Source organism: Pelobates fuscus, chromosome 6 (genome assembly GCF_036172605.1).
Source record: "Pelobates fuscus isolate aPelFus1 chromosome 6, aPelFus1.pri, whole genome shotgun sequence".
NCBI classification, from domain to species: Eukaryota; Metazoa; Chordata; class Amphibia; order Anura; family Pelobatidae; genus Pelobates; species Pelobates fuscus.
In genome coordinates, this window is record NC_086322.1 from 210,552,403 (window position 1) to 210,624,491 (window position 72,089).

General features: G+C 42.9%; 1 protein-coding gene across 1 annotated transcript; it reads left to right on the forward strand.

The window, feature by feature from the left end:
* Positions 1–16,200: 16,200 nt before the first annotated feature.
* On the forward strand, positions 16,201–22,904 carry CCNG2 (cyclin G2). The gene is made up of 8 exons (XM_063458700.1): positions 16,201–16,463; positions 17,663–17,808; positions 18,171–18,308; positions 18,479–18,729; positions 19,075–19,153; positions 19,775–19,873; positions 20,559–20,764; positions 21,122–22,904. The coding sequence occupies exons 2-8, from the start codon at positions 17,671–17,673 to the stop codon at positions 21,255–21,257; spliced, it is 1,047 nt and encodes a 348-aa protein (XP_063314770.1). The 5' UTR covers positions 16,201–16,463; positions 17,663–17,670; the 3' UTR covers positions 21,258–22,904.
* The last annotated feature ends 49,185 nt before the right edge of the window (positions 22,905–72,089 follow it).

A 72,089-nucleotide genomic window follows, 5' to 3' on the forward strand; every position in this document is an offset into this window, starting at 1 on the left:
CTGATAGTCTTTCTTTTGAATTGATAAGATTATAATTCATACTGAATGCTTTTTCATCAGAATAGTATTTTAAGCACTTATATCACTACATGAATGTGTTTATTTTCCGTGTGTAATTATGTACTTTAACTGTGTAGACTACACCTGAATTTATGCCACTGTATATTTCTGATACAAATTTATAAGTATAAAAGACAATAAAAAAATCTTAATTAAAAAAAAAAAAAATGGGGGGGCGGAGCCAACTGCCGAGCGGGTCAGACGCCATTTCTGACAGCTCTGTTACCTACGCCAATAACTCGCCTAAATCTTGACAACCAAGCTTGATCCCACCACCTCAAATATATACCCCGATCCGGGAAACTGCCCTGCATCGATAGAAAACAAAGACGCTAAAGCAGAAGCGCAGGCCCGGGGCCTACTCCGCACACATACTGCCTACCCTGGCGACGCTTTACGGTGGTGCCTATCAGGACTTCCTAAGCATCCCAACCGCCGGAGCCTCACCCAACTTGGGAGACCCCATGCCCGCCATGGGGAGACGTTCCCAGAAAGCTGGTATCCAGTCGGAAGGAAGGGACATCGGGGCCTTGCTCCAGAGGCCAGCTAGGCCCAAACAGGCCTTAGAGGAACACCAGCCTCCTCCTACCCACACGGCTCACGCTGAACGAGCAGAGAGAAGCGATCTATGTACAGCCCCACCGGTACCCCAGAGGGTTCGCCACCAGCGACCAAACATGACCTACAAATACTCCTGCATGACTTCCACAAAATCCTGTCAAAGGAACTAGCGGGACTCAAAGCGGACCTACAAAACACAAAGGACAGGGTGCAAGCTACGGAGACTGACATGGCCGAAGTCACCACCAACTTAACAAAAGTACAGGACTCGGTACACCAGCTTCAAAAGTCCCACCATAACATGGCCTTACACCTGAATGCCCTTGAGAACAGCCATAGACGCAACAACATTAAAGCACGAGGCGTCGCCGCAGGGGTCACCGCAGAAGAGCTACCGCACTACACGAGACGGCTAATGGCTACTATTCTGCCTCCAGCGGCGGCTAGAAAAATGGTGATCGACGGCATATACCGGGTCGCAGGCCCCCCAAGAGTCGCCCCACAAACAGCTCGGGATGTTATACTACGCTTTGCATCCTCCTCTGACAAGGGACAAATCATGACGGCGCTGCGGGGTAAGACCCCACTAAAATTCGAAGACTCCAGCCTCACCTTTTATCAGGACTTGACTAGGGCCACCCTACAGTGGCGCCGCTCACTCCATCCTGTGACCCAACAACTACGTACCGCCAATATCACCTACAGGTGGGGAGCACCGGGCTCACTGCTCACTACACACAATGGGACTACCCACACACTTACCTCGCTAGCAGAGGCCCCGTCCTTCTTGGAAACGCTGGGACTGACTATTGTAGACGCACAGGCATCGGAGGGCCCGGGGGACCCAGAAGACAGTACCCCCTTGGACTCGAGCGCCGGCCAGACACGCCACCTGCCCACCTAAACACAGCAAGCAGACTCAACACCTAGGACCCACAAAGAGACTATAAGTATCCGGTCCATGCAGATAAAGACTACGTGAATGTTAATTGTTATGTGCATAAGTTAAGAAACCCTAAACACCAATGTTCCCAACCTGAGTGATAGGGCTTTACACCAGTATTCCTTTGACAAACGGGGACCCCCCCCTAAGGGCACCCGGACCAACCTCAGATAACACCACGAGATAATAACCTTCCCTCCCCCCTCCCGCTGCTCCCTTGGTTAGGGGCATAACCAGCAAGACAGTACCTAAATGCCAAAGCATGGCACGCAGAGACAGGAGTGGAGCCAGTAGAACCGTAACTATACTCCTGACCCTACCTCTCCACAACCGTAGACGGCAACGGCAAAACTCCTGTCCAGAAGTCTTACAAGGTACTGGTCATTAAGAGCAGAGGTCCGAGCTAACTCAGACTCTAACATACTCTCTAAAATTTTCTTAGCTCCAAACCCGGCCTCAGACCTCGAAATCTAAGATCAAATTCACCTCATGAGCTCCGACATGCCATATCATACATGAAAAACACACACCTCAGCCTAGACATGTCTTATCAACTGCTGTAGATATAAACTGATATAAACTGAAAAGTGCTGTATGACTGTTAATTGTTACCTATGTATAACAAATGTAAACCTGTTCATAACTTATTCCAGCTGTTGTGGCAGAATAGGAAAATTCTGTTCCATTATCGCACGAATAAATAAAGAATTTAAAAAAATAAAATAAAATGTTAGATTGTTGAGCGTACATGCAATATATGTTCAAGATCAGGACTCAAGCAAGTCAAGAATCAAGATTCACACTCAAGCAAACACTTTATCATGCTAGAACGCAGTTGACAGCTATTGGACGGTTTTATAAGGACATTATTCAGAAAGCACTCTTCTGGATGCACTCCAGCAAAATACAGAAATCCATAATGAAAGGTAATTAGATGTGTGTATTACATCACTTTACTTACTTACTAAGTATTATTTAAACATTCCATGTCATCTCTCCCAACAGTTTCAGATCAAGCATGATTGTCCTAAATTTGGGCTGCTATCCTGGGATTGCTATCTGGTGTTCTGCATCGTTACACATACTTAATGTGTGTCACGGTTATATGTAACACAGCACACAGCGTGTAAACCAAAATCGAATAAATGTATTACCGGTCCTTAAAGTGCCCAGGCTATAAACACAGAAAAGTCAAAGACTAACCAGATATATGGGAGCCAGTAACTGGAGAACGAGATGCAAAGCTGGGTCATGGGTACCAAAGTAGAATAGTCAATTGTTGCTCAATCAAAACCAAAAAGCAACAGAAAAAATACATTTAAATGTACTAATGGGACTTTCTAGAAACCACAACAGGGCATGGAAAAAAGACCAAACAAACTATTTACAGTGTGGCTATTGGAATGTGAGGGACTGTCAAAAACTACGCAATTTAACATACTTTGCGTGGTGATGTCTACACTCACACATTGCATTATAAAAGGGAACAGCACCTGGCATCTGGATTGCTGGAGGAAGATCTAGACGCATGAGAAGTAGCATGGCCTCCATCCAGTTCCCCACGTAGGCACACTAAGGAGACCGAAACAAGAGGTACCCTAACTTTCTGTGCCAGAACTTGAGAATACGAGAGAGCTTTAGCTGCACTTTTTTAACGAGGGTACCTTGCGGAGCTGGCAAAAGCAGCTGCCACTCAAGTTGGCATTCATGCATACTATACTGACATGTTCCTTTTTGGAGGGACCAGCACCTTTTTGGGAGACCAACCTGCACGGTGCACTACATCATTGTACCAGGTCAGCAGTGATGTGCACAGCACCTACTGGCCTGTCATCTTTTCCCTGTCAATCATGTTGCTAGGCATCGTGTGTGCATGGTGAGAAAAAAATGTTGTGGCATATTCTGTTCCTTATTATTATATTCTGCTGCTGTCAAATGGCTTCCTTGGCAGTTTTTTCCAATACACTTTTCATGTCCTGTAGACCTGTTGTTGATTTAATCAATCAAATGTTCATCTGTCAATCAAAATTCTGTCTGTTACTTGTTATATAACCCCACTGTATAACTGTTAATGTTCTGGGAAATGTTGGTGTTACATTTATATGCTAGTAATAATTTGTACGTATCCTTAACATTTGTGATTCACATATACAGATGTACTTATTATCTCAAACTCAAGTCTTTAAACGAGCTTGCTTGGAAATGGATTTTGCACCTTATCCCGGAATGCTCTCAGAGAGGTTCTAGATAAAGAATTTGAGAAAACTAAGGGCCAAAGAAGGTCCTAATAATAGCCAGAGACTGGTTGGCAACTTAGGCTATCTTCTATCTTGCATTTAAAATATCACACAGTACATTTTGAATTTACACAATGACACAGACAGCTACCAACAAGACTTCAAGACAAAAATTACAAAAAATTGAGGAACAGTCCATGTTTTACAAGATGTGAATTTTGGTTTAGCCTTCTCTCATCAGCATTAACCTTTTTTTTTAAGTCTGCTCTGCATAGAAAGATTGCTTTACACACTATATAACTGCACAGGCAGACATGGAAAGCATGCAGAACAACACAAGCCTATGAAGAAATTATTACTTGCCATTCATAAAGTCCCTATTAGCTTTACAGCACAAAGTGACAGGGCCGACTGCTACGGAACACTGCATGGCAGCAAGATTAAGCTGTTTTACAGGCGAAATGCAGTGATTTATGTATATAAATAATCATTTGTATACTTCACATTGTAAAGTACTGGAATAAACATTTTTTTGCATGATTTGTAATTTTAAAAATCACCAATAAAATGTGCATTACATGATTTTTAAATACAGTATACAATAATCAAGCCTAATGAAATGAAAGGGGATTCTGTATTGCATTCTTAGTTTGAATATTCTGAATTTTATCTTTGTATTAAATGTTTTTGGAGCAATGTTACCCTGGTTCGATTATACATAGGACTGAAAGCTGCTGTTTCAGCAAGACAAAGCAAATACTATGGGACCTGGCACGAAATGCAGAGAAAACCAAGTAGATCTGTCAATCTATTCTTAGATCAGTCATTGTAAATGTAAAATAACAATGTGTAAGACTTTGAATCGGTTTTGGCACGGTGCACAGATTTCCAAGACTAAAGATTTGATTTACAGGACAACTGTTATGGGTTAAAAGTAAGTTATGTTATATTGTACCAGTGAACTCAATAAACTCAATAAAGCTGTGACCTATGCCCTTAACCATTAAGAGAGTGTTGGTGTCGTTTTTTGGTTGGTTATGGACCTGGGTTAAATGTATAATTTTCTATGCAGTCATGACTGCTCAATACTTTAAAGGGATACTCCACTGCCAAAATACAAAAAATGAAGACATGCATGCATTTAATAGTAATTTTTGTTTTGTGGGGTTTATCTAAAACCAGCTTGCAAATCATGCAGCTCTCATGTCTGTTGCTTTTTTTTTTGTCAAGCCCTCCCCTCTAACCCCTACCCAGATTTTCTGTGGCTGTTCAATCACAGACTTCCCAATGCAGTTTAATGTGAAGACTCTGCATAGAAAAAAAGGGAATTAAGGGCACACTTGGAACATGCACCTACGAGCAATGGTGCTGCTGTGGAGACCAAAATATATACAAAATACAGATTAAGGAACAGGGCACACAAAAAAATATTTTTACTTTTTTTTTCAAGGCTTCCTAAATCTCAGCAAACAAATATGGGGATTCAGTTCCACAATATGGCCATATTGTGTTAAGCCCACCACAACTTCACAGTACCCCAATATTGGTGGGTCCTACACTAATTTTAACATGAGCAACAAATGAAGTAGTGCTAGTGCTAAATGAAAACTGTATTTAATTAATCTGTTGCAAGAGCACTTTCAATATATATATATATATATACATACACTCACACACACACAATTTGTTTCTCATGTTGGCACCCAGACAACTTCAGCTAATTGATGTAGTCTGGGTTCTGTGACCATTTTGCACTTAGTGCTGCAATGTAAAACAAATTTAAAACTGGTTATTTTGGTGTGCGCTCTTCCTTAATCTGTATTTTGAGAAGTCTTTGCAAGACAGGTGCTCTGAGCAATTGCTGCCTCTTATGTTTAGCTCCACTGGGCTAACCAAACCAGGAAGTAACAGGTCCTGTAGTCTGTTTAAAAGCCACTGGGGTCTAACCAGATTTATTTATAAAAGTGTCAATTTCTATTTACATCTGCACTTTTTACAAAATTAAAAAAAAAGAGGGGACACTCTTCACACATGCTTTTTAGCAAGCTAACGTGCTTTATGGGTATAGAGTGCCTCTTTATTGTTCAGTTTTGTGAAAAAAGTTATTGTATTTTTAATTTAAGGACCACTATAGTCACCCAGACCACTTCTGCTCAATGAAGTGGTCTAGGTGCCAGGTCTCCAAGGTTTTAACCCTGCAGCTGTAAGGGGAAGGGGGGAAGTGATAATCTAACTCCCTATACAACACTCTAATGTTAGAAATACATGTCTGTATTCCTAATGATAAAGTGTTCTTTTAAAAAAATAATCCTAGTGTTGAGAAATTGAGAAACCACAAGGGAGCTCTTAAAATAATCTGTATCCTACAGAGGTGCAGACCACATGCTCCCTCGATGTAAAGAGGGCTTGAAATGCTGGAAAGGGAAATGTTTTATCTCCCTAAAGGCTCAAACCCGGTGCCGACTTAAAATCAGAGCCAGAGCTTCAGGTGCAGACAGGGCCACAGGCTGTAGGCAGCTACCTAATGGGTAATCCGGGTCTGGTGGATATATGTTGTATACTGTCATTTTGGACTGCTGTAGGAAAGCCTAGCTGATAGTGACTTGTGCACATGTGATAGTCGGCACACCTTACAAAACAATGGCTAGAGGGTACTAAACTGCTATAACACCTGACATTGTAAACTAAGATGCACTTTTTGTATACAGCACATATTATATTTTTTTGAAAAAGTTAAATGGTTTTTCTACATTGTTCACTACTGAATATGTCCTATACAATATAGCGGACTTCAAGCATTTGCTGTGTCAATTTTCTAAACAAAGGAATACCAAACATTTGCAAAATACACAAGGCATCTGAAGTGAGACCAGATGGGTGAAGCCACTGGGTTCAAATATCTATTCTTGCAGATTAGAAGTCAGTGGAATGTCACAGACGGCAAGACTTGTAATTTGAGACACTCAATACTTTACACATGAAAGCCACTAACAACCACTAGAGCAGGGGTAGGCAACCTTTTAGAAGTACTGTGCCAAAACAAGATCTTGAAGTCCCTTGCTGGTCTTATTTTTTATTTATTTTTTAAAATTGAGATGTTCATGTTGCCGTATTGTGCTTGTGTTATTCATGGGTGCTGCACTTGCTTTGTAACGTTCTATTTGTGTGTATATATTATACATGAGCAGTTTGTGGCATTGTGTATGATATTTATGAATGTTTGCTGTGCATGGGGCTGCTTGTGGAATTGTTATGAATAGCAATGGTATGAGCGAGCACTTACTTTTATTTTTCTTAAGGGTGCAATGACTCCAGCTCTGCCTTCTTGGACACATATCACGTAATAAACAAAAAAGATGTCAATGACTCATTATTATGAAAAAAATTAGATCCCTTTATTGGCAAAACAGTAACACTCAATTGATAAAGACATACAGTCGAAACTTTGCTGTTTTGCCAATAACCGCAACAGCATTTTTTCATAATAAGAAGCGCTGCACATCTTTTTTGGTTTATTCTGCATGATATGTTATGTTACATTGTGTGTTTGGTGATGTTTATGTGTTGGGCTGCTTGTGGTATTTGTGAGAGACTACTTGTGGGGTTCTGTGCGTGTGTGGATTGTCAGTGGTGTTGTGTTTGTGGGGAGTGGGGACTGTGTGTGTGTTTGCATGTGGGTTGTTTGTATTATCTGTATGGGGGTGAGGCTTTCAGCAGCTCTGTGTATATCTAGCAGTGTGGGTGACTTCCCTGTGGTCCAGTGGGGACCGGGCTGTCAAGGTATTGGTCAAGGACAGGATTTGTGATAGCTGCTGCAGGCTGCTCTACTCCACTGCGGATTCCTGTTCACAAGTGCTGGGAGGAAGTGATCCCCTAAGTACTGCAATATCTAAATTGAAGATTGCCCCTCACCACATACAAGCACCTCTCGGTTTCCATAGAAGATAGTGGAAGTTCCACTGAGACTCCTGGTAGGCCAGATCCTGTTTGACTCTTGTGGGACATGCAACAGCACCTCTACTGCTATAGGTTGCTGACCCCTGCACTAGAAAATGACAGATACACAGTGAGTTCCTATTCAGCCTCTGTTGTAAAGCTTCTCATTACTTACTATGTCATTGAATTGGAACTAAACTACACACGCTGTCTTGTTGCTCAACTTTGGAGTTCAGTTGTAAATAACTATTCAGTGACAATGTAAAATTTCCTCTGATCACTCTCTGGAGCTGCAGAATAAAAAGGACATGGCATGGTTTAAATCTAAAACACAGTATTTCAAAACCATTGTTACATTGTCGTTACATCGTAGTGTAGGTTGAAAAAAGACTAACGTCCATCAAGTTCACCCATGAATCCCATTAATTTATAATTAAAATCTTACTGTTGAAATGTGGAGTTTGAAATGGTGAGCTTGCTATGGCAATGTAGAAATGTCAGAGTGGCATTGCACTACTGTTATCCATGGTGGTGTTTCTAATGAGAACACTAGGCTCTGTTTAGATGGTGTTTTACATATATTTGTGTTATTTAAATATGTGTGTGTTTGTTAGACATATTTTATTATTATTATTAGCATTTGCATAGCACCCCCAACCCCCCCTTCCTCCCTTAGTGGTCGCTCCTCACCCCCAAACCTTAGTGGTCTCTCCTCATACCCCTCCCTCCGTCCCTTAGTGGTCTTTCCTCACCCCCCCCTCCCTCCCTTAGTGGTCTCTCCTCACCCCCACCATTCCATAGTGGTCTCTCCTCCACCCCCTCTCCCTCCCATAGTGGTCTCTCCTCCACCCCCTCTCCCTCCGATAGTGGTCTCTCCTCCACCCCCCCTCCCGCCCTTAGTGGACTCTCTCACTCCCCTACCTCTATTGTAGCGTATCCAGATCCGGTCTGCGGTACAGGAGCTTCTGTTTCCTGTACCCGGCCAGGCTGACAGGAAACGGATGCTCCTGTACCGCGGACCAAAGCGGAGCTCGGCCACGCTACACTGAGGGACTGGCAGGAGGGAATGTTGTGCGCTTCCCTCCTGCCGTTCCCTCATATCTTGCACCCCCGGGATGGTGCGCCCTAATGGATGCGCTGGCCTGGGCAGTGCTGCTGCCGCCAGAGGCTCTCTATAGAGCGCTCAGGCAGCTGCAGCATTTGAGGGGTCGGCACTCCTGGTGTCGCTCCTTCCTAATTGGCGCCCTAGGCGACTGCTTACGTCGCCAATAGGATGCGCCGGCCCTGCTGCTAATGAATATTAGCAATAGCTGAGCAGGGGGTTAGACTTGGGAGTCCCTGGGTTTGGTGACACCACTTGAAATCAGTTTGGCCAAGAACTTGAGGGCCAGTGCCTGCAATATACATGTATATTAATATGAAGTGATTTCGGTGCCAAAACTGCCTCTTTGTGGGCAGCTTCTGTCTAGGTGAGAGAACTTCCACCATTCTAGGGCAAACCGATATATATATATATATAACTAAAATAAATCTACTTCTTGCCCTAACTGTAGCACTAATATGAAATATGTGTAATTAAAAGATACATAAAGCTCTAATTGCATTGTTGCCATGGTATTCGTTATATACACAGCCGCACGGTCATTGACTAATGTGTGATCTGTCAAGAATTCTATGTGTATTTAAAGCGCATTTAAAATTTTAGGCTGAATTAGAATTCCTAACAGTTTACACTTTAGGGAATAACTATGTCTCATCTAAAGTTCAGTTTATATAAAAGAGCAAGCTTAGAAAACCTTTTATATGTAAACGTTATGGAATAAACCTACCTTTAATTTTCTAGGAATTTGACATTTTAGAAAGAACAGGAATCTGATATTGATTTGCTGCCATTAGTGCCTTTTCTGATCACTGGCTATGATTTAATTTCTAGCTAAATTCAGAGCAACTCTGAATGAAAACACTTTGATTTAATGGGGATTATTGTTTGCTCCTATCTTTCAGGTCTTCCATTGGATGTAAATTTAAAGGACCACTAAATTCAGCTAGGCTAGTTAATCTCACCGAAATGGTCTCTGTACAGTGGCCCTGTACTTTTAACCCTTTAATGTAAATCATAATGTAAATCATTGATAAATGTTTAAACAGCTGTGTAAAAAAAACAGCAATATTTACATTAAAGACTTAAGCAAGCCTTTAGTGGCAGTCTTTCTGACAATCGCTAGGCACACTTCTGTCTCCATAACCAAGTAAAACTGTCCTGCAAACAAATCTTGCAGAGTTTACGGATGACGTCAGCACTGTAGGTGAAAACGAGGTGAATAATATTAATAATAATAATAATAATATTATTATTATTATAATAATATCGCTAATAGCGATAGAAAGTAACCTATAGTACCAAAAAAATGGTACTCATGGTTCCCTTTAAGTGCCTGAAGGCAATTCGGTGAACTCTTACATATTTTTCTAAATTTGCTAAACAATTACAGATAAAATTCAACACTAACATTTTGTAGGAGTTTCCATTTTGTTTACTTTAAATTTCATACATATGACTCATTTATATTGTAACATGTTTTGTATGGTATTTTTAGCACATACCTTGGAATGTAACACAAGTTCACATACTTTTTCATTGTGATTCATATCTTCCTAGACACCCAACATGCTGATGTCATGATAGGAGAGACAGGGACAAGATGACACAAATTTACCTTTTGGTGCCTTCTAAATAGCAAGTCATCAGACAAGGTGCGTCAGGTGTTACGTGATGAGTTTCCATGACATTTTAAGGAAGTGTAAACCACTTTACTACAATGTTCATTATATTTAAAAATACATAGCAGGCTATTAATATAAATCATTAGATTCCTAACTAGCATTTAATTTTTGTATAAAACAGCAAGCCTATGCACAATGATCAGCCACAACATTTAAACCACCTTTCTAATATGTATATACACCTTGAACTGCCAAAACAGCTGAGATGCGTTTAGGCATAGACTCCACATGACCTCTGAACGTGTCCTGGGGTATCTGGTACCAATGCATGAGCAGAAGATCCTTTAAGTCCTGCCTCCATAGATCAGATTTGTTGTCCAAGCACATGCCACGAATGCTCAATCTGATTGAGATCTGAGGAATTTGGAGGCCAAGGCAACGCTTTGAACTCTTAATCATGTTCCTCAAACCATTCCTGAACAATGTTTGCAGTGTGGCAGGGTGCATTATCCAGTTGAAAGAGGCTCCTGCCATCAGGGAACACCAATGCCTAAAGAGGTTACATGTAGGTAAGTGGTATATGTCAAAGTAACATCCACATGAATGGCAGGACACAAGGTTTCCCAGTAGAACATTGCTCAGAGCATAGCAATGCCTCTGCCAGCCTGCCCTTTTCCCATAGTGCATCCTGCTGCCATCTCTTCAACAGAAACGACGCACATGTATCAGGCCATCCATCTGATCGAAAAGGAAAAGTAATTCATCAGAGCAGACAAGTCCATTGTTCCATGGTCCAGTTCTAACACTCATGTCCTTATTAAACCTCTTAAGGATGGCGGGCGTGCTATGCTGTCCTTGGGGACCCGACTCTAAACGCGGGGGGGGGGGGGAGGGGCGGCATAGCACGTCCCCGCCGTCCTATTTACTTACCCGGTCACCGGCGATCCCACACCGGCGATCCACCTGGCAGCCTAGGGAGACTGTCCGTTTCGGCCTCCCTGGGCCATGTGACCTCGCGATCACATGGACGGCATAGCCGTCCAAGGCAGTGCCAGCAGGGGGAATGCCTGTAATGACAGGTACTCCCACTTCTGCCTGAAATAAAAATTAAGACATGTTAAAACAGTTTAAAATGTAATTATATATACTTAGATAATTTATATACTTATTATATATATGATCTAAGTATATATATACACATACATACACATAAATATACATATACTAAGTGTATTTTAATATATATATATATAATTATATATATATATTAATATCAAAATACACGTACAATGATATTGATTAAATCTATATATAATTATCATTCTATATATATTTATATATAATATAATATAAATAAATATGTAAATACGTTTAAAAATAAAATAAAAAAATTATAAAAAATAAAAAAATAAAAAATATATATGTGTAATTTCGTTCTAACTGTATTTTAAAATTAATATATATATATTGATATGAAAATAAATGTAGAACGAAATAATATATATATCTATATACATAAGTATATATGTATAAATATCACTATATATATACCTATATATAAATAAAAATTATTTAAAAAAATTATAAATATATACACATATATATATATATACACACGTATATATATATAATAATTCTACGTACATATTTATATAATAATTTTACATAATTAGGTAATTTTATTAATTACAATTTGTGGGACCTGCCTGACAACCCAGGCCAAAAGTCAAGGGAATTTAATTTGCTAGCACTATATTAAACCCTGTAACTTTCCAAGACACCATAAAACCTGTACATGGGGGGTACTGTTTTACTCGGAAGACTTTGCTGAACACAAATATTAGTGTTTCAAAACAGTAAAATGTATTACAACGATGATATCGTCAGTAAAAGTGACATTTTTCGCATTTTTCACACACAAATGGCACTTACACGGACGATATAATTGTTGTGATAAGCTTTACTGTTTTTAAACACTAATATTTGTGTTCAGCGAAGTCTACATAGTATAACAGTACCCCTCATGTACAGGTTTTATGGTGTTTTCAAAAGTTACAGAGTCAAATATAAGGCTTGCGTTTCTGTTTTTTTACATTGAAATTCGCCAGATTGGTTACGTTGCCTTTAAGACCGTATGGTAGCCCAGGAATGAAAATTACCCCCATGATACCATTTGCAATAGTAGACAACCCAAGGTATTGCAAATGGGGTATGTCCAGTCTTTTTTAGTAGCCACTTAGTCACAAACACTGGCCAAAATAGGCGTTCAAATTCGTTTTTTGTATTTTTCACTCACAAACAAATATTAACACTAAGTTTGGCCAGTGTTTATAACTAAGTGGCTATTAAAAAACACTGGAGATACCCCATTTGTAATACCTTGGGCATTTAGGACAGTCCGAAAAAGGACGGCATAGAACGTCCGCCGTCTTTAAGGGGTTAAGGAGCTTTCAGAGGTGGACAGGGTTCATCATGGGCACTCTGACAGGTCTGCGGCTACGTAGCCCCTTACACAGCACACTGTGATGCACTGTGTGTTCTAACACTTCTCTGTCATGGCCATCATTAAAGGGACACTACAGGCACCAAAACAACTTCATTTGAATTAAGTTGTTATGGTGCCATGAGGCTCCTGGAGGCACATTTACCCCAAGGGGTTCAACTGTTCTCGATTATGATATATGACATGATATTAAAGAACTGATTGTTCACTTGCTGCCTCATATATCCCATCCCTTGACTGGTGCCATTGTAACAATATACCGGTAATCAATGTTATTCACTTCATCTGTCAGTGGCTTTAAAGGGATACTGTAGTGCCAGGAATACAAAGCTGTATTCCTGGCACTACCGATCCCTCTGCCTCCCCCCTCCCTCCCGCCCCTCCTACCTGGTAAATAAAGGGTTAAAAACACTTTGTTTACTTACCTGATCCCAGCGCTGATGTCCCTCGGTGCTGGGTCAAAGCTCCGCCCCCTCTTCCATCCCTCGACGAGTGGGGTCTAATGCACAAGCGTGACAAATGCAGTGCACGCATTAGACCTCCCCATAGTAAGCCACTGAATCAATGCTTTCCTATGGGGGTAAATCTGACGCTGGAGGTCCTCGTGCAGAGCGTCGGGCAGACTTAGTGCTGCAATGTAAACATTGCAGTTTCTCTGGAACGGCAATGTTTTACATTGCACCACTAAGTGCAAAAGGGACACGGCACCCAGTCCACCTCAATGAGCTGAAGTGGTCTGGGTGTCTGGTCAAATATCTTGTATTTGGGTATTTATGAACAAGGTCAGCACAAAGATTTTAATTAAAAAAATTAATTTATCAGCGATGGGTGAATATTATTTAAATTATGCCATACATTTCTTACAACATTTGTTACCTATGCCTAAATTAGTACAACTTCTTGGTGTTATTCTGGCCCTGAAAAATTGTGTGAGTGATGGTGGGTGAAGTATTTCATGCTGCTTAGATAATGAGAGCTACTTGAATGCTGTTTTGGTGATAGTAGATTTATGCATGGTGTGTGGGTGATGGGAGCTGTATGAATCTTGTTATTGTGATGGTAGTTATGTTTGCAGTTTAATTGTCTGGAGCAAGATGAATACTGTGCAGGTAATGGTGGCTGGTTGCATGGTAAAATCCACATAACATATCCAAATAAATACATCCTGTAAACGGATTATGCTATTAAAAAACCCATGCCAGCTGTAGTGATTATAATGCCAGAGTAACCCTGGTGCCATTTCCCGGTCAGGAAACAAACCATATTAGAAACAGTCTTGCTGGGAGCATCGCCTCACAGAATGGAGGCTAAGTAGCATCCATCTTTGGCAGAGGCGATACTATAGTTTATTCACTGGCTGGCAGCATCAGCTGGGCTCTCTCAGCCAAAGAATGAACCTCTTTGCATAGAATACTCTTGTTCCTGGCTGACTAATGAGAGCTGCCAGAGATCAAAGGATCTCCCCTGCCAGTCCATGTAGAGTAGCACTGACCAAAAGAGGGAGCTCTTAACGTTCATGGGCCGGTGGGGAGATTAGGTTACCGAAGGTGCAGACCAAATAACCAAGTCACTGGCTACACCCCCTAGACACATACTCCAGAGGCCCTATACACATACAATTTCTACAGCCCCTAGTAATACCACTAAATTGTAAGCGCACACTTTAGATTGTAAGCTCATGGGCAATCTAGCTAAGCACTTTGTATAAAAGAGCTTTAATGGCTAGATGTCAGCTTACGGGCAGGGCTAACATACTCATTATGGGGGCATGTTTGCACTGGTGATGACATTTATTGCCCCTTTTCAGGCCCAGCCCCTTCTATTGGGCTACTCTACCTTTAACTGCCCGGTCCACAGTATTGTCCTAATCTGTCCCAGTCTGTTCATGAGGTGTTTCACACAACCGTAAATATGGGGTGAAATGCAGTAAATGGGGAGATCTGGCAATTTTGAATTACGAGGTACAAATGGCAACATTTATTGATATAGCACAAATATGATGGAAAGTGGCAAATATAATGTAGTGACATTTGTGAAATTAAAGGTGTCATGTTGTTAGTTTCATTCTGCTTAAGACAGTCTCTCACTCTAAGTCTGTCTTTGTCAGTGTGTATGTCCAGGATTGGCCTTAGGCTATCGGCAGCCTGTGCAAAAAATGTTCCCAGCGTCCTCTCCCTGACCATATGCCGTATCATGGACCTCTACCCTTTGTATCGGTCTGTTTATTTTGCATTTTCTTTTTACTAATTGTACAGGGTGGCCCGTAAGTCCCTACCCATCCATATATCTTATGTATCCAGTGTATCTGTGTGCTGGATGGCTAGGGACTTATGGGCCACGCTGTACATCACTGCGGAATATGTCGGAGCTTTATAATTGTAGATGTATGTTTATTTTTCTTTATTCCTTCTTTGTACAGTAAATTAAAAAAGTAAGAAACACAAATTGCAATAAATGCATTACTAGAACACTAGTGAACCTAAAAAAAACAACCTTGGTTTAGTAAATTAATCCCAATGTATTTGAAGTGTTGCAAGGCTTTACTTTTATCATGCATTCTGTGATGGAAGCCACAGGAACTCTGTACGTTCTATACAATGGGGGCGGCTCAGTGTATGATTTATTTTAATGTAAATGTAACCTCAGGGCTCAGGGGTTGCTATGACAGCACTCCCAGGTGTAAACAAGGAGCCCAGGTGCAGAGGTGATATACAGCCATACACAATAGCGCATGCGCACTAATATCTCTGCAAAACACTCGTACAAAAGCCAGGGCATTAAATCTGTCTAGCAACAAGGCACAGCCGACCAATCAGCAACGCCGCTTCCATAACAGCCAATCCTAGACTTCTCATCTTGCTACTGTCCAATCGCCTGCCGCTTATCTCATCCAGCCAATCAGCGTTCAGAAAAATTCGGGCGGCCTTTTCAAACTGAACTTGACAGCCTGTGGGAGGGGCACTTGTTAAAACCCACTGACGTAAGACGGTTCTCTGACATATTCCTCCGCCGCTTCGTTTATTCTCCCTTTCTTTACCGGTCCGTTATAAACCAAATAACTCCCGCTTCACGTCTCGTAGAGCCCGCCCGCGGCTGCTAGTTTGTCGCTTAAAACGTCGCTGGCGCTGTTTTCTCCGACATTCTTTGGGACTATTTTACTACTGGCGCTACTTTCTTTTTTTGTTGTTGTGCCTGATGTGAATCTCTGCGCCCAGTGACGTCTGGGGTAGCTGGGCGTTGAAGGCTCAGAAACAAAAACAGTCCAAAGCTATAGGAATTGAGCGGAGAGGGCAGCGATTCGTACCCGGCCAGCTCTGTGAGGGCAGCATATAATATCCCATCAATGCAGCAATAAGCGGTGCCGGGAGGCGATGTGCCCAGCACTGTACATTATCTGAACCCGTTATACCTGGCTATTGGGTCACCATGGCACTGGAGTGAGAGCACCCACAGCCTGGCAGCAGCAGCCCCTATGTACAGACACTAAGGAACAAAACAGGTAGGACACAGGCTGTATTCTAGAACGGTGTGATATGCTCTCTGTGATCTGGTACAGAACCCTAATAACACAACATGTATCATGGCTGATATATATATATATATATATATATATATATATGTGTGTGTGTTTTACACCCCACCAACTATAGACTGTAAGCTTGTCTGAGCAGGGTCCTCTCCAACCTATTGTTCCTGTAAATTTTCTTGTAACTGTCCTATTTATAGTAAAGATTCCTCCTCTTATAATTTTGTAAAGCGCTATGGATAATAAGCACAATAATAATAATGATATAACATATAGCCCCAACTGTGGACATTGCCCTATATATATTCAGTCATTGGTCCTCCTCCAATGCTCTCTAATGGCTTTGCTTTGTATGGTTTTAAGGTGTGTTTGTTTTTTTTTTTTTTTACTGTTTGTTTGTTTTTTTGTAAAAATTGGTTCTGTTTTTTTGTATATGAAGACTGTACATCTCTCCTAATACAGAGATACAGTGCTTTGTAATTTGATGGAGATATAGATATCAATATATATTATATCTATATCTCTCTCTCTCTGAAGTATGTACCTTTCTCCTAAAACAAGAGGTACAGTGTAGGCCTCTTTTTGTAGCAGAAATAACTAGACATTTTCTTTGCAAATGATCTCTGTATGCTGTACTCCTGTTTACTTAGACAAAACTATGCACAGGGTTTGAACTATAAGGTTTTTTTGTTATTAGTCTGGTACAGAAATCCAATCGATTGGGGAATGTAATTGCCATTAAATACTTTAAAGTACACAAGTTTCCCTATATAGCTTAATTAAGGGTGGTATCACTCTTCCTAAGAGTTCGTGGTACTTAAAGACACTCTATTTTGCTTTAGTAGGTGTTTTTCATTTGTTTATGTAGGGAAAGGGCTTTGGGCTAGTTCTAAATCAGCTGATCTATTCTCGAGTAAACAAAAAATCCCCTAATCCTCCCCTTAGGACAGCTTCCTTGTACTGTGTAGACGTGACTTTTAACCACTATCCTGATGGAAAAACAAAGTGGGGCTAGGCTGAATGTCTGAGCCCCTCCCCTCTCTCCTCCTTGTAGGAAGCTAATTCTGCTCAGACTGACAAACACACCCACATATCAGCTGATCACTGCTTACAGAAAAAAGTGAAAAGGTTATAGGTTGTTTATTCTCCCTATTTTTGGTCCTTTGTCTTAGTTTTCAAGATGAAGGATTTGGTAGCCATGGATAACACCAGTAATGAGGCCTTCAAGCTTCTGAAACAACTGAATGTCTATCTGGAGCAAGAATATAAGTACCAGCCTAAGGAGAAGGGCTTGATTCTCATAGAATCCACAGCAGAGGTGAGAACTATGGTATAATGTTTTATTCATGTGGAAACCTATTCTATTAAACCCTAGCAAACGTCTTCATAGATTTATAGGAATCTAATTTCCATTGCTTAATGTAACTTTTTTCTTTATAATCATGTGGTCGTTGTTTTGTCATACTGTTATGTATCTGCTGTTGCTATATTTGTATAATAACATTTAATTGAAAATTATAGCTAATCAATGCGCTCAATTCATTGTAAGGATTATTGTCCTATGGAAACTGTGTGCTTAGTTGATCATTACAGTTAGAAGGCAATCTATACAGTCTAGTTGCCAAAAATAATTTATTTACTTGTACAATTTGCTAATTTTTATTTTTTTTCCTCTTGTAGAATGACCATACTATCTGTCCAAGATTGAGAAATGGGAAGGTTGAAGATCTCTGGAGTCTAACAAACTTTTTTGCCCTTAGTATGGAAACCTTTGTACTGTCTGTAAACATACTGGACCGTTTCTTGGCAATAATGAAGGTAAATGTATTGAATTTTTTTTTTTTTTTTTTAAATAAAGAATCTGTGCATTTGGTGGGATTAGTTTTTATTCTGCCTTATTAAGAACCTCATTGCATATTTTGGCATTGGCTCTATTTTACTGATGCCATTTTGTCTTCTCTCTCCTTTTTTTTTTTTTTTTTTTGTAGGTGAAACCTAAGCACTTGTCCTGCATTGGGGTCTGCTGCTTTCTGCTGGCTGCTCAGGTTGTTGAAGAAGAATGCAATATTCCATCCGTCCATGATATCATTCGTATCAGCCAATGTAAATGCACTGTGTCAGACTTGAAACGAATGGAGAAGATAATCTCTGAAAAACTGCACTTTGAATTTCAAGCTACCACTGCCTTAACGTTTTTGCACTTGTACCACACAATAGTCCTGTGCCATTCCTCTGAGAGGTGAGTGTATGCATCCTAACTCTTGAAACTTTTTTGATTGCGTTGGTGCAGCTTTGATGATAAAGAACCTTTTTAATAAGCTAGGCAAATGGCATGTCACATTTCTCTTGTTTTTTTTTTTTTTGCCTTCTGTGAAACCACTATTGTTCTCATTTTGCCTACCTTAAGTAAATGTGTGATATTATAAGGATTGCAAGCTGTCCTCCTAAAGAAGTGTGTGGATAAAATTGCAAAACAAATTTGTTTGGGTTTATATATATTTTTTATTTATTTTTTTGGTTTTTGGTAGCTTTGTGCTAATTATAATTGTGTAATATAATGAAAACTCCTTTTAAACCACTGCAGGAAAGAACTATTGAATCTTGAGAAATTGGAAGCTCAGCTAAAAGCCTGCAACTGCCGACTTATTTTTTCCAAAGCAAAGGTGTGTATTTTGTGTCTTTACCTTATTTCTGGTGATGTAAGAATAGAGTGCTTTACTGTACCAATGTATGTACATATAGGAACCTGCAGAATGCATGTTGTTGCTGCTCCTTTTGCATGACATTGGTGGAGAAATGTGAAAATAATCTTCTAAACGGGAAAACTCCAATTATTAAGAAAGGAAGGAAAAAATAAAGTCTTAAACTTAGAGCTGGGGCAGTCTTCTCACTGCAGCCCAATCCTCTGCTGGAGCCATAAAGTCTGACCTGTGTCCAATCAGTTGCTTCTCATACAGAAATATTAAGCACACATGGCGCTTATGACCAGCCTGCCAATCCATTGCTTGGAATTTGCAAAATGTAACCTGTGACATTTCTTGCAAACTGCACTGTTTCCATTTGCAAGGCTTTTAGGGGTGGTATCTATGCACCCTTAGAAAAATAATGCATGTCACCTCTGGGGAAAAAGTAGCATTGTGTCACAGTAATTTAAAAACAAAGTTTCCCCAATTCTCCCAGAATTTACAACTCCAATGCAAATGAACATCCTGTATGCTCTATTAGAAGTGAAGCTGTGTGCTGTAGTGTATATTAAATGTGTATTTTTTCTTTTTCCCCTTTAGCCCTCAGTATTAGCCCTGTGCCTTTTGACTATTGAAGTGGAAACCTTAAAGTCACTGGAACTGTTTGAAATTGCTCTGCGTGTCCAAAAACACTCAAAGGTAAGGGCAATTGGTATGCCCTAGTAATGAAATGCACAAGGCAACAATGATAGAGACGTGACAGATGGTACCTAGTTAAGTGGTTTACTGAAAGATACAAAAGGTTGACTAGAGAAGGCCAGATATAAAATCCACACCCTCAAATGTGTGTAATATACATTTTAAGTGTGTATGTATGTATTCCCTATGGCTATGAGTTCGACATCTCTGATAAACAGCAAAGCACTTTCCTGTTCTGCTGCATTGATTTGCTAAGGTAATTGTAGTTATGATCCCACCCACATTTGGTGTGGAGAAGGCATCACTACAATGCTTATTCCTTATTTATACATTGTAAGGTTTCTACAAAAGGTAACAACTTACTGAAATTTGTGGTGATACTACAAATGATCTCTCCATTGACAAAATTCATGATAATCGTGTCATTCTATACTTAACCCATGTAGTTATACACTAGGTACAATATTAAAATCCAAATGATATTTAGGCAAAAATGGTTGATTTTTGAGGAATTTCTCACCTTGACTGTAGTCACATCTTGGCTATTTTTGCCATTATAATTAACTACAATTCAGAACTGGCTTATTGTTAATCACTCATTGCATTATTTTCTATGTAAATCGTTTACCATGAGATGGTTATACAATTTATTTTTTGTAAATTTTTCTATGAATGTTCATTTCAGGTTAATGATGCTGATATGTTGTACTGGAGGGAGCTGGTATCTAAATGCCTGGCAGATTATTCATCTCCTGAATGCTGCAAGCCTGATCATAAGAAACTTGTGTGGATTGTGTCCAGACGCACTGCTCAGAACCTTCACAACAGTTACTATAGTGTTCCGGAACTGCCTACTATTCCTGAGTGTGGCTGCATGAATGAGAGTGAGAGGTAAAACAAGTTTTTATTTTTTTATTTTTTGTAATTTATTTTTTAACACTTTTTTTTTTTCCCCTTAACCCCTTAAGGACACATGACATGTGTGACATGTCATGATTCCCTTTTATTCCAGAAGTTTGGTCCTTAAGGGGTTAACATCAACAGATCAAACGTTTTTGTTTATAGATTTCTATCTGAAGCAAAGCTTCACATTTGTAGTCAATGCTACTAGCCAGACCTTAAAAGTAGTATTTGTCATCTCAACTGTGTTGGGGGGATTAAGTGTATGTTCTGATTTTATACTTTCTGTATGTGTACTTGTATTTTATATTTCTTACTTATATCATTTTTTTCCCCCCCTAATATTAGTGAGGACTCGTGTGAAGATATGAGTAGCAGTGAAGATTCACTAGGCACATCGCCTCCCAGTGATCTTGAGGCATCTTTCTTCTTTGATCACAAGCCAAAACTGAAGCGTCGCACACGTCACCTTTACCCTTTGTAACAAAGGGTGGAAAATAATTGTATGCATGCCAAGTAGTCTTAATTTTGTGTGTGTATTGTATGAAGATGTGGAAGAAATGGTAGCTGCGTAGCTCACTTTTCAAACCTTTTAACTCTTACGGTTTGCCAATGGGTTTTTTAAATCTAAACAAAGTTTAAATACTGTTGCAAATATATTGCTATGTTTTTTTTTTTGTTTGTTTGTTTTAAATTCAAAAAAGCAGTTTTCTTACAAAAGGTTAACTTATTTCATCTGTTGGGCTATGCACTTTTTTTTTGGAAATGTAAAACTACTCGCTAGTTATGTGGCTTTTTTGAAATTTATTTAAAAAAAATACTTTTAGCAGTTTAAATGAAAAAAAGTTATTTTATTATACAAAAGTTCCCATTTGTTTGGCTGCCTCTTCCTCATATTCAAGATGGATGCTTTTGTTGAATTTGCAGTACTGTTTAAAGTTATCATTAGCTACATTCCTTTCTAAGAAGTTTAATGTTTAAACTCTTATAATGAACAAAAAAAAAAAATCTTCATATGCATGGCTATTATGTTAAACAACCTTGAATTTGTAAGTACCAAGTAAAGATAATGTGATGATTGCCTACCTTGGTGGTATATTTTGCTGTGGAGTCTAATGGTGTTTTTTGGAAACACCTAAACAAAGCAGACGTTACCAAAGTGCTGCATTTTAGAAGCTAAAGGACATATCAGCAAATACTCAGTTAATGCCTATTTACACTAATAAGTTCTTACTGTGCAATTTTTCTAACCTTTTTTTTCCTTTATATGAAAAAGCACAATGGAAAATCTGTATACAGATATGACAAACTTCCGGTTTAATTGCCAAACTAGGTGGATACATATGCATAGCTTTCTCACTCAGTCCTATTCTAGGGAGGATAATAGTAGCTAGAGAAACTACTGCTTCTTAGTCTGGTGTGTTACCAGTCCTTCCAGTGTTCTAGACAGATGACGACTAACTTGGCATTCCAGAGGTTTGTGAATATATTTCAATGGATGTTCAACAAACCTAAAGGGTTGCTATAAGGGTATAATATGATCTATAATCTGGTCATCTTTGGGTGGGGGGCATGGCTGGCCATCCATGTTACAGTTAATTAGCACGTTTTTATATAGGCTTGCTTGTCTTTTTACAAGTGACTGGAGACCCTTCCAAATTGTCTATCCATGTGCAATATATCACAAACCCCTTTTACACTCAAGGGCTTAGAAAGCAAACTCAAAAACAGCATTGTTTTTAATTGTTGCAAGATGTGGCCTTGTGAAAATGCTTTAATTTCTAAGTATTTTTGGTACCAACTGTGATTAGTGAACACATTAAACAGAAACAAATGTGACTAACCTAGAGGTGCTTGTAATATAGATGTGGTGCTGTAAGTATTATTGTTTGTACAGTTTTGTTGGATAAAAAGAAAATGTACAGAAAAAAATGTAAATTACAAAAAATGTACAGAAAAATGTATAAAACCAAAATGCAGAGAAAAAAAAATGTATTTTTTTTACATGTATGTAGTGTTTTTGTTAAATGTCATGTAGATATTAATTTATTCCATTTGGATTCTATTGCATATCAGGCTGTTGGGTGCCTTTCTACAACAGTCTTAACCAATTAAATATTTTATTTGGAAATCTGTGTGTGTGTGTTTAATTTTATACCTGGGGAAGGGTTGACGGGCATGAGTGTACAAAACAAGGAAGACATCCAGAACAACTCTGCATCTGGAAATGATATTCGGCTATTAAATTAAGTCTTTCCATTCATATTATCAAACAGGATGGTTTGAAATCATAAATTGGGGTGATTATACGGATAGCAACAGTTTAAAACAATTGGGTCTTGCTCTCACTTCATGCACATAACTGAAATAAATGGATTTAGCTGTACAATTCACTACTCAAAAATCACTATTTAGTACATATAAAAACATGCATGCGTTTTATTTCTTTCATTAGGGGTATGTCTAAATACTGCTTGCAGATGTCTTGTCTGATGCCTTTGCAAGCACTTCACTTCTTTTACAGGTAAGATTTGCTTTGACTCTAATCACAGACTTCCCAATGCAGCTCTATGTGGAGACTTTGCAATGCAGGTACTATGGACTATCGCTGCCTCTTGAGTTTTGCTTTCCTGAGCTACACAACCAAGAAGTAACTCATCAGTTTAGGGGTGTAACCAGGGGCGTATTAGCCGCGAGGCAAACAAGGCATTTGCCTTGGGCGGCATTTTCCAGGGGGCGGCAAAAAAAGCCGCCCCCCAAATGCCCAAGGCAAATGTCTTGTTAGCCTTGCGGCTAACAGACATGCTGGGCTGCTGCTGGGTGGGCGGCGAGGGAGCACTCCCCCTGAGCTGTCTGCTCAGCTCCCTCGCGCGCCGCACAGTGAGGCTGGGAGCCGGAATATGACGTCATATTCCGGCTCCGCCTCCCAGCCTCACTGTGCGGCTCGCGAGGGAGCTGAGCAGACAGCTCAGGGGGAGTGCTCCCTCGCCGCCCGCCCGCCCAGCAGCCACTGGACCACCAGGGAAAAAAGAAGGCCCCCCCCAGCATTCCCAAAGGTAAGGAGGCTGGGGGGGTTAAAGTAAAAAAAAAAAAGCCACTGGACCACCAGGGAAAAAAGAAGCCCCCCCCAGCATTCCCAAAGGTAAGGAGGCTGGGGGGGTTAAAGTAAAAAAAAAAAAAAAAAAAAAAGTGTTAATGTGAGTGTCTGTTAGTGAGTGTGAGTGTGTGTGTGTGTGTGTCTGTTAGCGAGTGAGTGTGTGTGTGTGTCTGTTAGCGAGTGTGCGCGAGTCTGTTAGCGTGTGTGAGTTTGTCTATTAGTGTGTGTGTGTTTCTGTTAGCTAGTGTATGCGTATCTGTCAGTGAATGTGTGTGTGTGTGTGTGTTTAGAATGCGGGGCGGGGTAAAGGTTGGGTGGGGGTGGCGCGCAGGGGGGGGGGAGGGGGCACCTGAGTTTTGTTCTGCCTAGGGCAACACAAAACCAGGATACACCACTGGGTGTAACAAGGTTGGCTTCTATTGAAATAGAGATTTATTTTTGTAAAATGAACAAAGGACACAACGCACATCAAGCTAAAGTACGTTATGTGTTTGTTTTCCTTTTAAGTATACTATAAGCACTTGCAAACCCAATGCATCCCCATTATTTTTCCAATGTTGTCTGTCTTTGTGGTATGGATATGATTGCTTAATCTGCTGTTTAGAATGTACACCAGGTGCCTGTGTTTCATATGTAGACACCTATTCTAGGAAAGTCCTTTTTAGTAGTGTCCCGAAACATTCCTTTGCCACCCCTTCTCACATTTCCCAGTCTCTGAAAGAAACTTACCTTTTGTGGCCAATAAAAAGAGGCATGTCTTGTCTAGTGAAAGGAATGGTTGCAGCACTGTAGCTAGAGCCCATATGTGCTCCCCTCACTCCCTGTAATACATTCTCCTCCAGTCCCTGTCAGCCAACCTCCCTACCCACTGTTACCACCCTCCACTGCCAGCCATCCTCACTACCCACTGTTAAGGCCCTGCCAGTACATGTAAGCAAACTTTACTACCCATGGTTAACCCCTTCCTTGCCAGTCCCGATCAGTCAGCCTCACTACCCACTGTTCACCACTTTCCCTCCAGTCCCTGTTAATCAACCTCCCTAGAAAGTTATAGAAAGAGAACACATAGCTCTGTAAGTATTTGAGTTTATCTGTCTCTTTATATTTGATAAACATGACACTATATGATACCTAATGTAATGAGGTAGTGTGTGTGTGTGGTTTGGTATGTAAGTTCTAGCATCTGAATTCCGTATTTGTAGTATAACTTAGGTTGAGTACTTGGGCAAGCATTGTGAGATTCTCTCTCATAGAGAATCACTAGAGCATGGCCATTGGTGGACAGTCGGGATGAAATACAGGAAGCCGGGGAAATGACATGCAATCACACGAGAAGAAAATCAGATCAAAATAAATAAAAACTGTACTTTTAAAGCGCGTGAAAATTCACAAAAATAAGTCCTGTGCTCAGACTCCCACTATTCCTGGGTGGCAGCAATGACCATAGTACACATCAGCCCCAGTACGTACAATAAAAAGCAGTGAAAATAATTATTTGCGCACTATCCCAAATCCCTATCTTCTAATGCTCTGTTTTACACTATTAAGGGAAAAAAGCATTTAGTGACTGTAGGTTTACTGGTGGGAGGAGAATAGGCTTTTTTTTTTAATTTAAATTTTTTAAACCTATGCAGTTTTTTTTTTTTTTTTTTAATTCCATCAATTATGGGTTATTTTTAGTAACTAGATTTCATCTCACAATGATATAATCAATTTGGAATTTTAAAGGATGAGAGATGTTAATATGTATACTGCCCAAACCTGATTTTAATATAATGAATAGAACATTATATATAGATGTTTACGTGTATAAAGACAAGCTAGACCAGTTTCTGTGATGTAAATTACATATAAGCAAAAAAAAACAAAAAACTACGGTATGCTAGGCCTTATAGTCTGCCAGAAATGTATATTAGCACTCAGTAATGAACAGAATATTCAATAACCGGGGATAGGAAATGTTTTTATTTAAATTCACATGTGACTAGATACAGCGCTCTGTAAAATCCAGAGACCTCATTGTTTATATTGGATGGCTACTCCTTTTGAGTCAGTGTGTCTGGTGGGTTCGGTTCCCCTTGTTGCCTCTTCATGTCAGAGGCAGTGTGAGTATCTACAATGAGGTTCCCCAGGCCTTTCATGTAGCAAAGGGGAAATGTACACAGAATGCTGACTGGGATACAATGTTTGAGTTGCTCTTTCTCATTCGGGTATATGGAAGTGGCATATAAATTAGTAGAGTTCTGGTAGAGATCCCTAACCTAGCTCTGTATCAGAGCACTTTCCACTATCGACAGATGTTGGCCTTGTAGAAGTCCAAGAGGGATGGTTTTCCACATTTGGTAAGACTGTACTCTGATTATACCCTTGTCAAAGCAAACAGAAGATCAAAGAATGGTTTCCACTACCCCCACCGACCCTTAATCTTTGACCTGAACATCTAGGCTTGCGCAAAAATTAGTTTCAGACAAGTTATTCGTAATCAAATGTCTTTTAATCCACACCAGCATTAATCGCCCATTGGGAGATTTACCTGTGGAATCATATATTTATTGAAGAAGATAGATTTATCTGGATGTGGATTAAAAGACATTTAATTCTGATTAACTATCCATGTGGCGGATCCTGCACCATGGCTGTGTTACTAGTGCAAAACTCCTAAACTAACACTTTTGTAAAATAGTTTATTACCCCTTCCACTATAAACCAGACCCTGCACCAACCAAACATCAGTGTCTCCAACTGTGGTTTCCAGAGCCATTGCCTCACATGAGATTTCCATTGAGGTGGGTCTCATTACTAAGTAACAGTTGCTAGGCATGGAGCAAGGATCCTGACTGCGTGAGGAGCTACAAAGTGAAATGCATTTTTTTTTTAAAGGTACAGTCCTACAAAATGCAATCAGATAAGATAAGGCTGTACCTGCAAAAGTAAATATATGTATATAAAGAAACACCCGCATACATTCAAACAGCACATAACTAATAAGCCTCTACTTCAAGCATGTCATACTTGTGGCCCACAATGGATATATTTGCGGCCCACTTGCCCTGGGGCCTCTTTGTGTTGTGGTTGCGACTAGCCGTAAGACAGGAAAGATATTTCCTGTCTGATTCTTGTCTTCCCTCCCATGGCGGCTCGCATGCTTCCGCAGATCAGCAACTCCCTCTTCCCTCCTGCTCGCAGTGCCAGAGGAGCACCTGGCTGCTTGAGCAGAGAAGAGCAGGACTGGAACTGGAGGACAGGCGGCTCATCTTAAGGGAGAGGAAGAGGGGCTCGGGGGTCCTTCCTGTGTAGTGCGCTAAATTGGGGAGGGGGGACAGTTTATTAAACTGGGGAGGGAGTGGGCAGTGTATTAATTTTAGGGAGGGGGCCAATGTAATAAATTGGGCAGGGGAGTGGGACAGTGTATCAGAGTGGTAAGAGGGGAGGCAGTGTATTAAATTCAAGTGCTAGGAGGAGGGGCAGTGTATTCAGGGGCATACCCAGGGTCGCAGGCCGAGGGGGGCAAAAATCCATTCAGACCGACAAGTGATTTTTGCGTCCCCTCGGCCTACGCTCCCAGTGCCCCTAGGCTGCATGCGGCTCCATGAGGGAACCACACGCACTGTACACTGGGAAGGGGAGCTCTGCGTAGGAGCATTGGTTGTCACGTGACTACCAGGCGCTGAGTCTGACACCGCGCCTGCAAGCGGAGATCGAGAGGCCCCCTCCCATGCTATGTCAGGTAAGCAGCACGCAGGGGAGCCAACAGTGTGTATGGCAGAGCAGAGTGAAACAGCTGCCTGCCATTAGGCATTAGGGAAGGAGGGAAATATGGATGAGGGAGTGGGACGACAAAGATGTAAGGGGAAAAAGGTTTTGGGGGGGAGAATTATGTAATGGGTAGAAAGTATGGGGAAATGATGTAATTGGTAGAAGGTATGGAGGAGAGGGGGACAAATATGTAAGGGATAGGGAGGTTTGGATGGCAGGAAAACTATGTAAGGGGTAGGGGGCTATGGATGGAGGGACAAATATGTAAGAGGTAGGGAGGTATGGATGGGGGGACAAATATGTAAAGTGTATGGAGATCTGGATTGTCCGGCATAGATGTAAGGGATAGGGAGGTATGGATGGGGGGACAAATATGTAAAGGGTAGGGAGGTATAGATTGGAAGGAACATAAATGTAATAGGGAAGTATGGAAGTATGGATGAGAGGACATAGATGTAAGGGGTAGGGAGGTATGGATGGGGGGATATAGATGTAAGGGATAGGGAGGTATGGATGGGGGAGACATGGATGGAAGGGGGAGATATAGAAGGGAGAGAGACGTGGATGGATGGGGAAGTGATATCGAAGGGAGGGAGACATGGATGTAGTAGAGACTAAGAAGGGAGAGAGACATGGATGGATAGGGAAGAAATATAGAAGGGAGGGAGACATGGATGTGGGAGAGATATAGAAGGGAGAGAGACGTGGATGGATGGGGAAGAGAACTAAAAGGGAGGGAGACATGGATGTGGGAGAGATTAAGAAGGGGGAGAGACATGGATGGATAGGGAAGAGATATAGAAGGAGACATGGGTGGGGGAGAGATATAGAAGTGATGGAGACATAGATGGAAGAAGGGGAGAGACATAGATGGAATGGGGAGAAAATTATGAAAGGGAGGGAGACATGGAGGAGATACATGGTAGGGAGGGAGACATGAGGGAGATATATGGTAGGGAGGGAGAAATGGGGGAGAGATATGGAAGGGAGTCCTGTGAGTGCAGTCTCTGTGCTAGGGCAAGTCCTGTGATTGTAATCTCCATGCTGGTGTAAGTGTATATATGACCCTGGCATATACACATGGTTATGTCTCACACACTGCCATAATATATACCCCTGCACAGGGAAATTCATATAACCTACATACTGGGGCCTATATATTGCCCTTTGCATGTGGTCCATATCAGGACAGTGTGTGAGATATAACCTTGTGTACATACTAGGGGTATCTATTGCCCTGTGCAGGGTTATGAATTATTTATAAATAATACACGCTTCAAATGTGCTTGCTATAAGGCGTGCTTTACCTATGTTGTGCTTGTCATAAGGTGTGATGTACCTGTGTTCATTTTATTATTTATATAGCGCCATCAGATTCCATAGCGCTGTACAATGGGTGGAGTAAGAGACATGTAATTGGACGTACAGGAACAGAGAGGTGGAAGGCCCTGCTCAATGAGCTTACATTCTAGAGGGATTGGGGTATAGTGACACAAAGGGTAAAAGTAGGGGTTTGAAGTAGTAGAAAAGTATTCACTGAGGGCTTAGTTGGTAATTTTGACAGTCGCAGGAGAGGAGTCATGGGGGGTGGGGGATAAAAACCTGATAACAGTTTAATTGAAATGCTTTCTTGAAGAAGTGAGTTTTCAATGATTTTTTGAATGAGTGGAGACTGGGTGAAAGTCTTACGGAGAAGGGAAGGGAGTTCCACAGAGTAGGTGCAGCCCTGGAGAAATCTTGGAGGCGAGCATTAGAGGTGGGAGTAGGGACAGAGGATATACATAGGTCTTTGGCAGAGCGTGGGGGCCTCGACGGGACATACTTGTGTATTAGGGAGGATAGGTAGGTTGGAGCAGCATCATGTAGGGACTTGTAAGCAAGCACCAGCATTTTAAATTGAGCCTTATATCTAACTGGAAGCCAATGCAGGCACTGACAGAGCGGGGAGGTGTGGGAGGTGCGAGCAGACAGGAAAATGAGCCTCGCCTCCGCATTCATTATAGCTTGCAGCGGTGCAATCTGGGAACACTGAGACCACTGAGAAGGGGATTGCAGTAGTCAAGGCGATAGAGAACAACAGCATGGACCAGCACCTTAGCCGCATCTGGCGTTAAATAGGGGCGGATGCGCGCTATGTTTTTGAAATGGAAGTGACAGGATTTGGCGATTGATTGGACATGAAGGGTGAAGGATAGGTTGGAGTCAAAAAGAACGAAAAGTCACAGCGAGCCTGCGAGGTAGAGGTGATGGACTTAGAGGGAGACAGACATGGAAGTGGTAACACTTGAGGGAGGAAAGACCAGAAGTTCTTTTTTAGATAGGGTCAGTTTAAGAAAGTGTGCATCCATCCAGTTGGAAATCGCAGAGAGGCAGTCAGAGACACGAGTCAAGATGGGTGGAGAGAGATCAGGAGAGGACAGGTAGATTTGCGTGTCATCTGCATAAAAATGATAACGGAAGCTAAAGGAGCTGATTAGTTTAGGGAAACACATTACCGAAGGACCGGGGTTCCCGAACGGCTTGGAAGTCCAGCAGTATTCGTGACGTCGAGTAGCCGATTTTAGTTCTAGGCGCTCGACGACCAAATACCGCTGGGCTAACAAAGGATCCAAGATGGCCGACCGCCGCGTGGTCAGTAGCCGAACGGCGGCCACCCTGAATCTCTCTAATTACTGATTGCAACAATGTTGCAATCCTTAATGGGAGCCACATGACCTCCTGTGTGTGGTCTCCCTTCGATAGTTTGTTCGTTTCACGAACAGTGTTGAAATTCACTGTTCGTTAAACTATTGTATAAATGCTGGTGGCTTTCATGTCACCAGCATACGAACGCTATTGTTCGCATGTAATACACTAGGCAGGAATATACTTGGTTACAGGTTTAAGTGGCTAGTTTTGCCACACGGGGTATGCTGATGTCAAATGTTAGCAGATGGTGGTCAGACAAAGGAAATGGAACAGTGGAGAGATTAGAGGTGGTGCAGAGATTAGTGAAGATGAGGTCAAGAGTGCTTCCTGCTGTATGGGTTGCTGAAGTAGACAACTGCGTGAGGCCAAAGGTTTATGCTTGTGATAAGGTGTGATGTGCCTGTGTTGTGCTTGTGATAAGGTGTGATGTACCTGTGTTATGCTCGTGATAAGGTGTGATGTGCCTGTACTATGCTTGCAATATGGTGACAAGCATTCCTCTGGCACATTACCATCATCACACAAGTATAAATATGTGTGTGTAAATATATATTTATGATTTGAGGCTGATAACAGATTATCATTAGCATTATATGTATATGTATATACAATGTGACATGACTGGGTGTGGGGGGGGACGAGGGGGGGAATACAGCTTCTCACCAAGAACGCAATACACCCTAGGTACACCTCTGAATGTATAAGTGGATGGAGTAGGGCAGTGTATTGGATTTGTGGGCAGTGTATTAGAATGGGGGAGGGTGCAGTGTATTGGATTTGTGGGCAGTGTATTAGAATGGGGGGAGTGTATTAGATTGGGTCTGCATGGAGGCGCTGAACACTCCTCATGGAGATGCTGATTGGCCGTACAGTTTTTTTTACCACGCATGGTAGTTTGATGATCTGATGATGTAGCCAAAGTGAAGAACACACTTATAGGACTTTAATATCAACCAGATAACTTCATTTGCTTTTTACAGTTACAACAGCATACATTTACAATTTCAGTCCCATTACCAAACTTTTCTTAATATGTCAAGGTAGTAGGACTGAAACATTGGTTATATGAAAATGAACATCTCCTTAAAATAAATTTGTTCTTATGTTTACTTTGAAGCCCTACGAGCGTGAAGATGTCCGGTGTCAGTTAGGCAACTTTTTTTATACTGTTCTTTTCTAAATAAACCTGTTTCTATGAAAACAGAAGTTAGTTTTTTTTGCGGCCCACAAAAAATGATATGTTACAATTAATGCATATTATGTGTTGCCAGAACAGCCAGCCAATGAAGTGGAAAAAATTTTATAAAAATAATATATTCACATAAAAACAACCAGAGTTTCAAATCCAAGCCCGGACATACTTACCATCAGAGGCTGCTCCCATAAGGAATTACCTCATAGGAACCAGTGCCACTCCAGCTTCTCGTTAAGACCACAGGGTGATACTATATCAAGAAGGTACATCCACTTAGCCATAAAATGCACCAGATCTATTCAATATCGTGCAACAGCCTGCAAGAGTTACCAAATCGTCCTCCACTGTCCTCTTGCTACTGATTCTGGCCTCCATATTTTTGAGTGCATGTATTTCACCACACCTCTACAAATTACCTTCTGGAATTGTGCTGATACATATTGATTGACAAAGATGTTCAGGTGTGATTGTTTATATAATATTCTCTGCAAATCATAAAATAACTTTTTTTTTGTCCCATCATTGAGCTAATAGCAGTATATTTCAAGACAGTATCGATTATAAAGAAACACTCCATCACAGTACATCTCTCTCCCATCACACATAAGCTTTTTTCTGTTACTAAACGCTGCATGGTGTTGAATTAAAAACAGAGTTGCAAATTTTAGGCTAAAGCATGAGTAGTCAACCTTTAATACCTACCGCAAACTTTTGTATCTTTGTTGATGGTAAAATTTCCTTACCGCCCACCAGTGCCACAGTAACTAATTTTATAGCGTAAGTGCAATTTTTTTTATTTTTTATTATTTTTAAGTGGGTTAAAAAAAAGTACTTAAATGTATCTGTTTTTTCTCTATTCTAATTTTTTCCCACTTCTGTGAGGTGCTGTGTGTGTTTGTGTGTGAAGGTTGTAGTGTGTAAGGTGCTATGTGTGTGTGTTTGTGTGTAGTGTGTGTGTGTGTATGTGTGAGAGGTGCAGTGTGCGTAAAGGGTGCAGTGTGTGTGAAGGATGCAGTGTGTGTAATGGATGCAGTGTGTGTGAAGGGTGCAGTGTGTGAGGGGTGCAGTCTCTGTGTGTGTGAGGGGTGCTGTGTGTGTTTGTGAAAAGTGCTGTGTGTGTAGGGTGAGTGTATGTGTGTGAAGAGTGCTGTGTGTGAGGGTGGCAGTGCATGTGAGGGTGGCAGTGTGTGTGAGAGGTGCTGTGTATGTGTGAGGGGGCAGTGTGTCTTTGATCTCCTAATCAGCCCGAGACGGATTACAGCAATGCTGGCTCTAAATGGGCTGGGAAGGGAGATGAAATGATCTCCCTTGCCGGCCTTGGTCCAATGCAATCGAGGCACACTGAGCTTTTTCTGCAGAACCCCCTTACCGCCCACCTGGAAACCTAAACCGGTAGGGACCAGGTTGACTAACCATGGGCTAAAGTAACAAAGTGAAAACTTTAAATGAGTTTAAGAATTTTACAAAGCATTTATTTTGTCCTGGATTTTACTGTTTGTTTTTCATTTCACTGTGGTTCAATATTCAGGGAATAAACCTCATAAACGTTGAGGCCCTGTGACTCAGCCCTGCTGAGATGGTGTAGCCTAAGAGAAACACATAACAGTGATGTAGAAATAAATATCATATTCCAGTTCAGTACAGGTACAGCCAGGACACCGATTGCAGTGTCGATTTTTTTCAACTATGACTTCTTGTGCCTTGGCACAATGGATATATCAGTCTTTCTGCCACTTCTCCAACAGAAAACGTTATTTCTACACTCTAAATTTGGCAGTCTTCTTAAACTGAAAATATTACGAAAATTGGCACAATTTAGTAGAGAAAACATTTATTTTTATTAAATTCTTTATTTTGCGTGCAGCATATAACAAAATGGCCTGTTTCGCCACAACAACAAATACAGGCGCAATGCATACAAAGTGAACAAGTACATGGCAGGCATAGTCCAGCACTTTTATAGGGTTGGTAGAATAAGATTAGTGTGGCCTTGTTTATGGGCTACGAGGGTGCTAATGAGTTGGGAAAGACATGAACATTACACGTGAGAAACATGTTAGGGGGTCTCTGGAAGTTTTCTCATTTAAATAGACGGCCAGTATGTCAGAGCCCCTAAATGAGTGAATGTATAGGCCCCTATCCTGAGTAGAGGTGAGAGTGTAATACCTACTCATCTTGACAATGGCGGGGGGGGGGGGGAGGGGAAGAGGTGGTCCGTAATATGGTTCCCGGTGTGAACCCCAGTTGCTAAGGGTGCATTATGGGCGTTATGGTGAGCCTTAAAGGAACATGACCACAGGTGGTCAACAATTGGTGGTCAACAGTGGTGGAGGAACGTTTGGAAATTATAAAGGAGAGAGGCGATAAAAAAAAAAATTAAAAGAAAAGAACAATAACAACTTGCGGTAACTTAAGTCTGAGTTCAGTACACAGAGGAGTCCGTCTGTGGGCCTGGCATGGAAGTGAAAGTCCAGCTACTAGGGCGTTAAATTTCAGGTTTCTTCCCTGGCGTGCGGTTTGCGTTGCGCGGAGCGGGGGGTGAACTCCGGTACGGTGGAGGGGTTCACACCCGCCAAACTCGTTGTGGCTGGCTTCGCTGGTCCGTTCAAGTTCAGGCATTGCAGGTGACATTCCAGCTCTTGGAAATTCGAGGCTTTGTATGTCACGCCCTGAAGGGTGAAGGACAGGGCTCTCGGGAACCCCCAACGATAGGAAATGTCCTTTGCCTGTAGTTTCTGCAGTAGTGGCTGTAGGGTCTTGCGCCATGACGCGATGGTGCCTCTGGTGAGGTCCGGGAACAGTGATAGGGTTGATCGATCGAATAACAGAGGAGTGTGCCCACAGGCTGCTGTACGGATCGAGATCTTGTCTTGTAAGGTTTGAAATCTGATTATTAGGTCTGGCGTCGCCTCCACTGGTGCAGACGTCGGCTTCGGCAGTCGGAACATGCCCTCAATATTAACCGCTTTGGCTTGTTTCGGCGGCAGTAGGGTATTAAGCAGGCGTCGTATATAGTGTGGTAAGTCAGTCGAGCTCACCGAGTCTGGGATTTCCCGTACTTTCAAGTTGGTACGCCGCCTGCGCTCCTCCAGGACTTCAGTTCTGTCAGCTGTGGCTTTTTGTTTCTGTTGGATCTCCGCCAGTGCATGTTCCACAGCGGTGAGTCTTGAGTCGTGTGTGTCTGTTTTTGCCTCCAGGAGGGTTATTTTGTGCACAACCCCATCTATGGCGTCTTTGTAATGGGCCATTTCCGCCGCTATGTTCGCTCTCAGTTCAGAAAGCATATCCTTAAGTTGGGCGGCTGTGACCGGGTCTCCGGCAGCCGGTGGCTTGGCTTTTGGCATTGCTGGTTGACTGATCAAGGTCCCTACCCCAGGGTTGTAGGAGAGATCCTCAGAGGAGTACGAGAAGGCATCGTCTCCCAACGCCATTTTATCTCATGCTAGTCTTTGAGGGCCTCGCAGCATCTCTCCAATATCGTGGCAGAAGGGGCCTCTGTCCGCTCTCTGTTTCTTGTTCTTTCGACCCATTGCACCCTTAGGTGGCAGTGTGACAGCTTGCTGGTACCTTTTTTGCCGTTTTACCGCAATTTTGTAGATCCTAAGCTCGGAGCTCGGGAAAGTGTGGCCGCTCCGTTCGGTTGCTGGCTCCGCCCCCCCGAGAAAACATTTATTTTTAAATCATTTTGGAGAATGCATAGTTATTTATTTATACATTTCATTATCATAATTTTTTTGTAAAATCTTTTTATTGAAAGATAGAATAAAAAAATTCACAAAAGGTAAAGTACAAGCACAAAAATCCTCTAGCACCTCATGCATTCATTGGATATGTTTGGCAATATATAGTCTTACTGGTGTTTGATCCCATCTAGTGAGAATCCTATAGACTGATTCTTAAAATGTAGAGACTGTAAAGCAATGGGCAATAACCTGGCAGATTGTGATCCATTCTAGAATGATGGAACCTTCTGCTTCCCATTGTCTGATAAACAATGGGCGTGAAATGGGAGTGTCAATCAAGATGGCTAGATAAGTCTTTGACAAAAGATGATGTGTTGATGAGGGATATATGCAGGTCCTCTGACAAAAGGTTAAAGGATGGAAATAGCTGTTTTAGGTTTGAGGGAGAGCACAAAATGTATCAGCCGTGTTTCGAAACTGAACCGATGGGTTGACTGCTTAGTTACTAGTTAGTTTTTGTAATGAGTGTATAGAATTGTCTGATAATATATGAGTGATGTGTAAAAGTTCTGGTGGGATGAATTGAAAGCAAAAGCCTAAAATACAAGTAAAACCATAAAGGAAATCTTGGTTGTCAGATAGCGATATCATAAGGGAGGGATATAAGGATATGCTAGGGTGGGCTCTCAGTAATTTCCATGCTTTTAAAGATGGAGTAATAGATGGATGAACTGAAAGGGTCATATGGATTATACAGTTCCAAGGTAAGATGGAAAGGAAATTCCTGCTGTATCATTTTCTATCTAAGCCTATTTTTTGTAGATCCTCCAAGGACCAGACTGCTATCCTGATGCTCTATAGTAACTTAAAGGAACACTATAGTCACCAGAACAACTACAGCTTAATGTAGTAATTCTGGTGTCCATGGCCTGTTCCTGCAGGCCTTTTAATGTAAACACAACATTTTCAGAGGTGAAGCATTGGATTGGCTGAGATCATCAAGTTTGACTGAAAATTGAGTATTATTAGTGATCAAGAAAACAACACTTTTGGATTTGGAGTCCAACGGTATTCACTGTTTAAAAGAACACTGTAGAGAAAACTGGTATTCCTCAAACAGTCCCTCTGCAGTTACCGATAGGTCCCGACGCCCACTTGGTTATTAAGTGCCACTAAAGTCTGTCTTATCCCTGCAATATAAACATTGCAGTTTCTCTGAAACTGCATGTTTTACATTGCACGATTAAGGGGACAGGGACACTGCACTCAGACCACTTCATTGAAAGAAGCCTTGAGAGTATTTATTGTTAGTGAGCTTTAGATTGTTTTTGTGCATCATGTGACAGTTTAGTATGTTTTTCTGAGATATTTAATCCTTTAGCATTAATAGAATAGAATGTAAGGGGAAAGTGAGGCTTAGGGGATTGCCTGGATTTACTAAGGATCTGTTCTCACAAACACATTTCTTTAAAACACACAATGTTAAAAATCCTAGAAGGTGACAGTACCTCTTAGGTCCACTGTAATACTAAGTAACTGCCTGGTAAATCCTGATTTTATTTCATTTTGTGTATTTCTTTTTAGTTTTTTTTAACACTGTTTAAACTAAGCTATAACATTGATGTTCTTATTGGCCAGAATTTAATGTATGCATGTAAAACTAAAGTGAACTTTGCAGCCTGAGCAAATATTTTCCATGAACATATGTCCCATAAATCCAATTAAAACTCACTGTAGTGTTGATAATGAAACAACACAGTTATGTAACCAGAAAAAAATACATGTCCTTATCTTGCTTGGAATTTCAAAAGTAGCCTCAAATGTAGGTCACTCTGGTCACATGATGCCTAGTTCTGCTTACAGTTTACCTATTTTCTTCATCTTTGAATGGAGGATTAAAAAATTGGCCCCTTGTGTGCTATGTGCTGTTAATTAATATGTCACACTGGGAAACACACTGAAATTTCATTTGAACTAGTGAAACAGATAACTCTGTATGGTTATTAAAGGGACATGGAGGCATTGTTATTGCTTCACCTCATTGAAGTGGTTATAGTGTCTAGAGTCTCTGCGTGCCGTCCTGCCATTCAACATTAATCCATTTTTAATGTTACACGAGCATCCCAAGTAGCCCCAGTAGTTCTGCTTGAACTAACGAGAAAACATTAGTCTGAGCAACAATTGTTGGTTGTGATTGGCTGAGAGTTCCAGCTTCAGCCTATCACTGTTCCCATAGTTGGTATGCATTGGTACGACTAAAAGGAAGTGTGCAGTCTCTGTCTTTGCCACACCTCCTTGGGGGTGATTTGTGGGTGTCCAGGAGCCTCTTTTTTAGTGTTAAACTGCAGGAAAATGGTCTTACACTGAACGGAGAGACAGCTCCAGTGGGCTCCAGGCACTATAACCAAATCAATTAGATGATATGGTTTTAGTGTCTACAGTGTCCCTTTAAAAATCTCAATTTTAATTTTTTCATTACACATTTTTTTGAATGGTTCCAATTACTTATTTTATAGTCATATTAATTTATTATATTTACAATATATTTTTATTCTAAAATTATTTCTAAACTATTCTTAATTTTACTTTCTCTTATGATTTAATTGGGTGGAAAACATTCCAAAAAAAAAAACCAAAAAGAAAAAGATCCTCTGTAGACAATATTTTCGATTCCCACGGTTGCAATCTTGTGCTCTGTGTAAAAAAGGTTTCTTGTTTTTATGAAATACCTTCTCAGTGCCAGAATCTGGGAGAGGGGAGTGTAAATATGTATGTGTTGTTCAAAACAGGTTATTAACAGGATATTAACCTCTTAAGAACCAATAAAGGGCTTTGTCATCATAACAATTTTCCACGGGCATATCCATGGCAGCACTATATATGGGTATAGCTGCTCCCACTCCTAGGTTGGACAGGAATACCTCCTAATTAAACACTAAATGAGACTCCATCTCCTACATCCTCAGGAGTTTTTTTTCCCTGCCCACTTCACTTGGAATGGCTGCTGGGTGCCTCATTCCTTATATATTCTTTTTTTTTCTCTTCTATCTCTTGATTTCCTTCCATTTTTTTTCTTTTCTCCAAGGATTTTTCCTAGTATCTTGATCTGCTAGAGTTAAAGTATGGATATACAATAATATGTATATCGTATTATTGTATTAAGGGGGTCATATGTAAATAGTCATACGGTACTAATTTATATTATTAAACTTACTTTTGGCTTGGTGTTATTCTGTTTTGTTTCTACTTGTGGATATGGGAGCTAGATATATTATTTTCACTTTGTAGCTACCCATTTCAAGATGGCCATTCTTCTAAAACAGGTCGCAATAACGAGGTTCTGAGCAATTCATCTATTAATTCCTTTATTTTGGTTTTATACTTCATAAAAAGAGTGCATATTCCTCCTCTCTCACAATTGGCTTCTCAGTTCTGCTCACAGATCATCCTGTTATAAGAAGGATATGACTCCGTTGTGCAAAGCCTGTGATGATAAAGTTATACCTGGAAAAATACTTTGTATGTCCTGTTTAAGAGCAGCAGGAGAACTTGCACAAGGTGGAGAAAGCAAGGAAACGGTACAGATCCTTTAGCCTTGAATGGAATCCAGAATATAGTTCAGATGAAGGGATGCAGTGGCGGCTCTAGACTTGGCGAGGCCTTAGGCGAGACTCATACATGAGGCCCCCCACTAACACCATTATTGAAAAAATAGCAGTTGATTTGTGTGTATAAGAAGCTGTAGATATATTGAAGAGGGAGCTTGCAGCACTGGATATAGAGAGCTAGTCTATGTATACATTGTTGCATTGTCTACCTCTGTGTGCCTGAGAGTGTGTGTCTGGCAGTGCAGTGGCGTACACACAACCCATGGGGCCCCGGTGCGAAAACTGATCCGGGCCCCCCCCCCCTCCCCCCGCGCGAGCGCTTACTCTGCGCAGGCTGGGGCCGCAACACATGGCGGCGGGCACCTGGTCCCAGGGCTGCGACCCGTGCGACCGCGGTATGTATGCCAGTGCATGCATAAACACATACACTTAAAGGACCACTACAGACACCCAGATCACATCAGCTCAATGAAGTGGTCTGGGTGCCAGGTCTCTCTAGTTTTAACCCTGCAGCTGAAAACATAGCAGTTTCAGAGAAACTGCTATGTTTCACTGAGGGTTAATCCAGCCTCTAGTGGCTGTCTCATTGACAGCCGCTAGAGGATTTTCTGCGATTCTCACTGTGAAAATCACAGTGAGAAGACGCTGAACGTCCATAGGAAAGCATTGAGTAATGCTTTCCTATGGGCGGTTTGAATGCGCGCGTGGCTCTTGCCACGCATGTGCATTCGGAGCTGAGATGCGGATGGGGACGGAGAGATCCCCAGCGTTAAGGGAGTCCGGCGCTGGAGAAAGATAAGTGCTTAAGACACACACACACAAACACTCTCATGAACAGACGCACACATTTACTGACAGACACACACTCAGTGACAGACGCACACAAACATACTCAGTAACACACTCACTCACTAACACTAACACACTCACTCACTAACACTAACACACTCACTCACTAACACTAACACACTCACTCACTAACACTAACACACTCACTCACTAACACTAACACACTCACTCACTAACACTAACACACACACACTCACTAACACTAACACACACACACTCACTAACACTAACACACACACACTCACTAACACACACACACTCACTAACACACACACACTCACTAACACACACACACTCACTAACACACACACACTCACTAACACTAACACACTCACTAACACTAACACACTCACTAACACTAACACACACTCTAACACTAACACACACTCTAACACTAACACACACTCTAACACTAACACACACTCTAACACTAACACACACTCACTAACACACACACTCACTAACACACACACTCACTAACACACACACTCACTAACACACACACTCTAACACTAACACACACACTCACTAACACTAACACTAACACACTCACTAACACACACACTCACTAACACACACACACACTCACTAACACACACACACTCACTAACACACACACACTCACTAACACACACACTCACTAACACACACACACTCACTAACACACACACACGTTTTTTTTTTTTTAATTCCCCCCAGCCTCCTTACCTGTGGGAGAGCTGAGGGGATTCCCTGGGGTCCAGTGGTGCTGCTGGCCCTGCTGTCACCCGGCTGGCTGGCGGGAGCGCGAGGGAGCACTGTCCCCTGGGTGCTCCCTCTTCAGCTCCCTCGCGCGCCGCGTACTGATGCCGGAGCCGGAAGATGACGTCATCTTCCGGCTCCGGTTTCAGTGCGGTGCGCGAGGGAGCTGAAGAGGGAGCACCCAGGGGACAGTGCTCCCTCGCGCTCCCGCCAGCCAGCCGGGTGACAGCAGGGCCAGCCTCGGGGGGGCCCGGAGGTGGCCGGCTCCTGGGCCCCCCAGCTGAAGAGGCTGGCCCAGTGACCTACATACCTGGGTCGCAGGGCGGCCGGGCCCCCTGGTGGGCCGGGCCCGGTCGCAGCCGCGACCCCTGCGACCCCGGTATGTACGCCACTGTGGCAGTGAGTATCCTTGTATATGTATGTATGTTTCCCTGAGCATGTGCATGTTTGTGTACTGCCTGTGGCCTTTGGCACTGAGTTTATGGCGGAGCTATGTTTTATGACAGTGTGTATAATTATTGAGTGAGTGTAAAAGAGCATGAGGGTGCCAAAGTGTATGGAGGTGGGTGCCAGAGTGTTGAGGGTTGACAGTGATAATGAAGGGAGGTGCCCGAGTGCGGAGAGTGGTGCCCGTGTGTGCAGAGGGAGAGACAGTGTGTATGGAGGGGTGTCAGTGTGCGCAGAGAGTGGTGACAGAGTGTGCGGGGGAAATTACATAGTGTGAGGGGTGGTGACAGAATATGAGGGTGGTGACAGTGTAAGAGGGTTACATTAGTAAAGGGGTGTGACAGAGTGAGAGGGGGTGACAGAGTGAGAGGGAGGGTGACATAGTGAAGGTGGGTAACAGAGTAAGAGGGTAGTGTCAGAGTAAGATGGTGGGTGACGGAATAAGAGGGGGTGACATAGTGTGAGGGGGTGAAAGTGTGAGGTGGGGTGACATAGTGTGTGGGGAGTGACAGGTTAAGGTGACATAGTACGGGTGGTTGACAGTGTGGGGGGTCACAGGGTGGGTGACAGAGTAAGAGGGAGTGACAGGAGGGTGACAGGGTGTGACCTAGTGTGTGAGGGGGGGAGACATAGTGTGAGAGGGAGGGTGACATTGTGTAGGAGGGTGACAGAGTGTGAAGGGGTGGCATAATGTGAGAGGAGGGAGACCTAGTGTGTGAGGGGGAGACCTAGTGTGAGAGGGGGGACATTGTGTAGGGGGGTGCCATAGTGAGAGGGGGTGACATTGTGTAGGGGGTGACAGAGTAAGAGGGGGGTGACATAGTGTGATGGGGTGACAGAGTGTGATGGGGTGACAGAGTGTGATGGGGTGACAGAGTGTGAGGTGGGGTGATATAGTGTTAAGGGCTGACAGTGTGAGGTGTGGTGACATGGTGAGAGGGGATGACATAGTGTTAGGGGCTGACAATGTGAGGTGGAGTGACAGGGTGAGAGGGGATGACAGTGTTAGGGGCTGACAATGTGAGGTGGGGTGACAGGCTGAGAGGGGGTGACATTGTTTGGGGAGTGGCAGGGTGAGGTGACAGAGTAAGGGGGGTGACATAGTGTGCGGGGTCACGGGGTGGGTGGCATAGTAAGAGGTGGGGTGACAGGGTGAGGGGGTGACAGGTGGGGCGAGAAGGGGTGACAGGTGAGGTGGCAGGGTGAGAGGGAGGTGACAGGGTGAGGGGGTGACAGGTGGGGTGACAAGGTGAGAGGGGTGAGAGGGAGGTGACAGGTGGGGTGGCATGATGAGAGTGAGTGGGGAAGGTGACAGGTGGGGTGGCAGGGTGAGAGGAGGTGACAGGTGAGGTTACAGATGGGTTTGCTGTGTGACAGGTGGGGTGGAAGGGAGAGAGAGGGGTGACAGGTGGGGTGGCAGGGTGACAGGTGGGGTGGCAGGGTGAGAGAAGGGTGACAGGTGGTTGCAGGGTGAGGGGTGTGACAGGGTGAGGGGGGTGACAGATGGGGTGGTAGGGTGAGGGGGGGTGACAGAGTAAGGGGGGGTCACAGGGTGGGTGACAGAGTAAGAGGGGGGTGACATGGTGAGGGGAGGTGACAGGGGGGTGGCTTGGTGAGAAGGGGTGACAAAGTGAGGGGGTGACAGGTGGGGTGGCAGGGTGAGGGGGGTGACAAAGTGAGGGGGTGACAGGTGAGGTGGCTGGGTGAGGGGGGTGACAAAGTGAGGGGGTTACAGGTGGGGTGGCAGGGTGAGAGAGGGGTGACAGGTGGGTGGCAGGGGGAGGGAGGTGACAGTGTGACAGGTAAGGTGGCAGGTGGGGTGACTGGGTAAGGGGGGTGACAGGTGGGGTGGCTGGGTGACAGATGGGGTGGCAGATGGGGTGACAGGGTGGCAGATGGGGTGACAGGGTGAAGGGGGTGACAGGTGGGGTGGCTGAGTGAGGGGGGGGGACAGGTGGGGTGGCTGGGTGAGGGAGGTGGCAGGGTGGCAGATGGGGTGACAGGGTGAGGGGGTGACAGGTGGGGTGGCAGATGGGGTGACAGGTGGGGTGGCAGGGTGGCAGATGGGGTGACAGGGTGGCAGATGGGGTGACAGGGTGAGGGGGTGGCAGATGGGGTGACAGGGTGAGGGGGGTGACAGGTGGGGTGGCAGGTACCTTTTTCCCTGGTGGTCCAGTGGTGGCAGACTCTGAGTCCCTGGTGGTCCAGTGGTGGCAAACTCCCTGGTGGTCAAGTGGGCTCTCCGATCTGCAGCTCTGCCGGACGCAGAGCTGCAGACCACATGGTGAAGGTCTCACGATCTTCAGTCAGAGCGTTGCCGTGGTAACCCGCGGCAATGTTTTGATAGGCTAGAGATCGCGAGACACTTCAGTCTGAGTTGCAGACTGAAGGCTGGCTCTCCCGGGCAGACTGACAGGAGGGGCCTCGCAACCGGTGGCATACAGGGGAAGCCGCCGGGCCCTTTCCTGTGTCGGGTCCTCAAGGACCCGACATGTCAGTCTGCCCTATGGCAGCGCGAGGCCTTAGACGGCCACCTAAACCGCCTAATTAGAGAGCCGCCTCTGAAGGGATGCCATCAGTTTTTGAATAAGATTACTTTACTTCTCTGCATGAAGAACCATGAACCTCTCCTGCTTTGTTGGATAACAAAAAACAGAACAAAAAACTAAGGCAGTCCGTGACACCCTTGATCTCAGAGATAAGACGGAGGAAGAACCATCTTCCAGCAAACATTTATAAACTTAAGAAAACAGAATCCCACTTTCCCTTTCCATGAAACCATTGAAGATTTAAAGGAACACTATAGTCACCTAAATTACTTTAGCTAAATAAAGCAGTTTTAGTGTATAGATCATTCCCCTGCAATTTCACTGCTCAATTCACTGTCATTTAGGAGTTAAATCACGTTGTTTCTGTTTATGCAGCCCTAGCCACACCTCCCCTGGCTATGATTGACAGAGCATGCATTAAAATAAAAACTGGTTTCACTTTCAAACAGATGTAATTTAGCTTAAATAATTGTATCTCAATCTCTAAATTGAACTTTAATCACATACAGGAGGCTCTTGCAGGGTCTAGCAAGCAATTAACATAGCAGGGGATAAGAAAATCTTAATTAAACAGAACTTGCAATAAAGAAAACCTAAATAGGGCTCTCTATACAGGAAGTGTTTATGGAAGGCTGTGCAAGTCACATGCAGGGAGGTGTGACTAGGGTTCATAAACAAAGGGATTTAACTCCTAAATGGCAGAGGATTGAGCAGTGAGGCTGCAGGGGCATGTTCTATACACCAAAACTGCTTCATTAAGCTAAAGTTGTTCAGGTGACTATAGTGTCCCTTTAATTACGGAGAAATGGCAGCATTTCTTTTTAAAAAGGGTCTCAGTTCAGGGTTGGCTTTCTAAGCTTTAACCTTTTTTTTTTTAAATATATATTCTTTATTTTTGTTGCCCAGGTAAGTACAAAAACATTGACAAACGCCACAACAGCGTACATGTGTATATATACAGGCTAAACAGTGGCATAGATAATTGCGCATTTTTTGTTTTGAGAACTGGCTTAACCTATCAGACACATCCTATAGGTGAGTAGTGTCGTTATCAAGAGTAAAGAAACGTGCATGCCGTTCATGAGTGAGTAGGCGTACACTGCTCAAAAAAATAAAGGGAACACAAAAATAACACATCCTAGATCTGAATTAATTAAATACTCTTCTGAAATACTTTGTTCTTTACATAGTTGAATGTGCTGACAACAAAATCAGACAAAAATGTCAAAATGGAAATCAAATTTTTCAACCCATGGAGGTCTGGATTTTGAGTCACACTCAAAATTAAAGTGGAAAAACACACTACAGGCTTATCCAACTTCAATGTAATGTCCTTAAAACAAGTCAAAATGAGGCTCAGTAGTGTGTGTGGCCTCCACGTGCCTGTATGACCTCCCTACAACGCCTGTGCATGCTCCTGATGAGGTGGCGGATGGTCTCCTGAGGGATCTCCTCCCAGACCTGGACTAAAGCATCTGCCAACTCCTGGACAGTCTGTGGTGCAACGTGACGGTGGATGGAGTGAGACATGATGTCCCAGATGTGCTCAATTGGATTCAGGTCTGGGGAACGGGCGGGCCAGTCCATAGCATCAATGCCTTGGTCTTGCAGGAACTGCTGACACACTCCAGCCACATGAGGACTAGCATTGTATTGCATTAGGAGGAACCCAGGGCCAACTGCACCAGCATATGGTCTCACAAGGGGTCTGAGGATCTCATCTCTGTACCTAATGGCAGTCAGGCTACCTCTGGCAAGCACATGGAGGACTTTGCGGCCCCCCAAAGAAATGCCACCCCACACCATTACTGACCCACTACCAAACCGGTCATGCTGGAGGATGTTGCAGGCAGCAGAACGTTTTCCACGGCGTCTCCAGACTCTGTCACATCTGTCACATGTGCTCAGTGTGAACCTGCTTTCATCTGTGAAGAGCACAGGGCGCCAGTGGCAAATTTGCCAATTCTTGGTGTTCTCTGGCAAATGCCAAACGTCCTGCACGGCTGTAAGCACAACCCCCACCTGTGGACGTCGGGCCCCCATACCACCCTCGTAGTCTGTTTCTGACCATTTGAGCAGACACATTTACATTTGTGGCCTGCTGGAGGTCATTTTGCAGGGCTCTGGCAGTGCTCCTCTTGCTCCTCCTTGCACAAAGGCGGAGGTAGCGGTCCTGCTGCTGGGTTGTTGCCCTCCTATGGCCTCCTCCACGTCTCCTGATGTACTGGCCTGTCTCCTGGTAGCGCCTCCATGCTCTGGACACTACGCTGACAGACACAGCAAACCTTCTTGCCACAGCTCGCGTTGATGTGCCATCCTGGATGAGCTGCACTACCTGAGCCACTTGTGTGGGTTGTAGACTCCGTCTCATGCTACCACTAGAGTGAAAGCACCGCCAGCATTCAAAAGTGACCAAAACATCAGCCAGGAAGCATAGGAACTGAGAAGTGGTCTGTGGTCACTACCTGCAGAACCACTCCTTTATTGGGGGTGTCTTGCTAATTGCCTATAATTTCCACCTGTTGTCTATCCCATTTGCACAACAGCATGTGAAATTGATTGTCACTCAGTGTTGCTTCCTAAGTGGACAGTTTGATTTCACAGAAGTGTGATTGACTTGGAGTTACATTGTGTTGTTTAAGTGTTCCCTTTATTTTTTTGAGCAGTGTAAGTATAGTGTGCACAGGTAGCGGTAAAGTTACTACGTATGGTAAAAGCATACACGAAAATCCGTCGCCATCTTGCAAGGTAGGCCTTGGGTGCTCCGTGCGCCTCAATTCCTCCCATTTCAATCTCTCCTCAGTGGGGACCAGGATGACCCCCCCGGCCGAAAGGGGAGGTTTAACCTTTTAAATCCAGCAACAGTGCTCTATTGGATTTTTCTTCCAAAGTGGATGCAGTCATTGTCTGTCTGGCTAAAAAGACCACCCTGCCAGTTGATAAAGCTGGGTCTTTACGAGATACCATGGATAAACATTTCGACGCCAATCTAAGAAAAGCCTATATTGCCTCTGGTTCTGGGCTTCATCCAGCTGTGGCTATAACATCTCTAGAGCCTTAAAACAGTGGTTCAATGACCCCAATGAAGATATCTCCAGTGGAGTCAGTAGATCCAGACTTTTGGACTCCTTGAACAAATTCAGGATGGCAGAAATTGGATGGCAGGTTCTTCATCGAAAGAATAGCCTATGTGCCCTTCCATTTCATGGTGGCATGCTCTTTGGGAAGCATCTAAACGATTGTATATAGACAGCGGTAGTAGAACATAAACCCTTTCTTCTTCAAGATTGATGTCCCAAGTGATCCTTTCCTTAGGATAGACTTTCAGAAAAAGGATTACAGACCTGGTAGAGAATTTTCCAGAGCACAGACATGGAAGGGAGGTTACTCCTCCTCAGGAGATTATCATGGGAGAGGAGGAAACTCCAGACAATCTAAACAGCTCTGATGGGACGCCAATCCAGTCTTTGGAAATAGGAGCAAGACTTCTGAACGTCTCCTAACTCTGGGCCCAGTTCAGCCGCAGAAAGTGGGTTTTGAAGAATCTCACCATTGGATATTTTCTGGAATTCTCAACCATTCCTCATTCTCAGTTTCTACCAACCCAAATTCCTCAAGACCCAGAGAAGGCAAGAACTCACCATGTCTTGACAGAAGGAGTAATTTGCCTCTTGACAGAAGGAGTAATTTGCCCTGTTCCTCTGGGGGAAATAGGATTGGTGTATTATTCAAGAATATTCTTGATGCCAAAAGAATGTAGGCCAATCTTGGATCTTCACAAGCTCAATTAGCTAAAGAAAATTCAAGATGGAATCAGTCAGTTCCATTATAAAAGTTCTCTCTCCAGGGGACTGGATGAGATACAAACTTTTCTTAGAAGTTTCTCAGATTTGCAGTGGACCCAGGGGTGTATTTCCCACAAGGCTAACGAGGCATTTGCCTTGGGCTGCCCTTTTAGAGGGGCGGCAAAAAAAGCTGCTCCCTAAGTGCCCTGGCAGATGCACTGTTATCCTATTTCATGGGGGGCCCAAGAGCTGGCCGGCTGGTCACCTGAGGGCCCTCCGAGATTTTGAAATGCGAGGGAGCCCTCTGAGCTTTTCCTGCTCAGCTCCCTCATGCCCTGCCAGTCACCAACCCAGTCAGCCCACCAGCCAGACCAACAGCCAGCCACCAGCCCAGCCAGCCCACCAGCAGCCAGCCACCAGCCCAGCCAGACCAGCAGCCAGCCACCAGCCCAGCCCACCAGCAGCCAGCCACCAGCCCAACCAGCCCAGCCAGCCCAGCAGCCAGCCTCCAGCCCAGCCAGCCCACCAGCACCCAGCCTCCAGCCCAGCTAGCCATCAGCCAGGCCAGCCAGACCAGCAGTCAGGCACCAGCCCAACCAGCCCACCAGCAGCCAGCCACCAGCTAGGCCAGCCAAACTGTCAGTGAATGGGTGTGTCTGAGTGTGTCTGTCAATCAAACTGCGTGTTCATCTTAAACAGGTAGGGGCAAGGCAAATTTAGATGGGGTGTGCCTGAGTTTTGACATGCCTAGGGCAGCACATATCCAAAATACACCACTGAGTGGACCATCATCAATTTTTGTTCCTGGCTCTTCACTTTGGTCTCAGTCAGTGCCGGATTACCATAGGGGCTGATGGAGCTGCAGGCCCAGGCCCAGGTCCAGGCCCATGGAATAGGCCCATTGATTCCCGACCCCCCACCCCCCCAAAAAAAAGTAAAGTGAAGGATGGGGGAAAGGCTGCTGGGAGACATGGGGACACAGACACTAGGGGACACAGACACTAGGGGACACTGTGAGACATGGAGACCCAGGGAGACCTCTGGGGACACTGAGACACAGGAACACTGAGACACGGGAACACTGAGACATGGGGACACTGAGACAGATGGGGACACTGAGACATTTGGGGACACTGAGACACATGGGGACACAGGCACATAGTCACAGTGTCCCCAAGTGTCTCAGTGGCCCTATGTCTCACAGTGTCCCCTAGTGACATGGAGACACTGGCAGACATGGGGACACAGACACTAGGGGACACTGGGCGACATGGGGACATTGGGCAACATGGGGACACTGGGAGACAGAGAGACACTGGGAGCAATCCATCTATACAGCAGAATCAAACTGTAAGTAGTTTTTGGGTGATTTCACAGAATTTTCTCTTACTCCTTGTGATTTACATCATGTGATGTTACACATACATAATTAGTTATGCAAATTAGCAGGGGCCTGAGAGGTATGACTGTTTTAGTGTTTTTGGTTGATATGATTCTGTACTTAGGCCCCTCATAATTGTCAGCACCAGGCCCACTGGGCTCTTAATCCGGCCCTGACCCTTGGAGGACATTCTATTGACTACTTTGACTATGAAGTCTGTTTTTCTGGTAGCCCTTACTTCAGGCAAATGGATTTCGGAGCTTCAGGATCTTTCATGTGAATCTCCATTTCTAAGTGTTCAGGAAGATAGAGCCATATTATGGACTGTGCAAGCATTTCTCCCCAAAGTGGTGTCTTCTTTCCATGTCAATCAAGACATTATCTTAACTGCATTTTTTCTACACTCTTCATCAGAAGAAGAGGAAAAGTGGCATTGTTTTGACTTGGTTCATTGTCTATTAACTTACTTGGATCCCACCTCTCACATTAGAAAGACATCTTGTCTTTTTATTATTCCATCCGGACACAAGGCTGCATCTACCTCTTCTGTGGGCTTGATGGATCATCACAGCCATTTCTCAGGCTTATCAGACATCTGAAATTCCGGTTCCATTAGGTCTTCTTTGTGGGCAGCTGTAGCTAATGTTTCTCCTGACGGCATTTCTTCATCTGCATCTAGGCTCTCCTGTAACACCTACATTACCGTTTGGGTGTAGTCAGATCTTCTAACTCTACGTTAGGAGTGTTCTTTCAGCTGCATTGTTATACATTTTCAAATAAATAATTTCATTTTGTATCATGCCTTACTATTAGGTTCCCCTATTATCCCTCTTTTATGTCTTTAGCCAAGTATTACCCATCTGTAGTGCTGCCATGGATATATCCGGGAAAACAGAAACTTTGGCACACGTCTTGCCCTTCCGTACCTTGTTTTTCTTGTTTTTGGTTTTAGACTAAGATTGAGTATGTAGCAGATGGTCTCTTTTATTGTTTAATTAGAAGATGTTTCTGTCCAATTTTGGGGTGGTAGGAGCTATACCCACCTATAGTGTTGCCATGGCATATTTCCAGGAAAAGGAAATATTGGTAAGTATGGAATAATGTTTTCTATCCTATTTAAAAACCAAATTACCATCTCAGTTACTTATTGGCAAACTGTAAAGGCAGCCAGACTTCTTGTATAACCGTATACCCTTGCACAATGTCTCACAGATTTACTGCAAACATACATCTTATAGAGCTGAAACCAATTCCCCTTCCCTTCTATTTTTATTTGCCCCCCTTTCTTATCTCATCTTCCTTTATTAAGTTTGATTCTATACATTAATACAATATGGTTGTTATGTACAAATTACATTACTATTGTTATACCAACATACTATGTAAAATTGTAAAACATGGACATTTTTTTCTTTGTATTCATACATTTTTTTATAGTCGTGAAATTTACTGATCATGTTGTTATATGACAAATTATAATTTTTAATAAAAATATTTGAAGAGAACTTTTCCATTTGGCAGAGTATACAAGAAAGAAATTGTGATGGCAGCGTAGTATAGATTTGGACCTCAGGGGATAAATTCAAACTACTTTGTAAAAGGCTATCAGTGTTAATTGGTGTACTGAAATCACAAGGTACAAGTGAAATAGTGACAATAAGACTAAATTGCCGATAGAGCACTTTTTCCTGTAGACAATAGCATTAATCATTGAAAGATTGACTATTTCATGGATGAGCAGAGATCTCTGCAACTTTTATTGATTAAACTGCATTGTAGAAAATTACAAACCAAATTGCAAAATATAGCAAAATGGCAGATATGGGAACCAACTTATCTTTAGCCACAGCTTGGTTCTTTAATCTGAACTTACCATTTCACTTATCGATTCACTATAATTTGGTGGTTTGTGAATAAACTTCTATGATTTAATCTTTTTTGTTTATAGGCCTAGAACAGTATTGCCAAATTGTGTTCCAGCTGTTTCAATTGCAACTTCAATCTTTTATTTAGAGTGTTTGGTAGGGATGTGCAAAAAATTTGGTTCGGTTCGGCACTTCCGAAATTCGGGACTTCAGCAATTCGGGAATTCAGCACTTTGGCAATTCACTAACCGCTAACCCTAACCACCACAACCATTACACATCTAGGGTTAGGGGTAGGGTTAGTGTTAGGGGTAGGGGGTAGGATTAGTGTTAGGGTTAAGGTTAGAGGTAGGGTTAGATTTCTGTCATCATTCTAATTTTCCCTCCCTCTCCTGTTTTGCTACTTTTCAGAAATCCGAAGCACTTCAGCACTTCTGTAATTCGGCACTGCGGCAATTCGGTTCGCAATTCGGAAATTTGGCACTTCGGTTCGGCACTCCAGAAATTCGGCAATTCTGAAATTCGCCAATTCAGACATTCGTTAGCATCCGAATGTCCGAATTTCCGAAATTCGTCCAAATTTACATTCGGAACGAAACGAATTGCACATGTCTAGTGTTTGACAAGGCAGGGAACTGTGGTTATTATAGTTAAATAAAATTAGGAATGTGGATCATTATGTGCCTGAATGTTTGAAACACTAGCAAAATATACAGTTTGATTTCCTTGTGTCCATTGCATGGTATTTTCCAGACATTTCTCCTCAACCTTTTCTCCAACTCTCTCTCCATAAGTTTCTTCCTCTTTTCTCCTTTCTAGTGAATACATCTCAAGGACTTGATTGAAAAAATAAGCTACCTCAACTTCTTTCATGAAGGAAACTAATCAGGTGTGTCACGTGTGTATGTAGCTGGCTGCTTTAAAACACTCTAATAGAGAGCTATAAGGGAGCTGTATGTGAATGGCACAGCATGGACTATGAGATATGCACAGCACAGCTGTATTTTCCATTTAGTTGCACATCACTTCCTCGTGTGTAAACATAGAGGATCTAAACTGCATGCGTGTTTTGTTTTTTCCTAAAACAGCATCTGGCATCATACATAACAAAATTATCTTTAGTGAGGCACATGCAGTAGTACAGTCAGTACATCAAGGTTTGTTTACAGAGAAAATAAAATGTGCATGATCCAATATTTTCTAACTCAGTAAAGACTGTGTGTTGTGTGATTGTGGGGTAATCAGAAAGAGAGGGAACCGAGGTGGTGGAGGAACAACAAAGAGGGAAAGAAAAGTGTATGTGGCGAAGTGGAAGTAGTAAATCCACAACCCCGTGATAAGTAGCAAATCATGATTAACCCTGGAGACATAGACATTGTATAGGGAAAGGTCAAGATACATATTTCATAGAAGTGAAGTAAAATATATCCAAACAGTGCAAATAACCTCAGAGCCTGTCTCTGAGAGAGGGGGGCAGGGCCTTTTGTTAGGGCATCGTGCAACGAGCACCTTCTAGTGTCATGTGCAGGTTTTGTACTCCTAGACATAGCTATCAAGTGAGTATATCTGGGCTACAGTAGCTGCTCTTAGTGAGCAGGGGATATTGTGGATTTCTACTGAGCAGGGATGAGTATTTTAGCTGTATTAGGAAGATGTAACAGAAATTAGAGTGGTAGTATGGTATAATAGCACAGCCTCTGCAATGCACAGAGGTGGAGAGTTGTACAAGCTATACCAGAGAGTTGTAAACTTCCACCCAGAACAGAACTATAAAGGAACAATACCACCACAGATGGAAGTACAGACATTGGTGTTACTCACTGTCTGGGAACAATTGTTTCAATAGTGAAGAAGTCTTATACCTGCGTGCCAGTAGCTTGTAGGATATCTCTTGATGCATAGTTGCACAAGGGAGTATATTTTGGTACACTATTTATCAGATAATGTGATATTTAGTTCCTCCTCCCATTTGGCTTGGAAGGGAAAGGCATCAGAGGTTTAGGTGCGAATGAGGAGAGCATAGATTTTAGAGATGCCATTTGAGAAATTGCCAAGAGAAGAGCAGAAAGATTCAAAGGTCAGCCTTTATAATACTGAAAAGTATCCTGAAAGGAGAGAGAACAGTTCCCCAATAGTGAGGCTAAAGTGATGGTAATGGAAGCAAAGAAGATAGGGAATCACTTGTTCCTAATAAAATAATTGCTTAAGTCTGCTCCGAGAAAGAGATTTCCTTTTGGCACAGTAGGCCTGCTTACTAGGGGGAGCCTGCTTTCAGCACTTATAATGTGACTTTGTGAGCTTAAATAAGTACAAAGAGATGTGGGAAGAAATAAGTACAAGGAGCCTTGGTCAGTGTACTCCGTAGTCCACTCAGCCCTGCAGGAACAGTTATAGAGGGTGTGAAACTAAGTGAGGTACCAGCTCCTCCAGTGTCTGTGTACTAACACTAACAGCCGCTCACACAGGGAATGGCTTGCAGGAGGAGCAGTGGAACCTTTATCTGATACACATTGTATAACCACTCTAATATGCAGCCCTAATATCATCAATCGGTTTGCTCTACAGAAGACATGGTGAGTACTTTTCAAATAATCCTTCAAACTCCATCACTCAAAGCCTGAACCCGAAAATAAACCCTTTACCTTAAAACTATGTTTAAAGCAACACTGTCACAGGCTGGGAACTATGTAAAATTCACAAAGACCCCCAACAGTGACATCGACTATGGCGGTTCTGTGATCGCGGGGAGGGAAGGTAAATGTGAGTTCTACACGTGAACCTGTCTCTCACGGGCGTGGCCATCTTCCTCCAGCGGGTCCTGCAAGACAGAGCTAATTCCCTGACAGACATAGACAGAGCCAATTCCCTGACATACATAGACAGAGTCACTTTCCTGACAGACATAGACAGAGCCAATTCCCTGACAGACATAGACAGAGCCAATTCCCTGCAGCCGTCAATGGTGACAGCTAGGAGATTGACCCTTCTAGATGATGGTAGCTCCACCCAGTGTCTAGAAGTGTCAGTGGCCATCACAGTCACCTAAATTGAACCCAAATAGAAAATCTCTGGTGGGATTTGAAGAAGGCGGTGGCAGCACATAAATCCAAAAATATTACTGAACTGGAGGCCGTTGCTCATGAGCAATGAGCTAAGATTCCTCAGGAACGCTGCCAGAAGCTGTTGTCTGGCAATGCATCTTGTTTGCAGCAGGTCATAATAGCAAATGGGTGGTCTAGTAAGTACTAAAGATGCTTGCCATGAAGGGGTTGAATAATTAGAGACTGGAGAAGTCATTTGAGTTTGAGTCAAGTTGAATTTTCTGTTGAATTTGGGGAAATTGAAGCAAAGGAACTATTTCAATTGCTTTTGTTTGAGTTGTTCATTACAAACAGCTGATAGTCTGTAAATGTTGACAATAAACCTGATTTATATGGTGGTTTAATAATCTTGATTACAACTGTAAATCTGTCTCTGCCCGAGAGGTAACAAGACGTAGCCTGAGAATATGTGGTTTGTTTGCAAGTCCTACCCTCTGAGGAGTGAGAGAGTCTGAGTACACTGGGAGAGTCCGGAGGGGAAGCAAGGGAAGAGATACAACTAAAAAGTGGAGAATATTGAATCTGTCAGATGCAGTCACATACAATGTCCCTTTGAGGCAAGCCTCACCGGATCCTGGCTCTGCACTTGTGACTTTTAAAGTGTTACTCCATGCACCATGACAACTTCAGTGTTTTGAAGTGGTCATGGTGCCTGGAGTCTGTATGTGCAGTGTTTCAGTAAGAACACTGCAAACTCCTCAAACACTTTAGCTTGCTAAATTGCCTTATCTGTGAAGTGTGTCGTTTTTTCAATTTACAGAAAGTGCACATTTTAATAGAAATTGGCACTTTTATAAATTAAGCAGACAGCAGGTCCTGTTACTTCCTGGTTTGGTTAGCTCAGTGGAGCGAAACTCAAGAGGCAGCAATTGGTTATAGCACCTTTCTTGCAAAGACTTCTCATTGAGCTGCATTGTGAAGTCTGTGATTGTTCAGCCACAGAAAGTCTGGGCTGAATTAGAAGTACTTGCAAAGGCACTAGACATAGGATCTGTACCTTTTATAAGCTATTTTTAGATATACCCACAATGAAACAAAATGCATTTAAATGCAATTGGGGCATCTCTACCAAATAGTGTTTTTTTTTTGTTTTTTTTTGTTTTGACAGTGGAGGTGAAATCAGCCAGGCTAATATCAAACATGGTACACGTCATCAGCACGCACAGGATTCTGGAGCTAGGAACCCCCTTCTCTTTCTGCCACACCTGTCCTCCCCTCAGTCTGCCTCCCCAGACTAACCTCCTCATGGTCAGGGGAGGAAGATTAAGCTGAGGGGAGTACTTGGCATCGGCGCTAGATTAAGGTTAGTGGTAGCTATTTTTTCCCTTCAGTTTACAGGATGGACAAGGCAAGGAAGGGTTACTTTAAAAAAAAAAAAAAAAAACTGGTTTCCTTAATAAACTTGTTTTGGTTGGAGCAGCTCTATAATGAGTTGTCTGCAGTCACTTCTGTTAATGATTGCCATTTTCTGTTAAGACAACATTGTTTTCTGGAGTAAGCAAAAAAATAAAACAAGAACCACACAAAAAACCCTGTTGCATATATTCTGGCAGACAGCAGGCGAGGTCACTAAGGACAACGTAACAAGAAACTGATCAAACAAGCAGATCCCTGAACATTAGGATAATTTAAGTATCAAGAACCTGAAATGTATGCAATTATATATTTATTAATACTTGTTAATACTATATAATAAGTGTTCTGGAGTATGTTTGTTAATATGCCAATTGCTTGTTCATGATATCATGATTTATGAACTCACACTTCTTCTTGATAACCTAGATCTTGCATCTTGGCTGAAGAAGTGGTACTTCTGATCAAACATGACTTTAGATACAGTAAAACTAGTTACGGCGCACTCAGACATGTAAAAATTTAAAGCTAAGAAGGCTACTATAAAACGCCTATCTAAGAATAAATATGGGGATTTAGTTCCACCATATGGCCATATGATGTTAAGCCCACTACTGCTTCAAAGTACCCCAATATCAGTGGGTCCTACGCTAATAACAAAATGTGGGAGATAAATTCAATAGTACTGGTGCTAAACATAAGCTACAGTGTATTGTATTAATTTTTTAGATACAGTGGCTGCATGTTACATGTAAACTTTTTTTAAAGGAACACTATAGTCACCACAACTACAGCTTAATGTATTTGTTTTGGTGAGTCTAGTCAGTACCTGCAGCCTTTTTACATTGCTCCCTATGGATACCTCCACTGGCCACTCATCAGATAGCTACTAGAGGTGCTTCTTGGTGCAGCATTGGCATTCAGTGTCTCCACCCACTGTCCTCATAGAGATGCAATCTTGATGAGGAGATGCTGATTGGCCAGTATGATCTTTGTTTCTGCCCCCCCCCCCCCCCACCTCCTTGACTGATATAATCAGAATTGAAACTCTCAGCCAATCCAATGCATTTGTGATTTGGGGCAGAGCCAGCACCAGCAGACTTGAATAAAGGTAAGTTTTTACTATATTTAGGGGGCAAGGGAGGCTAGATGTTTTGTTAACACTATAGAGTCAGGAATACATGTTTGTGTTCCTAACCCTATAGTGTTCCTTTAAGAAGTTTTTTTTTTTTATTTAACAACTTTCCTTTAAAGGAGTCTTACTGTTAGGACACATAAAAACAAACAAACTTGTATTAAATTATCTAATAATACACCATCCTGTGTTTTTTGCACAATGGCAGATTTGTTTTTACTGCTCTTCTCTTTTCCGTTCTATTGCTCACTTCTATATTGATGTGTGAATAAGATCAACATTTTGAGACTCGCCAACAATCATTCCTTTTCCCTTCAATCATCTCTTTTTTTGGCACCATGAACAGAATCTAGAATCACGAATCAAAACGAGCATGCTTGACCATAGCATGTTTCGATCACGCCGAATTGCAGTCTGTAACAAAATTAATTTCAAAGTCTAATAACGACTTGCAGTAAATAATTTTATTAAAGGGTCCAGTTGCAGACATGTGTGCCAAATTCGTGTTGCTCTAACAAATGGTTTTAGAGAAAAATGTATTTAAAGATTTTGTGCAACCTAATATGGCTGCCGAACCACATATCCCCTCAGCCTTTCTAGAATGAATGTAAGTCTAGCTCACAACATAATCGACACAGTAAGTTACAGATGTGTACAACAAGTGACTATGATAATGTTTGAGTACTCTGCATAATTGGTCTCCAAAATGATGACTGCTAGACCATATGATCTACCTTTATGCTGCAAAGATATAGTGCACCCTAGGGCTCTAATATTGCACCAAGTCTGATGGTTTTTTGACTAGCGATTTTTTTTTTTTTTTTAATTTGATAATTTTTATTTATTTTGTCAGTAAGCTACGTATTCAGGGTACAGAAAAGAATGGGATAATAATTAATACGATTAGATTTGTACAGTTGCTCCTTATACCGGGGGAGGGTACATAACAGAGGAAGAGGCGGGACAGGGGGGACAGGGGGGGTGCATCACAGGTTGATACAGACAAGCTTTTTTGTTACAGTAACAGTAAATCCACATTATTTCCAGTTCAGAACGACAATATGTCCCTACTGTAGCATGTCACACTATATCTAATAACATATCAACATCAGCATCCCACGGGTGGCTGTGGGAGTGTGAGTACGCATATGCAACTTGGGTATGTTGAGGACATTACAGCTCATTTGCTAGGTACAGCCCCTGGTGCTTTACCCGGTACTTTACCAGATCTCCATGTTTGCCACAGCTCCCAAGTTTTCCTATAGAGCGTAGAGGGGGAGAAGAGGGACGTGTAGGAGGTTTCGTAAATCCACTGCTTATGCAATTCCTCTAAGAGGTTTTCCTTCTTGGGAAGGATCGTGGACTTCCATCTCCTTGCTATCAATTGCTGCGCCGTCAAGGCTATGTGTAAGGTCAACTTTCTGACGTGTGGGGGCATTTCTCTAGGGAGGTCCAGCAAAAGACACGCCTGTGGGGTGAATGGGGGAGAGCTCTGTGTGGCTTCTCGTATCAATGTGTGGACATCAGTCCAGTAAGGGAGTAGCCTTGGGCAGCTCCACCATATATGGTGCATTGTGCCCTCTGCTGCTTGGCATCTCCAACAAAGTGGTGAGGTGGAGGGGAAGATCTTGTGCAGTCTGGTCGGCCCTAAGTACCACCGTATAGAATTTTGCGATGCTGTTCAATGTGGGAGGTGGATTTTAGTAGCTTTAGTGGGTCAGATATGATAGAGTCCCAGGATATGGGTGGCACTCCGCAGCCTAGATCGCTCTCCCATTGTTGAGCATTTTTTTGTGATGGAGAAGTGGTTGTGTTTCGATATGGAGCTGAGACACATGGAGATCGGTTTACATTGAGGTAGTAATCTTGCAGTTATACACATTTGTTCCCATGCAGTTAACCTGTTAGCATCTCTAGAGGTGTCTAAGAAACGTTTCGCTTCATTAGCGATGTAGGAGTGTAGTTTGAGGTACGAGTACTGCGAGGACTGTGGGAGCGTGTATTTGCTGGCTAGGGTCGTGTAGTCTAGTAGTTTATGGGCATCGAATAGATGGTAAAGGTGCGTCGCGCCACTTCGGTGCCACGGTAGGGCATTGAATGTGGGGATAATGTAGGGTATGGCCTTTAGGGGGGTTGCCAGGGAGAGGCTGGGTGTACTGCCCAACCTAGGTCTGTACTTATCCCAGATTTGAAACAACAACAGTATCTGGCGGGGAACTGTCGGCAAGTCAGGCCTAAGATGTGACGGTGTCCAAAGTAGGTGCAGGATGTCGTGGTTATCTAATTGATCCCGCTCTAGGGAGACCCACTGTGGTTTGGGTGCAGAGATTATGTGGGGGATAGCTGTAGCTAGTACTGCCGCATGATAGTAGCCTTGGACATTGGGTAGTGCTAAACCACCTTGTTTCTTGGGGGCCTGTAATACCTTCGCGGCTACTCTGGTTTTGCCTCCTGCCCATACAAACTTCCCCCTGTAAGACCTTCGCGGCTACTCTGGCTTTGCCTCCTGCCCATACAAACTTCCCCCTGAATGGTCTTAAAGTAGGAGGGAGGGAGACTGAGGGGGATGGTGCGAAAGAGGTACAGTAGCCTCGGTAGTATTGACATTTTGAGTGTCACGATGCGGTCTGTCCAGGCGACCATTGTTTCAGTAGTTGACTGCATTTGTTCCAAACTGCAACATAATTTGCTGACATATGGTTCACAGGGTTTTTAGTGATCGTCAGGCCTAGGTAACGTATGGATTCAGTCCTCCAGTCAAAGTCGTATGTGCGTGTGAGGGTGCGTAGAACCTGGGCAGGGATGCCTATGTTTTGGCCGCATTCACTAAATAGTATGAGAACTGTCCATAGGTGTGTATTATCTGCATCAGTGTAGGCAGGGAGTCTTGAGGATTTGTTACGTATAGCAGTACATCATCTGCGAATGCGCTAATCTTAATCTGCTTGTCCCCTAAGTGTATTCCCTTTATATTCTCATTCGAGCATATGTAGTGTAAGAGGGGTTCTAATGCAAGGACGTATAAAAGTGGGGATAGGGGGCACCCCTGTCTCGTACCGTTGGTAATCGGAAAGGTGGGGGACAGGAAACCTGCTTGGCTTACCTGTGCCGAGGGCGAGGAATAGAGTGCAAAGATTTGTTGGATTATTTGTGGGGGGAACCCAAATTTCTCCAAAACCCAGCCGAGGCGGTCAAAGGCCTTCTCCGCGTCCAGCGCTAGGAGGAGACCCCCTCGACCAGGCCTCCCAAGCTCCCTCTGCACCAGGGCCAATTTTCGGGTGTTGTCTAAGCCCTGTCTGCCCCTCACGAAACCTGTCTGGTCATCATGTATCAAGTGTGGTAGGATTGTGCTCATTCTATTCGCCAGGATTTTTGGATAGATTTTTGCGTCCGTGTTAAGTAGGGAAATAGGTCTGTAGTTCTTGCATAGGTCCGGGGATTTGTCAGGTTTGGGGATTGTCACTATCGTGGCTAGTAATACTTCAGGAGGCAGGATACCGGTAGTGGCCGTCTGCTGGTACATTTTTAGGAGTTGCGGCGCCAGTGTGGCTCCGAACTCTTTATAGTAAGCATTGGGGAGTCCATCTGCCCCTGGAGACTTCCCTGGGGGGGAGCTGCTTAATAGTACTGATGATTTCTTGTACAGTAATGGGTTGTAATAGGGCCTGACATTGGCCCACTGTCAGTTTGGGCAGTGTAATGTCTGCTAGGTATTGGGCTGTTTCCGAGGGTTGAGGGTGAGGTCTAGTGTCATCTGTGTGGAGGTTATATAAATTAGAGTAAAAGGTTGCAAATGTGTTACTGATTGTTTGTAGGTCAATATGTTTCTTGCGTCGTCTATTATGTGGGATATTTTACATTGGGTCAATCTAGCCCTGAGCCATGCTGCTAGGTGTTTGGTGGGTTTGCCGGAGGTGTGGTACGTGGTGGCTCTGAGCCTATGAAGAAGACCGTTCGTTCTTTCCGCCTGTAGTTTAGTAATGGTCGTCTGTAGGTCGTTTATTTGGTTTAGGCACGTTTGCGTAGGTTGGGCTTTATTTTTTGTACTGACCTCAGCCAAGGTTTTGTAAGCATCTAGTAGAGTGAGCTGGTTTCTCCTCTTAAGATAGGAGGACCTTCTAATAAAAAGCCCTCTAACTACGGCTTTATGGGCGCACTACGCCATGCTGTCTGTGACCTGTCCTGTCCCGTTCATTTGAAAGAATTCCGTCAGTGCGGTCTGGATCGAATCACGAAAGGTGGCCTCTGCCAAGAGCGATTCGTTAAGTCGCCACTGCCCCGTCCTCTGAATTGAAAGTTATCGTGTAGGTGTACTGGACCGTGATCCGACCATGTGATTTCCCCTATCCTGTAGTCTCTTAAGTGCGCTAGTGTGGCATTGTCTAAGAAAAAGGTGTCAATTCGAGTATATGTGTTGTGGACTTTCGAGTGAAACGTGTAGTCAGTCTGTGTGGGATGTAATGTTCGCCAGGCATCATATAGTCCGTGTTGTGCCAGTACTTTGGCAATAGCTTTACATGTGTCGGCTATGTGTGATTTCCTCCTACCCGTGGGATGGGCAGTCCAGTCTAAGGTTGGCAGTTGGATAAAATTAAAATCTCCACATAGGATCAGGCCTCCTGTCCTAACCTCATCTATGGTGAGGAGGAGAGTTTGTAGGTAGCATTTGGATTCTACATTAGGAAAATATGCCGCAGCCAGGGTATACGAGGACGATAAACCTGCCCTTAGGATCCACAATTTTTTTATGGAGTGTGAGGGATGTGTCTTTATGGATGAAAATTGAGACTCCTTTAGTTTTGGTATCTGAAAGGGCGTGGAACTGGGTCGTATTTGTTATATATACTCGGAGTATGATCTCTCTTAAAATGGGTCTCCTGGACACATGCAATGTCAACTCTCTCTTTTTTCAGGTCTCTGAGTAGTAGACTCCGTTTGCCGGGGGTATTAAGCCCTTTGACATTAAGGGTCGTAATTTTCATAAATGACTAAGTGTAAGGTTGCTGCGGTGGTGGCCCAGTGGTATGGTGTCCCTGTGGTTGGAGCTACGTGGAGTATTCGGCTCTTATCGTAGCATTGCAATCTAGGACTACATGTCCTCGTTGGAGAAATTGGTGATGCCGGGTGGTGATAGGGGGCGGGAAGGAAACTATAGGAGGAAGGAAAAATCCTGCAACTGCGGGTGAGAAAACGCTCAGCAAGTCTGAGCAAAAGTGTGGTCTGGTTCTCCCAGACCCACACGGAGTGGGGGGCGGCTTTGAGTGTCTCCATACAGTGAATAGAGTCACTCTGGTCTTAAAAAACATAGAAACATAGAATGTGACGGCAGATAAAAACCATTCGGCCCATCTAGTCTGCTCAGTTTTCTAAATACTTGCATTAGTCCCTGGCCTTATCTTATAGTTAGGATAGCCTTATGCCTATCCCACGCATGCTTAAACTCCTTTACTGTGTTAACCTCTACCACTTCAGCTGGAAGGCTATTCCATGCATCCACTACCCTCTCAGTAAAGTAATACTTCCTGATATTATTTTTAAACCTTTGTCCCTCCAATTTAAGACTATGTCCTCTTGTTGTGGTAGTTTTTCTCCTTTTAAATATAGTCTCCTCCTTTACTGTGTTGATTCCCTTTATGTATTTAAATGTTTCTATCATATCCCCCCTGTCTCGTCTTTCCTCCAAGCTATACATGTTAAGATCCTTTAACCTTTCCTGGTAAGTTTTATCCTGCAATCCATGAACCAGTTTAGTAGCCCTTCTTTGAACTCTCTCTAAGGTATCAATATCCTTCTGAAGATAGGGTCTCCAGTACTGTGTACAGTACTCCAAGTGAGGTCTCACCAGTGTTCTGTACAATGGCATGAGCACTTCCCTCTTTCTACTGCTAATACCTCTCCCTATACAACCAAGCATTCTGCTAGCATTTCCTGCTGCTCTATTACATTGTCTGCCTACCTTTAAGTCATCAGAAATAATCACCTCTAAATCCCTTTCCTCAGATGTTGAGGTTAGGACTCTATCAAATATTCTGTACTCTGCCCTTGGGTTTTTACGTCCAAGATGCATTATCTTGCACTTATCCACATTAAATGTCAGTTGCCACAACTCTGACCATTTTTCTAGTTTACCTAAATCATTTTCCATTTGGCTTATCCCTCCTGGAACATCAACCCTGTTACATATCTTAGTATCATCCGCAAAATGACACACCTTACCATCAAGACCTTCTGCAATATCACTAATAAAAATATTAAAGAGAATGGATCCAAGTACAGAGAGGTACCCCACTGGTGACAAGCCCAAGCTTCGAATATACTCCATTGACTACAACCCTCTGTTGCCTGTCACTCAGCCACTGCCTTACCCATTCAACAATATTGGAATCCAAACTCAAAGATTGTAGTTTATTAATAAGCCTTCTATGTGCAACAGTGTCAAAAGCCTTACTGAAATCTAGGTAAGCAATGTCTACTGCACCACCCTGATCTATAATTTTAGTTACCCAATCAAAAAAATCAATAAGATTAGTTTGGCATGATCTCCCTGAAGTAAACCCATGTTGCCTCTGATCTTGAAATCCATGTGTTTTTAGATGTTCAACAATCCTATCCTTTAACATGGTTTCCATCACTTTCCCCACTACTGAAGTAAGGCTTACTGGCCTATAGTTGCCCGACTCCTCCCTATTACCTTTCTTGTGAATGGGCACAACATTAGCTAACTTCCAATCTTCTGGGACTACTCCTGTTATCAATGATTGGTTAAATAAATCTGTTAATGGTTTTGCTAGTACACCCCTAAGCTCTTTTAATAGCTTTGTGTGTATTCCATCAGGTCCCATTGACTTATTTGTCTTTACTTTTGAGAGTTGAAATAGAACCTCTTCCTCTGTAAACTCACGTGTAATAAATGACTCATTTATCCTTTTTCTTAACTGAGGTCCCTTTCCTTCATTTTCATCTGTAAATACCGAACAAAAATATTCATTGAGGCAGTCAGCTAGACCTTTATCCTCATCTACATACCTTCCTTCTTTTGTTTTTAATCTAACTAATGCTTGTTTTACTTTTCTTTTCTCATTTATGTATCTAAAAAAAGTTTTGTCCCCCTTTTTTACTGACTGTGCTATTTTCTCTTCTGTGTGTGCTTTGGAAGCTCTTATAACTTGCTTAGCCTCTTTCTGCCTAATCTGATAGGTCATTCTGTCTTCCTCACTCTGGTTTTTTTTATAATTACTAAATGCTAACTTCTTGTTTTTTTACTATTTTGGCCACATCTGCAGAGTACCACAGTGGTTTCTTGAATTTTTTGCTTTTACTGACAAGCCTAATGCAATTTTCTGTTGCCTTCAGTAGTGCAACTTTTAAATAATCCCATTTCTTTTGGACTCCATTTAAATTGCTCCAGTCTAATAATGACTCTTTTACACATATTCTAATTTTAGAAAAGTCTGTTTTTCTAAAGTCTAAAACTTTTGTTTTTGTGTGGTGTGACTCAGTCACTGTTCTTATATTAAACCACACTGACTGATGATCACTGGATCCTAAACTTTCACCTACAGTAATATCTGATACCAAATCTCCATTTGTTAACACTAAATCTAGTATGGCCTCTTTACGAGTTGGCTCCTCAACGACTTGTTTTAGAGACAATCCCAGTAGGGAGTTTAGAATATGTGTGCTCCTGGCACAAGTAGCTATTTTTGTTTTCCAATTCACATCAGGAAGATTAAAGTCACCCATGATGATAACTTCCCCCTTCATTGTCATTTTAGCTATTTCTTCAACTAGTAGATTATCTAACTCTTCAATTTGTCCTGGGGGCCTATAAATCACACCTACACGAGTTACTGTGTGATTACCAAATTCTAACGTAACCCAAACAGACTCTATGTTCGCCTCACTAACCTTTATTAGGCTAGATTTTATGCTATTCTTTACATACAGGGCCAGTTGAGGCTGCTGGGAAGCATTGGTTTAGTGAGGCAGCATTTTTTCAAGTCACGACTATGCTGCGGCGTACGCCCAAGCGTACAGTGGTATGCTCTACTATTAAAGAAGTGATGAGGACAACCACAGGTCATGGAGGCAAAGTAAACATGAGATAGTTCTTGACCATAGGAAAAAAAAACATGTACATAAAGATATAAACCTTAAAATGTTAAACAATAAGACATCTCCTTCAAGCAGGGATATATAGTGTGTATTTAAGTAAGATGCCTGCCTTGGGCGGGTGTCCTTCTCAAGGTATGCCTGTGGTACGCCAACGTGGGCCCATCTAGGGTGATTAGTACTCAAATCGTAATCGTGTGGTCGCTTTAAATAGCTGAGTGTACTACTCTGAGGTCTAGCCCTAGTGGGGTAGATATAGTAACCGTGGGTCGTCGCATATGGCGAGGCGTGGTAGATGCCTTGGTACGAGGTGTCCTACAACTAGAGGGTCCCCGCTTTGAAGCGTGACTATGCTCAAATGTCATAGAATTGTTATTTTTTTATTTTTTTATTTTTTTAAACTGTTTTTTTTAATTTATTTTTCTCTATGCGTCCTGTTCAACTGCTATACATGCGTGGTCATGCTAATTGGGCAGTGTCGGGTTCTAAGTGTCATAAGCATCTCTCTAGTAAAAACATAGACTGTGCACTGGTATACAATACCCTACTCGGGAGGGCCTTCTGCCCTTAGGCGGGAGTCCATTCCGGCGTCAGTCTGGGGACTTTAGCCGGTGAGGACGCCAGAGGCTTAGGTAGCGGTATACCCCAGTCCTGTAGCTTTTTTAGGCCATCAGTTTCCGTCGCTACGGCATGGATCACCCCCTGCTTCTGCACCAACAACTTCGCCGGATATCCCCATCGGTAGCTGATATCGTTGGATCGGAGCGTGGTAGTGATCAGGGACATCTATTTTCTAAACTGCAGTGTGGCAGCTGACAGGTCTGCGAAGACTTTGATGTTAGCGTATGGTTCAGGAAGGGAGGCATTTCTGCAGGCTTTTGTAATGCGCTCTTTCACGTGGTAGAAGTGGATGCGTGCAATTACATCTCTCGCTGTAGTGGCAGGTAGGTGGTTAGGTCTGCGCAGGCGGTGGGCTCTATCGATTACCAAGATGTCTGGGTGGGTGGGTAGCTGGGATTAATTCCTGGAACAGGTCGGTCAAGTATTTGTGCAGTTCTGTGGTTTGAACTGATTCTGGTATACCTCTGAAACGAAGATTGTTCCTCCTGGATCTGTCTTCCACATCTGCGACTTTGCGTTTCTGGGTCTCTAACGAGGTCTCCAGTTCTTGTAGTTTGTCTGCAAGGCTGTTGTGGGCCACTGCAAAATCATCCAGTGATTTTTCTACATGGGCTGTCCTGCTCCCAATCTCCAGCAGCTCCTTTCTGAGATCTGTGGTGAGCTCATGCATCTGCACTTTAATGCTTGCCTGCAGTTTGTCAGAGAGCTCTGCCATCAGGGTTCTCATCCCTGCAACTGTGAGGGGACCTTCCTCTGAGGCTGAGCTTGGTGAGGTTGGAGGGGAGGGTGAAACCTCGCCTGAGTGCTGTCCGCCGCCATCTTGGGCCTGGTCTTCCCTGTGTTTTCCCGCCGGAGCTCGTGCGAGGAAGAAGGAGGCTTTCTCCGTTCTGGGGGTCTTCCCCTTGCTTCTATGTGCCATGGTGGGGGTGAGCAATCGGTTTGCTGCTATTGGGTGGCTAGTGGTGCCGGTTAATTGTGCCCCTAAAGACTCGGGCTGCGGGAGCTTCACATTAATGCGGCCGGTCCCGTCGCGCTCCAAGCCACGCCCCCCGCGATTTGTTTTTTATATGCATTAGAAAAAAGTGTCAGAATAAGAATTATAAACTGAGCAAAAACTATAGATTGTCCTACAATTTTCTTGCAGATTTCCTGATGATTTGCAGTTTCAAGTAGGAAGCCGTAATAAGCCTAAAACACTGATTAGCCAAATTTCAATGGGAGTGCTAAGTAAATAGGATAATTCCTGAAAATACCACAAAAGTAATGGGATAGTCAGGAATTGCAGTTCAAGGTTAAAGGACCACTAAATGCTCTCAGACCATTTAATCTCAGTAGTGGAAACGGCAATGTTTATATTGCAGGGTTAAGTACAGCCTCAGTGGCTGTCTTCTTAATAGCCAATATAGGAGCTACGGCCACTTGAATTGAGTCAAACTCGGTTCTTCAATAAAGTGTTTTCATAACAGCATTTGAGAGGAGGAGAGTGGCGTTTTGTTGCACATGTCTATCTCATGCCGAAGTCTCCTCTATGCCGCTGGAATGAAGTAAGTTATCTTTATTAAGCTTTTAAAACACCAAAGGGGGTGGACAGGATCACAACAGAAGGGGAAAACATTTGTTACTTTTGTTACTATAGGTTCCCTTTAGTACCCCATTTGCCTTGACTGCTGACCAAATTTTATATCCCTGTTACCCCCCCAATAATTACATGACACCTGAGTATTGGATAAGACAGCTTTATTTTGATTTTAACTTATAACACCGCCAGCATTAACATCACCTGTTGGGGTGACTGCCCAACAGACAGATAATCAGAAAAAACAGTTTTGATAGGTCTAATTACATCAATATATTAGCTGAACGATGTAGACTAGCTATCTATATCTACTAGATGCTATATCCACATGCATTTCTAAGACTGTCTATACATGTGTATATGTATTAATTACTGGGTCAACCAAGTACAAAAATATCTCCACGCCCACATACATGTATTGCAAAATGGAGGTATATGTATATTAACTAGACACTGCATTCAGGGCTTAAAATGTATAGCCCTTTGCTACTAGCCAGGCCTTAAAAGTTACTTGCTGCTGCATGCCATAGTATACCCTACAGGGGTCAATTTGTATTAGCCAGGGCTAAATTGTCACTTGCCAATGGCTAGTGCCAATGCAGTGGATTAATACATCTCATAAATCTCCACATGCATATATAACTTGAAATTGCAGCCACATGTAAAAATAATTCATATTTCATATCATGGCTGGATTAACCTTAAATCCTTTAGGCCCATGCCCCTGAATAGGCATGTTACAATCTGAAGGGTTACTACAAAGACCCAATAAAATACTGTCTGCTATTGTTCAGAGGCAACCTCTGATGGCACTTAGTTATTCATTTTAGCAAGGTGTAAGTGTGGCTGCTGAGTCAGGATTAGTAGCCAACATTTAAAAAAAATATTCATAGACACGGATTCAAATGGATTGTTTGAATATAGAAGTGGCTGAGCCGAAACGTTGCACTTGTTTTTTGGTGAGGTGGTGAGCCCACGAATAAACTTACCTTCATTATTATGGAGTGCTGCATGTGTTTCTCTTCTTTTGATATCACAGGGTATGACATCACAGTATGTAAATCAGAAGGAGTGACATAAGAGTGAAAGAAATACATTCGGAAAGGGGAAAATGCTGTAAAACACACAAAAAAGCTCCATTAAGATTAATATTCTAAATTGCCATGGCGCCTGGGATTTGTCCAGCTGTGCCTTGATCCATGTTAAGAAACTGTATCCTGTATCTTAAGTGAATTCTATGGACCACAAAGGAGCAGTGATACAGAGTTAAAATAGCACCCACTCTCACCAGCCTCAGCACAGCACTGGTTGTATTACAGCACATTTTCCCACTTCTGGTGTGTTACAATAACATTAGAAAAATAAAATAATAGTAATATAAAACTAAAAATAATTTTCAATTTAAGATATATATATATATATATATATATATATATATATATATATATATATATAATTTAGACACTCTTCTGTAGTTAATTCAAATAAAGATACCTGTCTTTATAGAGATAACGGTCTGTATAGACATAGGAGCACAAAGCACACGAATCTCACTATTCAGGAAAAAAAACCTGAATGTGTACAGGTTACAGATATCCCAACACAGGATACAGCTAGCTCTCCTCCTACTTGTGTCCCCCCATCCCTCACTACTAGAGCCCCCCCCCCCCATTCCTCACTACTAGTGTGTCCCCATCTAATGCCCCCATCCCTCACTACTAGTGTGTCCCCATCTAAATGTTCCCCCATCCTTCACTACTAGTGTGCTCCCAACTAATGTCCCCCCATCCCTCACTACTAAATTCCCCCCATTCTTCACTACTAGAGTGTCCCCATCTAATGCCCCATCTCTCACTACTAGTGTGCCCCCATCTAAATGTCCCCCCAAGCAGAAAGGCCGGCTGTGGGAGGACTCTTGTGCTCTCCATTGTCAGTAAATTTATTGGCTTAGAGTCAATGCCAAAGAATTGATTGACAGGTCAGAGAAAATCCTATTTTCAAATAGGATATTCTCACAAACTATACATTTGCAAGCAAATCTGCAAGTGCAATTAAGAGATGAAAGTTTATGCTCTTTAAAAAGTTGTTACAGGTACCCATACAAATTATATTCATATATGTATTAATATATATGTGTATACAGTCATGGGAAAAAGAAAGTATACCCTCTTTGAATTCTATGGTTTTACATATCAGGACATAATAACAATCATCTGTTCCCTAGCAGGTCTTAAAATTAGTTTTAAATACATCCTCTGATGAACAACACATGACCTTTTACACCGTGTCATGATATTTTTAACAAAAATGGAGACGCCATGTGTGCAAAACTAGGTACACCTTATGATTCAATAGCTTGTAGAACCACCTTTAGCAGCAATAACTTTAATGAATTGTTTTCTGTTTGACGTAATCAGACTCTCACAGCGTTGCGGAGAAATTTTGGCCCACTCTTCTTTGAAGCGTTCATTGAGCTTTGCTAGCATTTGTTTATGTACAGCTCTCTTAAGGTCCCACCACAGCATTTAAAATGGGTTGAGGTCTGGACTATGACTGGACCAATGCAACACCTTGATTATTTTCTATTTCAGCATTCTGTTGTAGATTTGCTGGTGTGCTTGAGATCATTGTCCTGTTGCATGACCCGATTTCGGCCAAGCTTTAGCTGTTGGACAGATGACCTGATATTTGACTCTAGAATACCTTGGTATACAAAGGAGTTCATGGGCAACTCAAGGACTGCAAGGTTCCCAGGTCCTGTGGCTGCAAAACAAGCCCAAATCACTACCCCCTCCAATACTTGACAGTTGGTATGAGGTGTTTTGCCGTGTTTGGATTTAGCTGTACACTTTGGTCTCATCTGTCCAAAGGACATTGTTCCAGAAGTCTTTTGGTTTGGTGTAACTTGCAACCATAAGCCTAACTGAGGCCTGTAGATTCTGAGATGTAACTATTGAGATTTTTGCTATTTCTCTGAGCATTGCACGGTCTGACCTTGGGTTGAATTTGCTGGGACATCCACTCCAGGGAAGATTGGCAACTGTCTTGAATGTTTAACACTAGTGAATAATCTTTCTCACTGTAGAATGATGGACTTTAAATTGTTTCGAAATGGCCTTATAACCCTTCCTAGTTTGATGGGCAGCAGCAATTGCTTCTCTAAGATCATTGCTGATTAGTGATGTCCCGAGCGGTTCGCTGGCAAATAGTTCCCGGCGAACATAGCATGTTTGTGTTCGCCACAGATGGCAAACATATGCGATGTTCGGTCCGCCCCCTATTATTTTTTATTTTTTTTGGTCTTTCAGCCATATTTACTAATACTAAGTAAAAATTACTTAGTATTAGTAAATTGTGCCCTTACTCGCAATACCGCAAGTAGGGGCATGTCTATTAAACAGTGAGCAGCCCCTCCCTGAGCGGTGGGTGGGGGCCCTAAATACCAATAGGGGCCCCACCCCTGAGCGGCGGGTGGGGGCCCTAAATACCAATAGGGGGGACCTATTGTCCTCCCCCCCAGCCCCCACTCCTGAGCGGCGGGTGGGGCCCTAAATACCAATAGGGGGGGACCTATTGTCCTCCCCCCGGCCCCCACCCCTGAGCGGTGGGTGGGGGCCCTAAATACTAATGGGGGGGACCTATTGTCCTCCCCCCGGCCACCTCCCCTGAGCGGCGGGTGGGGGCCCTAAATACCAATAGGGCGGGGGGACCTATTGTCCTCCCCCACGGCCCCCACCCCTGAGCGGTGGGTGGTGGCCCTAAATACCAATAGGGGGGACCTATTGTCCTCCCCCTAGCCCCCACCCCTGAGCGGCGGGTGAGGGCCCTAAAAAAAATGTCCCCCCCCAGGTGACTAGGGGTCCCCAAACCCCTAGTCACCCCCTCCCCCCCCAAAAAAATGATCCCCCTACCTACCCCCCTCACCCTAAAAATAATGAGCGGGGAGTCAATACAGCTAAAAACCTGTAAATAAATAAAAATAAACGTACCATTAGATGTCTTCTTTTTTCTAAAATCTTCTTTCTTCAGCCCCCAAAAAGGCCAAATAAAAAGCCAATATAACCGTCGCACTTTGAAAAAAAAAAACGAGCGCAAAAAAAATGTATCCTTGTTCACCCTTCGAGGGCACGCGGCGTACTGAGCTCCACAGGGCGGGTCAAGGCTTATAAAGCCTTGCCACGCCCTGCAATTAGGCTTAATTTCATGTTCGCGACATCGCTATTGCTGATGTCTTTTCTCCTTAGCAGCGTGTTAACACACACCTGAATACTTCGGCTTTTATAGAGGTGGTCACACTTGCTGATGATCAATTAATCAAGGGCATTTGATTAGCAGCATCTGTCTGCTACTTAGCCTCTTAGTTCCTATGGAAGCAGTAAGGGCATACTTAGTTGTTCACACATGACTTCTTAATTTTGACTTTATTTTTGTTAAATAAGTAATATGTCATGTGTTCTTCATCTGAGGTTGTATTCACCTAATTTTAATATCTGCTAAGGAATAGATGATTTGTTATTATGTCCTGATATGTAAAACCACAGAATGCACTTTGAACCATTTTTGACAGGATAGGAGCTTAAAACATGGGACTGTCCTGGCAAAAGCAGGGCAGTTGGCATCTATGACTGAATTATGAAGGAATATCTTCACACATATTTAACGTAGTCTGTAGCTGTAAGCATAGTGGCTGGGTTCTGAAGCACTAAAAATATTTCCCCAGGCCCCCTGCAGACTGCCTGCCACACACTAATACTTTGTCAAAACTCACATATAACTAAAGGGTGATAGCCAAGCTTTTAGACTGAACCTCCATGAGTAGTCACTGTGGCAAACCTAGCCACTTCTGGAACACTGGACTTTACTTATCAAAAGGTTGTCTGTATTTTATGCTATGTTATGTAGATATTCTGCTATGTCTTATGTGGCCATTGTAATTCGTATGCTAGCAGCCGTAAGCCACTAGCATTCAATTACTTTGTTTCACGAACCGCGACTATCCGGGCCGTTCGTGAAACGAATATGGGCCCCCCTGAAAGACCACAGGGGTTTCCTAGATGGTCGTCGTTCGACTACCGACCACGCGGCGGTCGGCCATCTTGGATCCTTTGTCTCTTCAGCGGTGTTTGGTCGTCGAGTGCCTGGAACTGAAAATGGCTACTCGATGACACGAACACCGCTGAACTTCCAGAGCGGTCGGGAGTTCCGCCCGTATCACATTATGTTTCCCATCGGTGTTCGGTAGTTTTAAACCGAACTCGATGGCTAAGTCTATTTCGTATGTCGTTCGGTAGTTGTAGCTGGGATCTGAGCGGTATTCTCACAAAATGTAACCCCAGACCCCAGCTATCTACCGAACGTCCATTCGTACAAAAAGAGTGAATTATGCGAAAGTTATGGATTTTAATGTAAATTGTCAGTTCTGCTGCACGAGGAGATAATCTACTTAACGGTGTATTCTAGTGGGAGTATCCCTCTCGTGCAGCAGTGCCTGATGGGAGAAATGTCCAGAATGTTATGTCCCCCATGTAGTCCCCTACTGTATTACCCCTGCTAAGTCTGTCTGGAAACCCCTTGCATGGGGACTTGCATAAATACTGGAAGTTGTGAATAAAGACCTCAGTTGACTCCCAGACTGTGTTTCGTCCGGTTATTGGGAGGATTGGGGATATTGCCTTACTTTTCAGCGCTGACTGTGGATTTACCTGTAATACCAGCGGAGATCGTGGATTATAATACTGCACTCCGCTACAGTCACTGCACAATAATTATTACCC

Coding starts and splice junctions, on each gene's coding strand:
- CCNG2 (XM_063458700.1), top strand. CDS start 17,671: ATGAAGGATTTGGTAGCCATGGATAACACCAGTAATGAGGCCTTCAAG. Junction 19,874..20,558: donor GTGTCCAAAAACACTCAAAG/GTAAGGGCAATT, acceptor TGTTCATTTCAG/GTTAATGATGCTGATATGTT. Junction 20,765..21,121: donor TGCATGAATGAGAGTGAGAG/GTAAAACAAGTT, acceptor CCCTAATATTAG/TGAGGACTCGTGTGAAGATA.